The 72089-nt window shown below is 41.1% G+C and overlaps 3 protein-coding genes across 4 annotated transcripts in view; all 3 read right to left on the bottom strand.

Moving 5' to 3' along the window:
- OBSCN (obscurin, cytoskeletal calmodulin and titin-interacting RhoGEF) overlaps positions 1–20635 on the bottom strand; it is a 233612-nt gene extending 212977 nt beyond the window's left edge. The window contains exons 1-2 of the mRNA XM_072413427.1: positions 20357–20635; positions 4861–6007 (exon numbers count right to left, since the gene is read on the bottom strand). Of these exons, the coding sequence (XP_072269528.1) occupies positions 4861–5998 (1138 nt within the window). The 5' untranslated portion in view covers positions 5999–6007; positions 20357–20635. The remainder of the gene's footprint in view (positions 1–4860; positions 6008–20356) is intronic.
- Positions 20636–29218: 8583 nt separating this feature from the next.
- On the bottom strand, positions 29219–55316 carry LOC140331743 (uncharacterized). 2 transcript variants are annotated; one of them, XM_072413012.1, is made up of 7 exons: positions 55221–55316; positions 52827–52987; positions 50087–50188; positions 45823–47479; positions 44080–44214; positions 42842–43022; positions 29219–41719 (listed from the first exon to the last, which is right to left on the bottom strand). In XM_072413012.1, exons 2-7 carry the CDS (start codon positions 52976–52978, stop codon positions 41496–41498), a joined length of 2451 nt encoding a protein of 816 aa, XP_072269113.1. In that variant the 5' UTR covers positions 52979–52987; positions 55221–55316; the 3' UTR covers positions 29219–41495. The 2 variants fall into 2 exon arrangements, with proteins under 2 accessions (XP_072269113.1, XP_072269112.1); XM_072413011.1 differs by lacking the exon at positions 55221–55316 and adding an exon at positions 55038–55136.
- An 8031-nt stretch (positions 55317–63347) lies between these two features.
- Positions 63348–70646, bottom strand: IBA57 (iron-sulfur cluster assembly factor IBA57). Its single transcript, XM_072413010.1, has 3 exons — positions 70382–70646; positions 67912–68252; positions 63348–63938 (listed from the first exon to the last, which is right to left on the bottom strand). The coding sequence occupies exons 1-3, from the start codon at positions 70612–70614 to the stop codon at positions 63547–63549; spliced, it is 966 nt and encodes a 321-aa protein (XP_072269111.1). The 5' UTR covers positions 70615–70646; the 3' UTR covers positions 63348–63546.
- Positions 70647–72089: the final 1443 nt, after the last annotated feature.

Below are 72089 nucleotides of genomic sequence, written 5' to 3'. Positions count from 1 at the left end.
TTCCATACACTAATCCCCAAAGATCCCCATACCATAAGCTCCATACCATAAGCTGAGATATCTCTGCACTAAGCCCCTAAAATCTCTATACTGTAAGATCCTGAGATCTTGATGGACTAAACACTTGACATCTTCATACAAAACATCCTGAGATCTCCAATTAAGCTCCTAAAATTTATATACAGTAAGCTCCTGAGTTTCCCACACCATAAACCCCTAAACTTTCCATACAGTATGCTGCTGACATCTCCATGGACTAAGCTCCCAAGATCATCATACACTAAGCTCTTGAGATCTCCTTGGACTAAACTCCTAAGACTTCCATTCAGAAAGCTCCTGGGATCTCCACACCATCAACTCCTAAAATTTCCTAAGATCTCCATACCGTACACTCTTGAGATCTGAATTGACTAAGCTTCTAGGATTTCCATACAGTAAGCCCCTGGGATGTCCACTGACTAAGCTCTTGACGTCTTCATACAGATTGTGAGGTCCCCATACATTAAGCTCATGGGATCTCTATGCAAAGTACAGAAGATAGAAATGTTAGCTAGGGACACTTATAATCCCATTTTCATACATGTTTGCTAGCAAAGTTTTTGTTATTTGAATAGTTTTTGGACTCTGGTGATATAACACATTGGTACCCATTGTTCACCTAAGTAGTTGGTCACATACTATTAGATAAATTGGGTTATTGCACTGAATCGAGGGGTAAAGGAGGCAGAATAGGCTCTGTTTTTGGAGAAACACAGTAACATCAGAATAGACATGGGGTGGGGGAGGCAGTAAACTTTTAATCTCACTTGCTTAGTAGTAGCGCTTAGGATGTTCTTTGTATAGTGGTTTCTCCAACATATAGCTGACACACCTCGGTGGGTGCTTTACATTCTACAAATAGCTGTCTGCCTCCCTCCATTCTATCTATTCTGAGCTGTATCTGGGGATTAACTCCGAGCTGCTTCTATATATAGGGAGCTGACATAATGCATACTAAGTATTTATCTGAGTCGCCACTATCAACATTTTCATCAAATGAATTTCTGAAGGTCATTGCATATAAACCTACTGAAATCTGGATGTGCACTATTCCACCACCAAACAATATACTGGAGAATAACAGGCCTTTGAAAACTCTGACCCAAGAATGGATAACTTTTGTGGGGATTTTGGAGTGTAAGCTCTTCTGGTAGATGGGAAGGAAGCAGAAGCCCATAGAGTGCTTTGAGTGCAGAGTGAATAGGCTGTTCACAAAAGAAAGTGAATTATCTCAGAGCCTAGGGATAGTTCACTTAGCTTTGTAAATGAAAGAAGGTCTGCTGACTTCAGCCATCCAATCAGATGCAAGGCAAATCCTGTCTCTTTAGGTTTCCTTGCATGTATTTGGATACTCTTTGCAAAAAGTGAGCTAGCACCACATTGACTAGACTAACTGCTTGCAGAGTGACAATTCACATTGGTAAAAAAAAGTAGCCTCAATTCCTGGGAGACATTAGGACCTGGCCGCTGGCTTAGCTCTCTGGCATCCATCAGAAATTGATATCTTTATATTGGTGGTTAAAGATTTTATGAGAACTGGATGTTTTGTATATAACATTAAAGAGGTGAATGGTCAGGGTTCTGCCAATGGCTACCATATACACCTGACATTGCCTTTGGGGTTCCAGGCAGTGGTTTACTAAAATAATTTAAGCTGCTCGCTTATTTAGGTAAATTATCACCATGCAAGGAATAATTTACTTATTTTAATGTAGTAATAGTTTGCTTTGCAAGAATAGTTATCACATGCAAGGAAATCTAACAAAAGCGGGATTTTTACACCTTTGCACATGATTGGATGGTTGAAGAGTTTTTGCATTCACTAAGCTAAGAACAATGGCACTGATCTATGAAAGCTCTCCAAGACTGTAGAAGATAGACATCGGAGAACTTGGATGATCCAGCAAACCTGTAATGGATTTCTTAAAAATCATTTGCTATTAGTTTGCAAATCCCAGATCAGATCCATTCCAGGTTTGCTAGTAACCTAAGCTCTCCCATGATATGATATTTTCTCCAATCTTTAGTAAATCAGGTCCAATATCCTTTGTAAGAATATAATTCAATTTGCTTTGTGATCAGCTTATATTCTGTTAGTAAATCAACCCAAATGTGTTTTGGAGAACCAGATTTCAATGCTATCTATGGAGCCCCCAAACCCAGCAACATCGGCAAAGGAAGAATTGTATGAGAAGAGCTGCCTTTGTCTTACGGTGTGCTACGTCCCCCTCCTCTCATTTGAAACCCTTATTTAATGTACAGCGCTGCGTAATATGTTGGCGCTATATGAATACTGTTTATAAATAATAATAAGTGACATGGGCATTCCTGTGAACACAAATGCATATATGTGAAAATAGAATATTTAATATTAATTAAAAAGTTCCACTGAAAAGGTTTCAGCTGACCATGCATGGAATGCTATAATACTGACCATCAGTGTGAAGGAGCTCTAGAGTTTTCTGTGCTCTTTTCCAGCCATTAATATTACTATTAGTACATTACATTACTATTACTGAACATCACTTATTTATTTAGAGGTTATGATGGTACATAATGATTCACCATCATAAAACTGTCATTCAAGCACGTCATGTATTGCAGCTCTAGAGATTAAATGTTACCCCACATATCAATTCAGAATTGCCACATCCTATTACATACAATGCAACAACAATTTTGGCATGCCGGAGGGACTTTTTAGGCATTCAATGAAGAATGAATAGAATATATAAAAAGAATATTCATTATATACATATTAAAAATTATTTCTAGAAATTCACAAAACAATGCCTGTGATTGTGGTCCCCATAAGATCTCAACATCTCTCCTTAGATGGAAAGGCTTCATTTGTTTTCTTTCTTAACCTTTCTTGCGATCCTGAGAATACCACATTAAAGGTGTGTTTTGGAGAAATCCAAGGTTACTACACATGCTGGAATTCAAACATATCTGCCTTTGTCAATCTCCATTATAGGGTGCAGTGATGGAATTTGTAGTTTACAAAAGAAATTTAACTTTGGTTGTGTCGTCAGTTTAGTGCACAGGTGACAGGGGCAATGCATTTCTGATCAGTGGAAGTTTCCTGAAAATTTATTTAGTTTGGAAACAGAAAAGGAATGCGAGCTGCATATCCAAAGACTGGTAAGGCGCAAATGTAGAAGAAGAACTGTACTCGTTGGTGGGTGGTGGTCTTCTGCCATCATCAGCAACGGTGCACAGCATACCTGTTGATTCTGGCACAGACTCACCTGTGTGCAGGGATGACAGGTCCAGGAGCTGTCAGTGCCACAACAAAGGTAGCGCCATCTTTGCACCAACTCCAAGTTGGACTTCCAAGACCACGTGGATCCTCTTGGCCATTTAATGGCCATTGATGATGTAGCTCCTGTGCATGCACAGAAGTTAAATCATCCCCGGCAGCTCCAACACATAGAGCCGAGCATTACAATACATGGCACATGTACCATACGTAAAGCTAAAACAAAAAGCCACCAGGAACCAGGGCTTTATTTTTTTAAATTGCACATCTCTTTTGACAATTAGCACTTCCTCCTGGTCCACTTCCTCCTAGCTCAACTTCCAGTATTGCCCTAACACAAAACGAAATGCGTGAATTATTCACAGCAACTCAAAAATCAAATTCTAGCCCTAAACAATATGGGAATTTGTCATTTTCAGTAGCTTTAAACGGAGCCCTGGTTTTGCATGTGCAGCAAATTACAACGAGCACGTTGCAAGCAGTGACTGGCAGCAAAAGATGATCTCAAGTTCTGTTCTGCATCGCTGGCCTAAATGAGCTTAAATCTATTATATGATACTTAGGTCTTCATTGCCAAGGAACATACTCTGATGATTTAGGCATGAGATCAGGGACACATCAATGTTTTTCAATCAGGTTTTCTCCAGAGATTGCTGATGGTTCCTTGAGCTATGGACAATTAGCACCTTCCCAGCCAGTTTAAGTGACACCAAGGGACTTATCAAGGTCTTCAGTTCTGTAGACTCCATGCAATATCTGCAATTGGACCGGAGCTCCCTACAATCGGTATGACCACTTAGATCAGTGTTTCCCGACCAGGGTTCCTCCAGAGGTTGTTGGGGGTTCCTTGAGCAATGAGCAAAAATGAATTCATCCCACTGACCACCAGCTGTTGATATAGTAATTTTAGCAGGGGTTCTCAGAAGACCTGAAAGTTTTTTTAAGAGTTACCCCCATGCTAAAAAGATCTGGAAACACTGTTTTAAAGCAATCATGTAAGGTTAAAAAAAACATGGGCTGCTATTGTTACCTCCTCTGAAAAATGTTTGATGCCTGTCTGTCTCAGGGCCGGAAAAGGCTGACTTGTTTTGAGCTATTCTGGTTCCAGATTTATGATTAGGTGTCGAGCATCAGCCTAACATCCAGGCAATTCACTTTTTCAGAGGGTAAGGACAACAATGACATCTTCTACATTTACCTTACTGGTTAAACTTGACGGACTTGTGTCCTTTTTCAGCCCTTGTTTCTATGTAAATGTGTGCATAAATATGTATTGGCAAAAATGGCCCAAACATCAGCCTATGGGTAAGTTTAGAACCAGTGAACACATTTACGAAACACTCAACATACAAGAGCTTCCAGGTGGTTTTTCCCCAAACAGGTTTAGCATAGGCTGGAGGGAGTACCCACAGTTATGTGATACAATGAAAAATATTTGGAAGACTAAACAAAATTGAAGCATAAAACTAGCACAAATGTTATTTTCAGGTAATAATAACCACCATAACCCTACAATTGAACCCTCCCATAGGCACACCACATTCCCCTATGGCACTTACCTTTCACAATAACAAGCACCGAGCTGTAGGTTTGGCCGGCCAAGTTGGATGCCGTACAAGTGTACAATCCATTGTCAATTTGCTTACAGAATAAAATTTTCAGGACAAAGTTTTCTTGTTCATCCTCATAAATGACGTGTCTGCGTCCCTCCGTGATGACCTCTCCGTCCTTTTTCCAAACAATTTCAGGTTTTGGTTCTCCAGTGACAAAGCAACTCATTTTGGCATGTTTTCCCTCTGTCACTGTGCAGGTGCGTGTGAGAACGCTATAGCCACTATCACGACCTACTTTTGGAGTCAGAGTAGCGGCCCTTTCGTAGTCAAGAGACAAACTCAAGCCCAGGCCGGTCAGTGGGTCTAAAGTGCCATAGGAGGTTGCATTAGACTCATAGGAACCGAGGATGGAGAGGTCGGTTTTCCGCATTTCCTCTCGCCTTTTCTGCAGATGAGACAACAGTGAGGCTTTTTTTCCATAAGTTGGTTCAAGGGCACTGGTGGAGTTGGCATTTAGGTTGGAGAAGGATTCAACGGACAGCGTAGCAGATGCCTTCGTTTGGCCTGCAGGGCTTTCAGCCCGACAGATGTATGACCCGCTGTCTGCAAACCGAATGCAATGGATCCTCAAGGAACTTGACTCCCCCTCGGCTTCAACACGAATTCGGTGTGAGTCACTTGGTGTCCCCAATACCCTACCATCTTTTTCCCAACTGACGACAGGTCGTGGGTGACCCTGAACTCTGCAGCGGAAAATGGCATCCTCACCAAGGTTTAGCCTGGTATTGGTCGGCTTTAGAATGAAGAATGGTGAGCATTCCACTATGGTGGCTTCCTTTTCATCCCCAACCTTAATGGTGACCGCTGCAAAAGATTCACCAATGTTGTTGATTGCCCGACAAATGTATTGGCCGCTGTCTCCTGCGGTGAGGTCATATATGGTTAGCTGGTATAGGCCACCATCTTCAGTCAACTTAAATCGGCCTCCTGACTCGATGTGGTTCTTGTCCTTTTCCCAGGTGACTTTGGGGATTGGATCACCGATGATCTGACAACTTAGAGTGGCATCTTTACCCACAGATAACATGAAGGCTTTTGGCCTGGTCAGGAACCGCGGAGCCCCGCTGAATGAGCTGTAATCCATCTTAGCAACCTAAAAAAGAAATAAATAATCATTGAGTGTGAATAAAATGAAGAGAGTTCAAGTCTAACTAAAAGGAAGAATCTGTTTCAAAAGGAGTAGCTGTTAAGTTTATTATACCAACCAAGGTTGGCAAGGCTCCGGAGTTTGCAGCTGGCTCCACGGCCCAGGGCCAGAGAAGAGCTTGTATTACTTCTAGATAAGCTCCGGAGATGAAGTGGAGCTAAAGCAAGAATGGAACTGAGCCCTGGATCTTTGAGAACGATAAGACATTCATATTTGTTTCTTTCAAATCTAGATTTATACTAAATTAGCTTTTTATAGCCAGTCAAGTCTATTGAAATTTACTTTTCTCTTTGAGGGAAAAGTAAGGACCTCTTGCTAGCCCATCACCCAACTTACCTATACCATCCAATGCAAATATTGGCAGTGCACCAAACTTTTGGTAGAAACTCTGTTGTTAATGTATTGCTGCCCACCCACCAGTTCAATTTGTCAAAGAATGCAAATATCATGAGTCCCCCGTAGATCTCACTGGTTCCTCCTGCTGACCTTCGCTTTATACCTGTCTGCTAAAATGGTGTGGAGATCAGCAAGAGGAACCTGTAAGAGACATCGGTCTTGTAAAAATATTAACATGTATTGCTGCCCACCCTCAAAACATCACTCATGCAATAGAACTTGTAGAAATAGAACTCATAGAAGGTATCCTACTGATTCCTACACCTTACAATTGTCTATAATGGTGTGGAGGTCGGCAGGGGGAACTCATAAGTGAGATCGATCTTGTAGAAGTAAAAACAGCTAGTAAAATAGTCCACCCAACAAACATTACTCGTGCAGTTGAATTTGTCCGATGAATCAGGAAACCAACCGTTCAAAAAGTGTTAGTCTCTCCTTGAAGGGATGGTAGAGTTTGTCCAATGAAGAAAGAAACAGTGAGATCTATGGGGGGCTTAGGAGCCTGTCTAGGAGTCTGTCTGTATAGTAGACAACTGTCTACTATAATGGTTAACAGGTCGCCAAGAGGAACTCTTGAGTAACATGGGGGTCTTGTAGAAGTAAAAATAGCTGTTTTTTATGTATAATGGCCTACCAACCAAACAACACTCATGCAGTAGAGTTTGTCTGCTGGGAAACCAAAAAGTATCATTCTCTTGGGTGCCTCATAGAAGGTATCTCTCTGGTTCCTTCACCTTACAACTATGTACTATAATGGTGTGGAGGTCATCATAGGGGGAACCCATAGGAGACATGGGTCTAGAGGTAGAAGTTAAAACATCTAGTACTGCACCACTCATGCAGTTGAATTTGTCCGATGAAGTGGGAAACCAACCGTTTAAAGAGTGTTAGTCTCTCTTAAAAAAGTTGCATAGAATTTGTCCACTTGAGAAAAAACTTAAAAGTCCCCCCATAGATCTCTGACCTTCACTTTTCAACTGTCTATAATAATGGTAAAAACAGCTCTTGTTGTGTAATGCTGCCTACCAACCAAACACCACTCATGCAATAGAATTTGTCTGCAGACATTTGCTGGGAAACCAAAGAGTGTCAATCTCCTGGGTGCTCATAGATCTCCCTGATACATTCACCTTACAATTGTTTACTATAATGAAGGGAATCCGAAACAGCCATTTTTTCATATTGTTGCTCTCCACCCAACAAACACAACACATGAAGTTGAATTTGCCTGATAAAGTGGGAAACCAGCCCTTCAAAGAGTGTCATTCTCCTAGTTAGTCCATTGATACCATTGTTTCCTTCTGCTGACCTTCACTTTAAAACTGGCTAATATAAAAGTGTGGTCAGCAGTGGGAACCAGTAAGAGACATGGGTTTTTAAGAAGTAAAAGCTCTTTTTTATACATTGTTGCCCATCTACCAAACACCGCTCATGCAGTAGGATTGGTCCACTGATGTTTGCTGGGAAACCAAAGAGTGTCAGTGTCCTGGTGCCTCATAGATCTCCCTGATACATTCAAGTGTCTACTATAATGGTGTAGAGGTCAACCTGGGGGAGGCCATAGGAGACATCCAACCCTTCAAATAGTGTCAGACTCCTTCCTGATCTCTCATAGACTTCACTTGTTACTCCTGCTGTTCTTCACTTTTGGACTGTCCACTATAATAGTGTATAAATCAACAGGAGTAATCCATAGGCGATATGGGTCTTGTTCAAGAAAAAAAAAAGCTTTTATTAATGTTTTGCTGCCCACCCAACAAACACCACTCATTTAGTAGAATTTTAGTAGAATTGGTCCAATGAAGTGAGAAACTAACTGTTCAAATTGGTTCCTCCTGCTGACCTCAACTGTCTTCTATAATGAAGTGGAGGTCAGCAGAAGGAATGAGTGAAATCTGGGGGAACTAGAAGATTGACACTGGAGTTTGAGATTGGAGATCTGATGGGGTATTGCTTTGCTGGGTAATTTTTGGCAAAGGAAACAACTCTTATCCACTCCACCTAAAAAACTTTTGTAAGGAGTTGGGATTTAATAGTGATATAGTCACAATGTATTAAACTATAAGTGTTAGCTGAAAATGAGCATCTACGGTTTAAAGTCAAGGTCTAAACCCTTAAGGCTTTGTATGGTCGTTATTGGCCATTGATGACCACCAACTGTCCGGCTTTATTCGTTTTCTGGCTCTGGGGGGGAGGGAGACTGACTATATGAAATAAGATTATATTTCTGCTTTGTCCTTTGCTGCAATCACACACACAAGGAGTCCAGGCGGATTGTGCAAAATTTGGCATCATGGAATGAAAACTTATTAGTCATTCATTGAAATGGGATATAAATGTTAAGTAAATGCTTTGATAAACTGTCCTCCACGTTGGTCTTTATTACTTTTCCCACAATCACACAATCTTTAGTTGGTATAGGAGCACAGCGTACAGTAAGCTGCTGCAGTTTTTGGCACACTTCAAGCAACCATTAAAGCACCCCTCAGCTTGAGTTTGGGGGGGGGGGGGGGGAAGCACAAAAAAAAGAGATGCTGTCATCAGACTACTCGTTGAAAATTCATGGTCTTCATGGTGTCTGTTTGTAAAAACCTCCCTTGTGCAGATATCCAAAAGCCCTGAGATTGCTGCTGAGAGCCACCATCCTGGAACCAATGTGGTCCCAATGGACTCAGATGGCACACAATGTTTCTCAATTTTTTAACATGAAGGAACCCTTGAAATAACTTGCAGGTCTTCAGGGAACCCCTTCTATATTTATTATATCTTCAGCTCACAGTATATTAGTGTGGTGTTCAAGAACGCCTCTTACATTGCTGGCCAGTGGGAGGAATGTCACTCTTACAGATAGCCAAAAAGATCATTGGTGTCACTGACCTGAGGGGTGCAAACTGCTCATTGCTCAAGGAACCCCCAGCAACCTCTGGAGGAACCAGAACACTGACCTATAGTATTCTCCTTTCTTCTTTCCCAGCTAACTAATGGGAGGGCCAATGGAGCAGGGCCAGCATAGGCAATAATTAGAAGAATGGAGGGGTCTGTGTTGGGGACTTGGCAAGTGTATTTTTCTAACAAGTTCAGGGCCCAGGAGTTAGTAAGCAAAAATGTATTTATGGACACAGATAAGACTGCAAGTAAGTATTTCAATCATTCAAACTATTTTTTCTGTGCTTTTGATGGTAATGTTTTAGGTTGCTGACAGGGCCTCTTTAAATGCCTACTATGGGCTTGCTTACAATGGCAGTGTTTTTTTCATCCTCATACTGCAACTACAGCTTTCTTTAAAGGCTTTACCACAAATGCTTAATGCTTGCTGAAAGCTTAGAAGCTACAATTACAAGCACACCTCACTCCATGTGCAGAGGCTGTAGCTTTTTGCTATTTCTGGCTGAACACTAGAGGGCAGCAGAGCAGCTGCACTGTCACATTCCTGCCTATAGGAAAACTCCATGTCCCATGATTCCTTGCATTGTGTATCATGGATGGAATTGTTACATTTGTAGTCTTAGCTCTGTACAGCATAATGGCTACAAATGAAGACAACGGAGCATGAATTGTAGCCACAGGCAATAAGGATGTTCAGATATCTGCATGGTGGAAAGGGATTTATGGAGACTCATTAAACACAGGATAAGAGGAAGCAAAGTATGATTAAAACAAGAAACAATTAGGTTATAAACCTTGCTGTACACCCTGCCATGATACAAGCTGTGACTGAGACCGAAATATTTCCTATGGGCCACAATTGCACCCCAGCACAGAGCACTATTCTATGTCAGTGCTGGATTATGATTGTACCTTTATGTGACGCCTAAATGCCAAGAACAAAGTCACCTCTCTGGTCGCTCTTTTGCCTTTGACACTCCCAGAAAGGAAATCTCACCACTAAAATAGCCCCCTTAATCTCTGAGTTATGTCGATGTGCAGCCCTCCCCGGCACAGAAGCTCCGCTCTGCCCCCCACCTTCCTACCCCAACCTGGTATTCAACAAACTCCTCATTACTGATGGAAACAATTTCTGCTTAGGATTTAAAGTGAACTTTACTGGATACAATGTTCTTTTCCAACAACACAAACACGTTGTAGGCTCCCCACTGAAAATATCAGCATCATGATAATCCTCTGGTTTGGCCCTCAGCGAGGCCAAAGGTTTTGGATAATTGGCTGCAATCATCTACATTTTCTGTCCGGTTAGTCCTGAGATTTACACAGCTCTGCTACACCACCTGCCTGGCATGAGAAGAGACCTGATCTTTTTGTTGAGGTTTCACTTTCACTTACATGTCCCTATCACAGAAACAACAAGCTTTGGGGTTTATTGATAAAGCACTGAATATGACATTCGACGATACATTCCCTAGTGCAGAATCTTCCAGGTCTATGTGTTTCAATGGCAGCTATTGATACTCCACCAGGGAATGTTTCAGTGAATATTGGATTCACTGCTTTGTTAATAGACCCATATGACCTCATCTTCCTGGTATTATTTCTTTGCTTCCTATCAGTAGCATTCCTGCCCTGCAGAACGACTGGCTCATTGTTCTGCTTTTCCCACCACCTGTCTGAGTTCTGCTGTACAAATGATTACAAGACTCTATATATATATATATATATATATCAGTGTGATCACAGTGGTGCCGATTCCCCGCAGGCTCTTTCAGCTGTTTCCTCTGACTGACAGGTCTTCAGGGAACCCCTTCTATAATTATTATATCCACAGATCACAGTATATTAGTGTGGTGGTCATTGGGAAGAATTCCTCTTAAATTGCTGGCCATTGGGAAGAATGTCGCCCTTACAGATAGCCAAAAAGATCATTGGGGTCACTTATACTGACCTGAGAGGTGCAAACTGCTCATTGCTCAAGGAACCCCCATTAACCACCGGAGGAACCGTGGTTGGCCATACAGATTGTAGAGCTCCTGGTGGGTGTCACGGCACTGGTCATGTGTACTAGCCCACCAATAGAAGACTTTGCATGGAGCCTGCAGGGCTGAGGACCTTGATAAGTGCAGAATATGGCTAACAATATGTGCACAATCCTCCAAATGAATTCAGATGTTTCCAGTTGGAGGATAAATGTTAAAACTCCATCATACAAAGACATTGCAGACATTTGTGCTCTTCCAGCCTTCTGGTCACAGTTCGGTGAAGACCCTTTTCTGTTCCACGATGACTGTGCCCCGGGGTACAAAGCCCCCTCCATAAAGACATGTGGTCACCATGGAGGAACTCGAGTGTCCTGCACAGAGCCCTGACTTTAACCCTACTGACAAACTTTTGGGATGAATGGGAATGGTGAGCCAGGTCTTCTTATCCAACATAGCTCCTGACCACACAAATGGCAGCAAATTTTCACAAAAACTACAAAATCTCATGGAACCCTTCAATTAAAGTTGCTTAATGTCATAATAATGGGTATAGAGGTGGGGGAGCAACACAATAATACCAGCCAGAAGACGGGGGTGATGGGCAACATGAAAATATTGGCTAAGTAGTGGCAACTTCATGCTGTCGTGGATTTGGATCAACAAGCTCCTATAGATATGATGGTCAACGGGCCTAAATTGTTTGTCCACATAGAACACCATAGTACGGGTGGGGCGAATTACCAGACAGTTGACATATTCTTTTGGCAGGTAAAACTGCTTCCTGTATATTCCTGCCACTCAAGTCTTCACCACTTGGGTCCTAGAGCATTTCTTGGAGATGTCTTAGTTCTGCACAATATACCTTTTCACCTTTGTGATCTAACCCAGTGGTCGCCAGGTTTTGGACCTAGGGACAACTAAATGCTCAGACTTGTGTATGCGCGGGGAGCCGTGTGTCACGTGACCTCACCCCAGAGTGAGGTCATAATGCCAGAACTCATCCAGAGGCACAACCCACCCACCGCCCTGAGCCTACAATCTGTACGGGAGATGTGGTCAGTGGCTCTAGCCAGTGTACCCTCTCCCCAGGGGGTCCTTCTAATGACCTCATTGGGGGGCGCACCAGCCAGAGCCGCGGGCCACCAGTTGGCAACTGCTGGTCTAACCTATCATATAAATCATTTTTTGGGTGCACAGGTTATTCATTTGCTACCAGATTAGGATATACCAGTTTGTATTTCCTGGGAAGTGTTGAAATATTGCATGCGTTAGTGTTCCCAATGCAATATTCAGATCATTTGCACAAACCAAAATATTTACTTCAAAATATAATCAACCAATGCTATGTCTTCAGATGAAAAGGATATCAGATGTGTGATTTGTATGTAATGGTGAAGAAGAGGAAAATTTGTGTTTTTATTTAGAATCCTTCCCCCCATTTTTTGATGCTTTTGTTTATGCAGATTTGTAGTTAGCATAACAATGGAATAAGATGGGGGGAGGGATTTTGTGGACACCAATCAGCACAACAGTGACAATTTTTTAATAGCTAAAATTGCAATTGTAACAGAATTGTACTTGTGAACCAAAATGTCACCCAGAGCTTGTGGGAGGAGTCTCCGCTCTTACGGTCAGTATGGTTGCTCAGTGGTTAGCATTCTGGCCTTTGCAGTGTTGGGTCCCAGGTTCAAATCACGGCCAGGGCACTATCTGCATGGAGTTTGCAGGTTCTCCCTGTGTTTGTGTGTGTTTTCACCGGGTACTCCAGTTTCCTCCCAGATTCCAAAAACATACAGTTAGGTTCATTGGTTTCCCCCTAAAAACTTGACTGTATTATTGACATGTGACTATGGAAAGGACATTAGATTTTGAGCCTCATTTAGGGACAGATAGTCACATGACTATGGAATTTGTACAGCGCTGCGTAATATGTCGGCACTATATAAATACTGTGTAATAATAATAATAATGCTACAGCAAATGCTGCAACATCACATCCTCTGAAAACACAACCTGAAACCTCCTATGGTGAAACTTACTCAACATAATAACATTGGGGAAGCCTTGGAATAACTTTCAGGTCTTCAGGGACCCCCTTCTAAAATTACTATATGCATAGCTCACAGTATATTAGTGTGGTGGTCAGTGGGAAGAATTCCTCTTACATTGCTGGTCAGTGGGAAGAATGTCACCCTTACAGATCATTTGTGTTACTTATACTGACCTGAGGGGCACAAACTGCTTATTGCTGAGGAACCCCCAGCAAGCTCTGGAGGAACCCTGGTTGTAGAAGGTTGGGAGGCTGATGCATCCATCGTTGTCCTGTTGCTGTTCTCCGGATGTCTTTTTCCGCAGAGCAATGCATCCTTACCTGGAGATGCCAATGCCATGTTGCATCAGATGATGAGTGGCTTTGTCAATTGGGTATCTTTGCATGAAGCTGTTTGGTTGGTGTTGCTGTTTACTGTAACACCCCTACCCAAGGAAAATGTACAGCTGTTACCGGGAGGGGAAGGACAAGTGTTAAGTCTTGTGCCTCACATCATGCTGGCATGGTGCCCAGGCAAACAAACCTACTGTGTGCATTTACAGGGAATATCTGATCAAATATCCTATTAATGTTGTGATGATATCACTAAACATGCCCGCGTGTCAGCACAGATGGCTGGAGGTCGGGTCAGATGGTGGAATGCCATGACATCACAGTTAGGCCATCATGAACCCAAACATGCACCACCCTTCCATTGGGTGGAATGCACCAGAAGCCTAGCCTTGGTATATTTCCCTTGGTAGATCTCTTTACCATGCTCCCTGGCTCTCTTCGTGCCCATCTTGGTAATTTGGGTGTTTCCGGCCATTATTGAGATTTGGCGATGAGCATTCAGCATTGGAACATGAGCACTGATAGACGGTGGCACAGAGCTCCTGGCACTGACATTGATGCCCTTTCCAAAAAGCCCCATCACCCTATGACCCATGCAAACCGGCACATCAACACCAACGGTCATATTACAAAACCAACCACTGGCCAGCATGCTGCAAAATCCGGATCACTACAGAGGGGCAGTGATGGAGACTTCTTACTGGTTCATCCAATGAGGCTGTGACACCATAGAAGAATGCAAGTGGCCTCTTGGGAGTTTATTTATAAAGCAAAGAATCTGACATTCACCAAACATTCCCTGGTGGGGGAATCAATCACTGCCACATGGACCTGGAGGGTTCTCCACCAGAGAATGTTGCTGAATGTCAGAGTCACTGCTGTATAAATAGAACCCATTGAGATTCTAGCACTAGGCATTAGTCACCAGTAATGTCACAAAACCCCTGATCCTCCTGCAACACCAAAATGTAAAGAGGACCTGTCAGTAACTGCATGTCTGGTACTATATGAATACATTTATGTGTTGTCACAGTATCATTCTTCAGAAAATCCAAGAACGGCACGGGCACTGGGACTTACATGGTTGTGCCATCTGTGGGCCAACATCTCAGTACAGGAAGGAGAAGGTGACCCAGAGGATGCCTGGGCCAGGAGGGTTCTGTTCTTCTGGGGGAACAGCTGAAGACATTGGCAAGGGGAGGTAACTCTGGGAGGTAATAAATACCTGGAAGCGCTTCATATTCACAGGTGTAATCTGATTTAGCATGCATGAAATTATATCTGATGCCAGGTCCACTCCAATCCCCATTTTTGAGCTCAGCTCTCCAGCACTGGGACCAGTGGTGCCAAAGCCCAACCATTCCTTTCACATAAACTACCTTACAAAGTTACTGATGGACATTTTGGGTGCATATTGTGCAAAATAAAATAAAAATTCAGGAAGGAGAAGAGGAGCCGCTTTCCATGGCCCAGGAGACGTGGTAGGTCTCACCATAAGGATCCCTAGGGTGTCTGTGCTGCAATTCCCCCATCTGCCATCCTACTGACATAGCACGCAATTTGCCGCCATAACTTGGAGTCCTATCGGTGGAAGGGTAAAGGAATAAACGCTTCCCAACCTATTATCATTCAACAACATAAAACCTTGAGAATTTTTTGGTGTCACAAGCAATGCAGTCTGACCGATCCCTGATCATTCATTTTCAAGCATGCGCACAGATGCAGCTTAAGCAGCGAATGATCATGCAGAGAGCCGCACATGTGTAGCAATAGTTACAATAAGTCTCCCATTGCCATATGTATGCAGTCATGAATTATATTTGGTGAGAGTGCCGATTTATTGCATTTTGTTCATTCTGCTTTTATCTAATTCTGTAAGGACTGTCCCTGATCGTTACCTGCAGCATCCGGATCATTTATTATCTTGTATTTATATAGCGCCGACATATTATGTAGTGCTGTACAAAGTCCATAGTCATGTCACTAGCTGTGAGTACATCATAGTGAGTATATCACTGACACACAAGGCTTGTAAAAGTTGCACAGAACACAAGTGTGCCCACTGGCGACCCCCCATAAAACCAGCATTATCATCAATACAAGGCCAGGACTGGGTCACATGTCATTTTGGATCTCCCTTACCTAACTATGGTCATTGGGACACAGGGGGGGTGAATTTCCCACAAGGACTGGGCTGCAATAAAAACCTGAATAAGGGAGGACTAAGGGACAGAGGATAATTTGCCCCTTTAATGCTCAATGAAAGGGGCAACTACTGGGATCTAAGTGGATGCAACTTTGTGGTTCTGAGAGTTGCAAAGGATTTAGTTTCAAACTCTTCACTCAAGTTATACAAATATAAAAATATCTTGATTGCTGGAGGATGTAGGTAACACCCGCATGTAATGACACCTGCATGTGATGCTCAGCCTCTATGACTGAAAGGGGAGCAAGGGTCCCCCAGCCAGGAAATGAGGCGGGCACTATCTTGATGCAGCTTCTAATGCAAAGAGAAGCTGTTCAGTAATATCAAAGTAAGCATTTTTAATGCAGGGGTTAAGGGAACAGTTAAGGGAGAGATAGAGGGCAGAATTGTTGAAGATGAGGGTCTAAGATGCCTTGTCCCTTCCTCCCCACCACAGGACTAAGGAGAGCAGAGTTCTGCTAATCCTAGGACTGGATGGATAAAAATGCAACAACAATGCGATCACTGCACACTTTTTTAACCATGCATTTATCAGACAATCCCAGTGCTGAGCAGATCTGAGACCAGGAAACACGTTACATTGCAGCAGCCTGCATGCAACATGTTCAGCATCAATGGCCCCGACTTATTAAAGCTCTCTAAGGCTGGAGAGGATACACTTTCATCAGTGAAGCTGGGTGATCCAGCAAGCCTGGAATAGATCTGGTCCAGGATTGAAAACATTTGCTAGCAAATGACTTTAAAGAAATCCATTCCAGGTTTGCTGGATCACCCGGTTCACTGATGAAAGTGTATCTTCTCCAGCATTGGAGAGCTTTAATAAATCAGGATCCATGTAAGCGGAAACATAAAACCTGTGATGAGATGGCAGAATTAGGACAATCAGTTATCACTTCAGGAAATCATTAGGAAATTCCAGATTTCTGCTAAATATCCCCTCCGGGGCCACTGAAACCCTGCCAGTAAGAGGAGACACAGGAGATGCTCATTCCTTCCCCTCTAATGGGTTATATCAGATTGGGAAGTATGAGCAGCACCCTCCCCCAATCCTAATACCCCCACAACAGCTGAGATAATCACAAGGACAGAGGACAGAACATTCCCACCTAATGATTGTGATAATTTATTACAGATCACATGGGAGAGATACAACACCAGGGAGTTATCGCATGGACTTCCTGGTCCCCCCATCACAAAGAGCACCTGTCACATATCAGAAATCATGTCTATGAAGAGGTGAACAGAATTGGGAGATTTCACTTACACCAAAAATGTAATAATAAAAAAGTAAAAAATATCTAAAACTAATACATAAAAAAATAAAAAATACAAAAACACTACAACAAATAAATGGAAAATCCACCAAATATATTGCAGACTGAGCCAAGATTTTCCATGGGGGGGTAATTTCACCAAAGGCAACACGGTAATGCTATGTAAAATAATGAAGAGATAACGCCATTGGTAAGTCACCACCTTGCAACAAGCATGCAGCCAGCGAAAACCAAAATCTTAACTTGCACCCTTAATTTTTTGGATTTGTATTTGGGGTTGTGGTGCCCACATTGTGCACATTGGAGTCACTCTATAAGCCAGCATGGCCGCACTCCTGTTTATCGTCCCGGGGAGTTATCAGTTGTCGCTGGGACACAGCGGACGCATCGCTGCCCTGAGCTGTGCAGACAAAAATAGCCGCAGCTGTCGCCTGGTCTCTCCACATCGCCATTTGTAGAAATCAAGGCTGAAGGACTCGCCGGCTGCCATCATTATCAGACCCCCTAAAGCAAACCCAGCTGGATGGCCGAGACCCCAACCATGCAAATATACAACAACCAGTGCACAAATTGTATCACCGATGGGATCTGCACAACCTTTTTCTGTGTGCAACCAATTATATAAAACTATCCCAGAGAATGGGGAGATAAGTGACAACCCACAATCAGTGTAGGGAAGACGTTGTCCATAAGTAAAATCAAAAAAAGCAAAGTAAGCAAAAATAATCAAAAAAACTTTTCTCACTTCACTCCTACAAATCCCAAACAATCATTAATAATGAGACAAAAACTTTAATTAAAGTAAATGAAAAGCCAAAACTTTCTTACATAGAGCAAAGAATAATTGGAACCCCAAATCAGGTAATTGTTTTGTGTTATTGCTCATTGGGGACACATAACTACTTCCTGAATTGTAGGCACAACAGGAAGTGAGATCCAATGTCGGGAAATCTCCTCTTGGTTGAAAATAAAACCGGTGTCCCCATTGGAAGATTTCCCTCATTTAAATGTATTTCATTATATAAAAGGTAAAAATGTATAAAATGTGATGATTGGTCCCCTTTAATTCTATCAAAGACATAAAATATTCTTTATTCTTATAACGAGCCCTTCCAGTGAGTCTTTAAACATGTAACATGTCTTATAGGGAAATGTAACAAATATCTGATGAAATTAAAGAGAACACAACAGCTTCAATGTGTCATTCACTCTATACAATGTAATGATCAATCTAAAGGAAATATCATTCACTCTATACGATGTATTGATTACTCTATAAGAAATATCATTCACTCTATACGATGTATTGATTACTCTAAAAGAAATATCATTCAATGTATTGATCAATCTATAAGAAGTATCATTCACTCTATACAATGTATCGATCAATCTATAAGAAATATCATTCACTCTATACAATGTATTGATTAGTCTATAAGAAGTATCATTCACTTTATGCAATGTATTGATCAATCTATAGGAAGTATCATTCACTCTATTCAATGTATTGATAGATCTATAAGAACTATCATTCACTCTATTCAATGTATTGATCGATCTATAAGAAGTATCATTCACTCTATTCAATGTATTGATCGATCTATAAGAAGTATCATTCACTTTATACAATGTATTGATCACTTTTATGTAGCTGAAGCTGCTCAGTTTAAATTATTTTATTTAGGTAGGTAAAAAAAGAAAGAAAAGTAACACATTCAGGCCAGCTGTTCATATCTAAGACCTTTTATTATATCGATGAGGACCAATGGCATATACTTATGTATGTTCTAATATTGGGCTCATTTATAGCAATATTTCCATTCTATAGATTGATTGATTGTTATAATCCTCGCCTCCTCCTCTGTCATTGTCTGTATCTGTCATTGGCTGCCCCTATTTAGTGTACAACGCTGCATAATATGTTGGAGCTATATAAATACTGTTTAATAATAATAGTGAAATAGATTTTTAAATAAAACACAGTCAATGGTTTTCAAACATGGACATAGAGCTATCAATCTACAATACTAATTATTAAAATATCAACATGAACCTTCACAGCAAACACAGTGATAACTGATGATTCCAACAAAAATCTCATTCTTCGGCTTGATCAAAATTCTCCAAGACCAGAGAAGATATATAAAACTGGAATGTATCTGATCCAGAATTCAAAATATTTGCCTACTAAGAGCAAATGATTTTTAAGAAATCCATTCCAAGTTTGCTGGATCACCCAGGTTCTCCCATGACAGTCTATCTTCCCCAGTCTTGGAGTATTTCAATAATTAATCATATAAATGTTACAGACTACATTACTAAAATGACTTACAAAGAATTTCTGCAGGTCTGTGACATATTATCAGAATATTATGTGATGGCTTTTCTCTATGAATATAAAAACTATCATGAGGACACATAGAGAATATTTGTCTGTGGAAAGTTCATCACTCTCCATAGAGGAATATTTATATCTGGACATTGCTGTCTGCTTGTCCAGCTTTGCAATGTTTGTCTGCTTCATCCAAGTTACAACAAACAAATAATATAAAGAAAGAAAAAAAGAAAGAGAGAGAGAGAGAGAGAGAGAGAAAGAAAGAAAGAAAGAAAGAAAGAAAGAGAGAGAGAGAGAGAGAAGGAAAGAAAGAAAGAGAGAAAGAAAGAAAGGCGAATGAATGTAAATTGTCAATAAAATATAATAATAATAATACAAAAACAATCAACAAAACAGGAAACAACAAAATCAATGTAAAATGAAAACAATAATATAAGTAACAGAAAGAATCAGTTATATGCAAAAACACAACAACCAAAAAATAAATAAACAAAATACAATGAAAGCTTTCTTGTTAAATCATCAATCTGACCTTTGCCAATCAAGGCTAAATGGTTTTTAAAGCACTACAAGTCCCAGCAGCTGAAGTTTGTCTTTATGATAGGGGGTCCAGTAATGCCACACCCACCTGACCGCTGAGCCTTATTATTATTATACAGGAGTTATATAGCGCCAACATATTACGCAGCGCTGTACATTAAATAGGGGTTGCAAATGACAGACAGATACAGACAGTGATACAGAGGGGAGGACCCTGCCCCGAAGAGCTTACAATCCAACAAACCCTTTCAATGAACAAAGCATTTTTTAATAAAAGTTCCATGCAATACCTGTTGTTTTTGTTCTTCGGACCTCTTCCCGGTGTCAGAGATTTTTGGGTATAGTTTTAGGTACCCCCCAGCCTCTCATGGGGACCGCTCTCTGTCTTTAGGATTTCTTGGAAAGTTTTGTAGATCCCAGAATGTTTTTGGTTTTTTTTATATCCAGTTTTTGGGAATAAAAGGGCAGAAAGTTTTTGGATTTTTTTTTTTAGTTTGAAGGGTTCAGGCTGATCCCCCCTCCCAGATATCAGCTTGTTCTCCTGTGCAGCAGCAGCGAGAAAGAAAAGTCATCTGAAGGGTAGGCAGGCAGCCCCTGCGATGGGTGGGAGGGTGTCTGGTGTCCTCCTTGCTGCCTTCCAGCTCCAAAATAGACCCTGGTGTCACTTACTGTGGAGCCTGCAATTCATGTGATAGAGATGGGGGGTCAGGGACAAGGACCAGGGCTGTGGGGGAGGGGGGAAGGAATGGTCAGTCCATTCCTTTATTTATTTACACACTGGGGCCCAATCCCTGGGGTCAGCCATAAGGAAGAACAGGTGGACTGCACAGTGCAAACAATCCCATTCTTCTCCAAAAATATCCTTTATTGCAGCAGAGGCCGCATTTGTTTTCTTTTTTCACCTAACAGCCATAGACTTCCTGTCTCAGGGTGACAACGCTTACCGTAATGTGTATATAGGGGAACAGCGTTGTCACCCAGCACCGGTCCTCAATTCAATAGGATGGGGTTCGTTAGTTCTTACAGATGGGCGGGGCTGGTAACATTACTGCAGATTGCACAGGAAGTGATCAGCTGGCTGGATTTTTGGCAGGATAAATAGAAATTATTGAACAGATATAAGGAAACACTTTTAATTATATTTAATCAAATGCTTTGACCCGTCCTGTAGCTCTTTGTCTTAGGTTGTCACCTCGTCCCAGATTCCCCAGATAAAAGCTACAAGCAGAACCCATCCTGATAAATGAAAGCAGCAGTGCCATGTAAAAATGTGACTGCAAAGAGGCTGCAGGAGATCAGCAGCTTTTAGATGCAGCAAAAGATGAAAACGTAGGAAAAATTTGTTTTTTTTATAAAACATTTCTTATGATGATTTAGAAAACTAACTGGCATTCAGTTCAGGGTGTGGATCTACCATTAGCTGCTGTTTGATATGGGCAGACTCCATACTCACCTTTCTTATCATGCAGCGACCATAAAAACCAATAGGAACACTGCCAACTATGTACCTTAACACCCTTCTATCTTGACCCGCCCCTGGGAACCAGCAGCCAATGGGATTACTGCCCACTATGTACCTTACCACCCATGACCCGCCCCTGACAGCCACCAACCAATGGGATCAATGCCTGCTGTGTGCCTTAACAACCATCTCCCTCCCACAATTAAATTTATCATAGGACAGAATCTGAACTCATTGCTTTATTTTTTAAGGTTGAATCTGAGCTATGAATGTGAAAAATAAACTCAGACAACGATGCAACTGCACAGTATTATTATTATTGTTATTATTATTATTATTATTATTATTATTATTAACCACCTGGGCGTTACACTGATGTCTAGACTTCTGTACCAAAAGCGTTACAGGTTTTCATGAAATTTTTTTTTTTTAAATTGTAGACCTGTAACTTACAGAAATATGTCCGAATAGGGTTGTAGTAGATATCATGAATATAAAAAATGTTTGAAACACACAATCATGTGAAAAAAAAAAATTACTTTTAATAAAATTAAAGGAAAAACACAAAAATCAGCTTAAACAAGAATACATAAATAAATGAAAAATACTGAAAATGCGATAATTCGTTATACTGTATGGTAATATATTTTTCTAAAACACCTCCCTAGTGTCCCTCACATACCTATAGACAAAACCACATAAATATATTTTCTATTATTTTGTATTGGACTGGATACAGGACTTTGTATTCAATCCAATACAAAATGAGAACAAAATTCAAACTCTCATTATGTATTGGATTGAATACAAACTCCTGTATCCAATCCAATACAAAATGAATGAATGAGTTTCAATTTGAATTTCCCGCACACGCGCCGACGTCATCGCGCACGCACGCAGGGAGAGGCCGGCCGGCTTTTTTTTCCTACGCCGGCCGGCTTCTTGTTTCAGAGATCACCCGGCGCTGGAACGAGAACCACGCTGGATGATCAGCGGGACCAGGTAAGAAGCCTGCCGGCATCTTACCCGTCCCGCTAGTATAGGAGAAGGCACCCGACGCTGGAGAGGGAGATCGACGCTGGAGGACGACGCTGGAACACGGACACGACGCTGGATGAGCACAGCGGGACCAGGTAAGTGAGGATTTTAATGTAGGGAGAAAAGTTCAGGGTTAACGATAATTGCAACTTTTTTTAGTACGGAAAAGTGCAGGCTTAACGGTTGGGAGGTTAATAACCAGGATTTATATAGCTCCAACAATATTTCTTGTTGTTGTTTACTGAATCCACAGCCACGAAATGGTTAAATACCAAATCTGCCTTTTGGCTTTCTCCAAACTTCTGCAGATCAAATGAGCTGTGATGAGCTGTGGAATGACCAGGTGATCAGTCTAACACTGAAATTACCACCAGGAGGAAAAAAGCAGAAAGATCAGGGTGCTTTGTTTATACAGAAAGCATTTCCTATTGTGACAGCTGTGAACTTCAACAAGTGGCCACTAGGTGGCAGAACCATTCATTGTTTTAATACGGTAGGAACTGAAAGGAGATTCAAACTCTTCTCAACAAATTTCAGAGGAATGGACAGGGGAACCATTTATAAATCGAGCCCTTTATTCTATAATCAGTCCCCATAGGGAACTATTGGGCCTGATTTATTAAAGCTCTGCAAGGTTGGAGAGGATACTCTTTTATCAGTGAAGCTGGGCGATCCAGCAAACTGGGAATGGATCTGGTGCAGGACTCAAAACATTTGATTGCAAATAGCAAATGACTTTGAAAAAAATAATTCCAGGTTTGCTGAATCACCCAGCTTCACTGATGAAAGTGTATCCTCTCCAGCCTTGGAGAGCTTTATTAAATCAGACCCAAATGAGTAAATATGGACGCCCCCCACCCCATTCCCTGAAAATCTATACATAGAAACAACATTCAGGAATCATTCACACCAATTAATAACATTGTAAAATTGTGAATGAATAAAGAATAATAAAATTCACACATATTATTCAGAGCTCTATAAGTCATTTGCCCTGCATGCGCTCTGTCCGCTCCGGGCTGTAAAATACGACCGGCCTGGTTTATGACGCCATTAACGCTTTGCTGTTAGACAAACAGAACATTCTACACAGGCGATGGATTGACAGCAACAAATGGTCCAACCTGAGATGTCAGTGCCGGGTGCCGGAGTTCAGGAGAGCGAAGACAACAAAGCTGGAATTACAGCGAGACAAATCATCATCTACGGGGGGAGCGGAATCTAATGGGGGGGCATATATGGCGCAAATCTACGAAAAAAAGATTTCCAACGATTATATCCATTTATTTCTGACAGTTTTTACATTTTTGTTTCTGGCCTGTAGATCTTCTGAATAACGTTGCCATTTCTTTGCTATCCAATGCCGCCATCTTTTTTTCTTCGGAGTTCTCCCCGATGTTTCCTGATCTTGCAATGTGCAGGCATGAGATCGGAAGGCGCATCTTCCGCTAAATGTAGGAAAAGGAAAATTGATATTCTATTCTGAAGAATGTAAAGTATAAAAATTGGTGAAGTCCCTCCCCTCTTGTTATTACCGCCGCGGCAGTAAAGACAGAATGGGAGCGCAGAGCCTCCGGGGACATCCATGTCACGCACCCCAGGAGGATTCTGGCTGCTCCTTCTGCGCATGCCTCATCTCGGACATGTGAAGAAAGAGCTTTTTCCTGCAATGGGAAAAAAAAGTGCCGCACATGCTCAGTGGGATCAGCACTCTTTTTTTCCCAGCAGGATACGTTACCCAATCATGCTCCTGTGCAGTACAAAAATTTGTGACATAGCTAGACGAAGAAAAAGGATGGACGAAGATGGCGGCGCCCGGTGCTCCCTCTGCACCAGGACAAAGGAGGATTCGAGAATGGTGCGGGATCCAATCGAGGAAAGCTCCAGAGAGATTGGGAGCCCTGTAAGGTAAGGTGCTTTAAAAATCCTTTATCTTTCTGTTAATATAAATTTCCACCAAATCCAAAAAAAAAAAAAAACGAGCATCTCTCGCACATGCGTGAGATCGGCACTGCACATGCGTGAGATCAGCACTTTTTTTTAACCTTGATAACACATGCTCGATCTCAGACATGTGCACCAGGAGCAGCCCACGGCCTCCTGATATATGTAACGCAAGTATTCCAAGAGGCTGAGGGCTCCGCCTTCTGTCTTTACTGCCACAGCAGGGGAGAGGGTATTAGGAAAAAAAGTTTAAAAAACAATAAAACTAATTTTTAACTTTATGTATAAGTTGCTACCCTTTTACAAAATGTTAAAATGTGATGATAGTTCAGCTTTAAAGTCACGTGAAGGTCTAAACCTACTTCCTTTTACAGGCGGTGTTCTTCTTCCACATGTGATGTTCCTTCCTTTTACAGGCGGTGTTCTACTTCCTGTGTGATGGTGGCACTTTCTATTGGTTGTCTATTAGTCCTTTAAGGATCCGGAGGAAGAATGATATCAGAAAAAGAGGATTCTGGGCACCGGTGGATGTCGGTAGTTCTGTAGCACTGGTATAGATATCTCCTGGTATTACATTTTTGCCTATAATGAGCTTTATTATTATTAAACAGGTTTTATATAGCACCAACATATTAGGCAGGGCTGTACAATAAAAAGGGGTTGTAAATGAGAGATACAGAAATTGACACAGGAGGGGGAGAGGACCCTCCCCCGAAGAGCTTACAATGCTTTAGAAAATAAAGAAACAACAACCAGCAAACAATGGGTGAATATAAAGTGTTCATTATTAATAATATTATTAATATTATTATTATTATTATTATTAATAAATAGGATTTTTATAGCACCAACATATTACGCAGCGCTGTACATTAAATAGGTTCATGTGATCCTTGGCGTAATTTGTCCCATTTACAATGATAGAATTGAGTTTCTGGAGCAAAGCAATTATTATAAATAAAAACACTTTTTCTTTTTTAATCCTTTTCATTTTTTAATAGGAAAAAAGACTGAAAGCATAAAAACTTCAAAGGTTTCCTCTTTTGCTGTGGCATTTCTGGGGCAGGAAGTGAATGGAAATCTCCCCATGTGACAAAAATAGCAAAAATAAAACAATAGGAAACTTCTACCCAAAAGTAGGGAAAAATCTATCGTGATCACCAAAGTTATGTGTAAAGATCGGTCCTTTCCCAGTTCCTTTATCACTGCAGGAGATATCAGAGGGAGGAGTTCAGTGATCAGTGAGGAATTCCGACACTTCTGGTAGTGTCACTTAATGAACTTTAGTTGCTCACAGCACATGAGGATTCTCACCCCCGAGTAGTTGCTCATGTCAGTTAAAGGAACTTTAAAAAGCTTATGTCTTGAAGATAGGTAAGCAGAACAAGCAGCTAGAAGCTTGAGAATTAATATATTTCTGTGTGACTGTGGGGGACATTAGAGTGTCAGCTCCTCTGTACAGAGACTGATAGGACCGGCTCTGTGTTCTCTGTACAGCACTATGGTATATGTCAGAGCTATATAAATGTATAATAATGGGACTGGCTCGGTGTTCTCTGTACAGCACTGCAGTATTTGTCAGAGCTATATGAATGTATAATATTGGTGTGTCTGTGGGGGAAATTAGATTGTCAGCTTCTTAGCACAGAGACTAACGAGACTGGCTCAGAGCTCTCATAACTTCAAAATTTGTCTTTGCTATAGAAATACAAGGAATTAGTAGCACTTATATGCTGGAAGTGCCATGCTAAGCACCATGTGCTGCACTCTCTTTCCTTCACATGTCATTTGCTGCAATCGGTGTAATCAATACCCTTTGATATCTTATCCTGGATTTGGATTTGGATTTGCCAACGTTTTGCTGCCCCATCAGCTCTGCAGGCCGTATTTACAGTTCTCATATTTAAATTTATATCCAAGCGCCGTGTGTAGATTGGCGTAGATTTTTACACCTCAAATTCTAAATATAAAATATGAAGCGTATGGAAAGTGTGAAGGTGCCGGTTACATAAAGGTGACCATTGCCCAGGGGTGCGGGAGATTCCTCCCTTTATCCCCATCCATCACTGCCCACCACCTGTTCCATTCCAGTCACTCTGGCACAAGCTGCAGGACACGGGTCAGCACATGTGTGCTAAATGTTCCTTCAACAAAGGAATGGGTGCATTAACCCATACTGGTTCTTCCTTAAGTTATACGGCAGCCCAGGCAAAGGACTAAGGTGCCCGCCTCTGGCCTTGGCACTCTGAATGCCTATTTAAAGAAAACGTGCTGACAGGATATGTTGTCATTGCTAACCTTGCCAAAAATGCTAATTGCCCTGCTGTCGTGCAGATTCTCCATCACTGATGCTTTGTGCCACCATTGCAAAACAAGAAGCCAGAGCCGGTCAGCAGCGAGCAGGGCATTTCAATATGTCAGAAACATCTACAGATATCTTCTATGGATGAAGGATGGGCTGCCAGGCAAGGTGCCAGTCTGAAATCCACCTCTGCAGAGTGCAAGGCGTAGTCTGAGCCTGGCTATACCCTGCAGGAAGGGGAACGTTCAGGGCGTCAATTAGCCACCCGGCCATATGCCATCGCTTGATAATAAATGGAGAGGGAGAAAACTGAAAATTTCTGGCATCAATTAATATATGCCTCAAGCAATTTTAATGCATCTAAGAAATGCCCATGGTGGGCAAAGCACTAAGGTGCATTAATGAGCCCATTCCAGCATAGCATATTTTTCTTTTTGCTCCTCATGACTCTTTGTGTTGAGCGCCCGTAACTGGCAGCTTACATGGCACCATGGGCTTACCATGTGACCTGATTGGCTCAATGGTGGGAGTGGGGCTCCACCGTATCATGTGTGTGACACTTGGAGATGGAGCCTCTAGGGGGAGTAATGGCTTGGACAATGGTGGTGTAAGCCCTAAGAATCTAAGCAGCAGCTTGGTCTTCTCCAGAGCCTCTAGTGGTGAGAATGTTGCGCTGCAAGCTGCTGCAAGGTTGCAGTCCTTGGGCACAGCAGAATGGGCAGAGCAATGTGTGGTCCCAAGTCAACTGGCATGGGAATAGTCAAAGAAAACTGGGGCTGAGGCAGGCAGCTAACAAGAGAGGTAAAGAAGAAAGCCAGGGGTCAAAAACTAGAAATCCAGAAAATAGACACTGGAAGACACTGGGGAACAAAGGAGACACAAGAGGCACAGGTGACATAGGGGGGTCACAGAAGACACAGGGGAACAGATGTTTAGTGTTCTTGAAAAGGTTGCCCTTCCAGGTCCTTAAATATCCTGTTAAATGGCTTCTACTGTAATACATTGATGCTGGGAAAAGTAGCCTGACGTGTACTGTTCTTCCTACTTTGGGCGTCACATGATCACTTATTATTGACCTTCAACCACCTGAGTTCACAGATGAGAAAAAATGCAGTGTGCAAGCACATTTGGTAATGTCCAAACTTCTGTATGTCTGCTTATATGCTTTCAGCCTTTTTGCTATTTAAATTTTGCTTGCTCTATGGTGGGTTTAGCTTGGATTTAGGTGCTTAGGGGTGACCGGTTAATCACTGCACGTAATGTCTCTCAAACCTGTCTAGCTGATTGTGGAACATAGTTCTCAGCCTTTAACGGGTGATAGAGGCGTATGATGAAGATGAGCCTTGATGAGTTATTAACGGCACATTAACATTATTATCTCTGACCATTTCATTTTGGAACATGATGGTTAGCCTTTAGTTGCTCATAGCACATGGTGATTCTCAGCCCCGAGTAGTTGCTCATAGCACATGCAGATTCTAAGCCCTGAGTAGTTGCTTGTTGCACATGCTGTTCTGCCCACCCTGCTGTGCTCAAAGAAAGCAACCTGGCAAGTTTGCAGCGCAGCATCCTCTTCACTAGAGGCTCTGGAGAACACCAGACTGCTGCTTAGATTCTGCACCTTCCTTCCTAGCGCTCACTCCACCATTGTGCAAGCCATAGCTCCCTCTAGAGGCTCTGACTCTCCACGCATGACACACCTGATATGGCGGAACCCGGGCCAATCAGTTCATATAGTAAGCCCATGTAAGCTGCAGTCATGGGCGCCCAACAGAACCACAATGATCATCACCTAAGTAGTTGCACAATTCAATGTAATTTTTTCAGCAACGTATGAGTGGTGTAGCAAATCACAAAGAAGTTGAGGTTAAGAGGTAAATGGGTTATTTGTGGGGATAGATGACAGGTGGAGTTGCAACTGGGGTAATTGTCAAGAATTACTAAAACGGGGTCAACACAGATTAGGGACTGAAGCATGGCCATAGTGTCTGCCAACTTAGAGGTCATCATCTCATTTCTGAATATTACACATGGAACTTCTAATTGACTTTTTGGTCTCTGAGAACAAAGTATTAGTTTCAATCAGTTTTTCAATACAAGATTTTTTAATACCAGGAGCATTGTGCCTACCTGATATTTTTTGGATGTTCATAGACGTAGATAAGTTCAATAACAGGAAAAAAATGGGCATGCCCAGGGGGTGGGCATTAGAAAGATGGAATGGGGAAGGGGGTGGTAGAAAGCTGACCGACTTTTAAGGGTTATTGGATTCCTATGGGAACAACAACTGGTAACATTAAATTCTTCAAATGTGCTGCTTTTTGACCAACCTCCTACAGCTTGTTCGTGTCCAAAATATCAAACAAATAAATATATAAATAAGCATTAAGAAATAAACAAGTCAGGTTCATGATTAAATGATTTTAATTTATTGTCATACATATCATTTAACAAAGTTTTATTTGGTTAGCAAATATCTTCAGAATTTAGCACATATTTAGGCAATATAGAAATCTGTAGACCGGAGAATTTCTCTCTAGTTCATAGAACTGAAACACACAGCACCCAAAACCAACTCAAACACCCCGATGAGCACATTACCAGGAATGTAAACAATAGACATCTAGCTGAACCTCAGGGTTTAAAGTAAATCCTTCACAAAGAAATATGGAGGCTGCCAATGCTGGACTCTCCTTCTAAAAATGCTACTTCACCTGGCTGTATTGCCAATTCTCTAATTTCAATAGTCAAAACCAATGACCTGGAACAAATCTGCATATAAAGAACGATTTCAAGTTCCTGATCTGTAAATTTGTTTGCAGTAACGTACTGAATCTTATGCATTTTTGGTGGTCATCAATGGCAGGCACCAGATTTCTTTAATGATAGGTTTTCTTTAAAAAGGTTTTCAAGGCTAAATTAAAAGAACAAATGTTTTATAAATCACCCAATAATCTTATTTTAATGGACTTTTTGACATCTTCTCCTTACACAGTTATTATCAAAGTGGTGTCACTTGTGGAATGTTAAGTATAATTAAAAAGAAGCCTGAAGAATCTCAGGGAGAATCATTGTTGTAAAGAGGAAGAAGATATTTTTTAGACATGTTTAGTACACGTTCCTGTCCGTGCACCTGGCTCAGAACACTATGCACAGGCCACAATATGACCTGGATGTTCATGGAAATATTAAAGGGTCAATGAAACTTTCCAGCTCCTTTTTTGCCCGATTTATAATTAGGAATGTTTGAGCTGCCGAAAGTTGTAAACTCCAAATGGGCTGAATCAGCTACATTCCAGGTGCATCAGAACAAATGGTGGTCAATGCCATACAAATGGTTTATAAAGCAGCCACTGTCTGAACAGCAATGACTGTATCCTGGAAGCATATTTCAGAGAAGGACCTTTGCTCTGTGTGGAAGCAGTGGTCTGTCCTCAGAGGTCATGTCACATGCCATATCAGAGCTCTCCAATGAGCAAAGTTCATGCCCTCTCAGCATGGAGTATGTTGCACCTCTGGAGTTTTAGAGCTGTTTTAGTATCCCCTAGAGCACCCTTTCTTGACTTTTTAACATGGGAGAAACCTTGAAACAACTTTTAGGTCTTCAGGGAACCCCAGCTATAATTACTATACCCACAGCTCACAGTACATTAGCATGGTGGTCAGTGGGAAGAATTCTTCTTACGGTGCTGGCCATTAGGAAGAAAATCATCCTTAAAGATAGCCAAACAGATTACTAGTGTCACTTAATCTGACCTGAGAGGAACATACTTCTCATTGCTTAAGGAACACCCCTAGCGCCCTCTGGAGGAACCCTAGGGATCCATGGATCTTTGGTTGAAAAACACTGATGTAGCTGATAAAAAGCCAAATAATTTTGTGTTTTAGAAAGTGCTCAGGGCTCCTTGCAATGCAATAAGTGGAACTAAGAAATCAGAATAAGCCAATGGCTGATTCACTAACACTGGGTAAACTTTTATTGTTCAATTCCTCTAGGTAACCTACAAGCCAAAAGACCCCCTTCAATTAACAGGATCTATGAGTGAAAGGGAAGTATCTTGTTTTACAGAAGGCCCAAAAAACAGAAGTCACATTTTAATTCAGCCAGGAAAAACCCATCCAAAAATGAGAAATTGCATAAAGACAACATTATGAGATTTAGCAGATCCAGCTCCTAACTACTAAGGCATCCTGGAAGTGGCAGAACTAGAGAGAAGTCTCCGTCTATGTAACACATCACCGAGTACAATGCCCTGTACTGTATACCGTGTCAATAAAGAATCACAGTGATTATACATTGAAAAATACTTTTAGAATGCCGTGGTTTAGAAGTGCAACTTGTACACAAAACGGGATGACGCTGCCCTTTCAGTGCGACACGCGACAGAAAAAATAAGTATGCAACGCAATCAGACACACCAATGGAATCTGTCGTGACTTCTAATGAATTACATAATCACATAATAACTTTCCTGCTCTTAGGAGCTATAAAGAAGGTTGAAGAAAGGAACATCCTAGTTTGTTTTTTTTTATTTATGTGTCAAAAATTAAATATCTGCAATACAAGGACATTTCCTCATGTTTTATCTCTTTACAATGCAACAAATACTGAAAAATGTTGAATACAGAATAGGATCGTTGACCTGTCAGAAATTCGATTGAGCTTTATCTTCCAGTTTGTGGCCTGACAATGCTATGGCTGCTGGAAGAAGATTCAACCTCCTCCTCTTCTTACTTTCATATAATAAAGGGTAGGAATTCTGTAGTTCAAGAAGGAAAGGGCTGGGCTAATAAAATTGCTGATTTCTGGCAGATCGTCTAAAAATTTTTGTACCTGCAGCATTCTTGAAGGGGGAAAACACAGAAAAAATGTACAGATATTGCAGAGCCGTTCTGCACTTTTTGCCTACAGAATATAGAATTCTATATTCTTAGTATTTTCTTTGTAAACTTTTTTACTTTTGCTTAACTTTTATGAATCCAATGAAGAAGTTATTTTCTTTTTTTTTGCTAGTAGACCCCAACGTCTAATAACAGTGCATTTTAAAGCTCTTAGATTTACCCTGTAGTAGGGTTTATACAATTCGTGAGAGACCACTGTGTGATGAAAACCACCAATACAGTAACAAGAACCACCTATGCTGTAACAAGCACCTCCCACTCTAACAAGAACCACCCATGCTGTAACAAGCACCTCCCACTCTGTAACAAGAACCACCCATGCTGTAACAAGCACCTCCCACTCTGTAACAAGAAACACCTATGTGGTAACAAGCACCTCCCTCTCTGTAACAAGGACCACCCATGATCTGACAAGCACACCCACACCATCCTTTTTCTTCTGTCCAATTGAATGACATGGTATGGATTGCAAGCATTTGGAAGTATTTATCTCCTATTAAGACAACCTAACTTTATCAAAAGTCCGTCAATCTATAAATTGAGCGTGGCACAAAGGTATTTTCGAACTGTGAAAACCTGGCTGTCTGTCAAAGCCTTTAGTTACACCAGAAAAACCATAAAGGGTAAATAATATGAACTTAACAAAAAAAAACACTACCTAGTATCATTAAAGTGAACCGGTCACTAAAAATGTCAGACAAAGCAGCATATGATAATTAAAGGTGCCACACCGTTCCAGTACACGTAATTGCATTAGAGACATTTCACATTAACTGAATGACAATCCCAGCAGATCACCAAAACAAGCACATTGAGCTGTGGGATAAAGGGGAAACCATAAGCTCCAACCTGGAGCAAAGTAAAGATTTGCTTATGTCTACTTCGGAGGTCCTCTTGCTGCACAAGGGGAGGAATTTTAAAAGCTATATTATAAAACAAATATAACAAATATCAGATTTAACTTAATTTTTCCTTGATGCAGAGAATTAGATCCTGCTTTTTTGCTTTATCCAAGATTGACGTTAGATCCTGAGGACGCAAATGTCTTCTTAATCTAATTTGAAGGTTATCACTGTTCTCTCCAAACCCTTTTAGCTGGGCACACCGCCTGGCATTTTTCAGTAACCACAGAGCTGTTTTTGGGTTGTTAATGAACAGTTGAGTCACAATAGAGGGGCCACCACCCACCTACCACTTCTTCTCACCTAGCTTGAAAAAAATTCTGGGGAAAATACTGGATAGGTGGCTTTATTTTAAACTATGTACCGAATATTCTGTCCCACCAAAAGCAGCTAAAACAAGTCATTGACACCTAATAGGAATGCTGATGAGCTCAAATTGTGTCTTTAAGGTCAAAAGCTAAATGTATTTGTCCAAAGATGCCCATTGACTCAGGTCCTAAAACCTAAAAATCATAAACAAAAAAAATTCCAGGCCAGTTCCATCACAAGCTGCTAGGTATGCTCCTGGATCAAAGCTCATCTAGCAGTCAAAAAGCACAAGTGAATAAAAGGTATACACAAGTATTCGCAGAACTCTGCTTCCTTGTGACTCCATTTCAGAAGTTCTCTCAACAGCAAGATTGGTGGTGGGTGCAAGGGACTTTCTGTTGGAGTTTACTGGAATCTGTCAGCAGTCTATATACAGCGCTGCACAGATGGGGTCATGGAAGAGGCTGTTGTCCCTATGTTTGTGGTAGATATATTTACCCTAGCAAGGTTGGAGTAAAAAAAAATTATGGACTATCTCTCTGTAGTATTACCCAACGGCACCCTTTGTACTGTAAGGTTAAAGTGCAGTGTTCCTCCCAGAATTTTCTTTCATCTGGGAAGAAGCTGTAGGTGGGTGTGAGCCCCTGTATTGTGACCCAGCTTTTCAATAATCACCCAAAAGTAGCCGGGTGGATACAGAAAATGCCGGGTGGTGCACCCAGCTAAAAGTTGCTGGGGAGAATACTGAAGTGGAACTAAAGTTTCACTTTTGGGAACCCACATCCACAATAATGCAATAATCCTTCCTACCTGGCTGATTGCTTAGCATGCACAGCTGAGCTGTTCATGCGCGGCTTTGGTTGCCAGGATACTTGGCAATCTTGGCTTTCTCTGCGCATGCCGTGAATGCATAGATGAGTTACATCATCCCGGCCAATCAAGATGGCCAAAGATCATCCAGAGTAAGAAAAGGAAGAAGATGGTGGTGCACTGCAAAAGAAAAGGGCACAGGTAAGTGTCATGCAATGTTCTCCCCAGTCCCTTTTACTCAGGTGCACCACCCAGCACTTTTCAGTGACCACCTGGCTGTTTTTGGGTGGTTACTAAAGAGCTGGGTCACAATACAGGGGCTGCCACCTGCCTACAATTTCTTACCACCCAGCTTAAAAAAAATTCTAGGATGAACACTGTAATGGGTTTTGTTTCATTTTAAAGGACAAGTTCCCTTTAGGACAGCATTTTTTTTTTTTTTTAAAAAAAGGGGAAAAAACACCTCCGATTTTGTAGACTAACCAACTCAATAACCAGCCAACCTAAACTAGCAGCAGACTTTTTACAAAGTATGAGAACGAATACAGAGGTATATAAAACACAGCAAATCAAGATACTGTAAAGCCAAATTATCACCTGGTTATTATTCCACTTCAAAAAAACTTACACTCCATAAAATGTTTTTACACTGAAACACTAAAAAACTTCAACTAATGCCCACACAACATTTATAACATTCATTTTTTTTAACCTTCCAAAAGTCTCAAACTGCAGTTACCGGACAACGACGATGGCGGTACAATTATGAAAGAATCTCAGGTAATAGAAACTTGGGAATGTGAACATTTATAAAGGATCACTAACAAAGGTTTATTGGTGAAACGCCACGGGTACACAAATAATCAGCATTTCCTATTATTTCTCACCAGGACCCTGCTTGGGTTGCAGTTTTATTTCGAAAAATCGCAAGTAATGCTTTTGCATTGCAATGTGTATTGTTGGATTTTCTTCAAAACACAAAAACACACATGGTAACAGGAAAAAATGCAGCTGTGTATACAAGATCTTAACGGGTAGAAAATCAGGTGAAAATGCCTATATAAGCATATTAACTGGCAATTATAAATTTAACACAACCATGGGCAAATTCCTGAAAAAACGGAATGATATTTGGAGAGGTGGGAAGTGTACCCGTGGGGCCACATTTAAGTGCAATGATTTTAGCACATAACCCTGTAAAAGATGAAAGGAAACCTGTCAAAAGCATCCAGGAAAGTAAATGTGATGCCCATGCAATGTTGGCACAGCATTCCTCTGTTTTGTAGGATGGTCACTGGGATGCTGAAAATTAGATTGTAAGCTCTTCGGGGTCCTCGCCTCCTCCTGTGTCACTGTTTGTATCTGACTGGTATTTGCAACCCATATTTAATGTACAGCCCTGCATAATATGTTGGCGCTATATAAACACTGTTTTATAATTAATAAAAACAAATCACATGCAAGTTGCCTTGACTTGAAACTGAGCCAATCAAACTTTGTATGACATTAGTATTATACAACTTGCATAAAAGTCCTATTTTCTGCAATTGATTGACCATCTCCAGTAAAAAATGCACTCTTTAGTCATTTTCATGCCAGCCCAAGAAATTAGAAAGTTTTACTTATTATACTGATTTTTTGCCATGCTTTGGCTATTTAGAGCCCAGATGATCGTTGATTTGTGGTGCGGTTATCAGATTTTAGGAACCCTTTGCAGGTAGCTTTTGTAGGTTTTTATGACACGCAGTTGCAGGCCTGCAGAGAATGCCTTAAAAATGCTATAGTAGCATTGCGGTTGTCATGCACAGGGGTGGTACGGAAAGCAGAAGCATGTCATTCTTTTGTGCTTATTTCCTGAGATTTGTGGTTATTTTATTAATATTAAACAGTGTTTATATAGCTCTGACATATTACATAGTGCTGTATGTCCATAGTCATGTCACTAACTGTCCCTCAAAAAGAGCTCACAATCTAATGTCTCTACCTCAGTCATATGTCAATAATACAGTCTAAGGCCAATTTTGAGCCAATTAACCTAACTGTATGTTTTTTGGGATGTGGGAGGAAATCGAAGTACCCGGAGGAAATATACACAATCACAGGGAGAACCTGCAAACTCCATGCAGATGGGGTCCTGGCTGAGATTCGAATCTGGGACCCAGCGCTGCAAAGGGCAGAGTGCTAACCACTTTGCTTGGACTTTCTCAACTGCTACAAAACCCTTATAAACCAGCTCCAATGAACACAGAAATGAACTAGAACAACCCAAAACACATGTATTCTGGTTTTGCATGACCCACCGCATCATAAACATGCAACTATCAAGGAGAGCTCACATGAAACACTATAATGGGCTACAATGCATGGACAAAGCTCATCTAAACTACAATGAAAGCGCATGACATTTCCAGCATGATTCTAAGACATGCATGATTGTTAAACCCCAGCTACTTGACGTTAGACTATGTTCTCTATAATAAACGACTTTCTATCGGCATCCTATATGAAATCTCTTGTACATCGATCATCAAGATTACAATGCTAAATATAAAAAAACATCTGTAAGCCATTTCATTTACACATAAAAAGATATAAGGCTTTCGCAACAAGCAATGTTACACTTCCGATAACACAATATCCACCATCTTTTCAATGAATGGGTACAAATCACTGGTAAAAAGAAGATCTATAAATGAGGTAAAATAAGGCAGCTCAAGCCATATATTTAAGGTATACACTAGTTAACTGTAATAATCTCTAATGTACGCTATCCTGCAAGAAAAAAACAAAAACATTCCTTGTGTATGGGTATCCTATACCTAGAAATATATCATCTAATCATAGCATAAATATAATCTAGAACATCCTTTATTACTGGCTCTTTATTATACCATATCGTAGTGTTCTCTCCATTCACAACAATAAAAGAAAACAAAAAAATGAGTATTCAGTCACTTTGATACATAAAATCTTTATATATAGCTTCATATACGCGTTATAGGTGAGGTGCCCTGATGCAAATATATTTCCTGACTCAAAAACATGGAAAGAAAAATAAATATTTGTGTCCTTATAATTCACAGGACAAAAGAAAAGCAAATGAAAATGAATGTTAAAACCAAAAAAACACAAGATAAAGATTACTGATCAGTACAAACAAGTCATCCACATATAATATTCAACCCCCAAAAATAAATGTAAGGAATATAAAACTGACCTTTACATAATGATTAGTGCAAAACTAACACTTTCTACAACACTCATTGATTGATACCTTTCTGTGCTGTTCAACAGATGCATTTAGATTACATGACAGTATTAAAGTCCAACCCCGCGTTCTGCTTTGCTCTGTTAGGGGTCCCCCGGCAGGATTTTGGTTTTTAAGACTCTGCTTCATTGAATGTGGGCACAGAGGGTCCTTAGACCAGTCAATGACACCCTGCAAATGATGTCACAGGCGTCATTCGACCAGGAAGATTAGGAACATATATGGCTAGTGTTCTCCTCGGCCCCTTTTAGGCTGGGGCACCACCCAGAACTTTTCATGAACCACCTGGCTGTTACAATACAGCGGCTGCCACCTGCCTGCAATTTCTTTCCACCCAGCTGTTAACTGTTATGCATCAGTACTTTCCCCAGAATTTGTTTTTGGCTGGGCCAGGCAGCACCTGTATTGTGACCCAACTTTTCAGAAACAGCCGGGTGGTTTATGAAGAGTGCTGGGCAGTGCGTCCATCTAAAACAGGCCAGGGAGAACACTATGCATGTACTGTCCTGCTTTCTGTAATCTCAATATTAGTCTTTGGATTACACAGATATCACATACAGTAACGTACAGTAAACCAAGCACAACATCACCGAATGACATTGAGATGATGTTCACTACAACATGTAACAACCTCTCCACTTACAGACGACAGTTCTGCTAAAGATAAAAGGGTAACAGGATTTACCCCGAAGGCTCCTCTAAAGGTGCGTACACACTTCCAATTTTTATCGTTCCAATCGAACGACGAACGATCGATTGAGCAAAAAATCGTTCGTAAAAAAGTAACCAACGACGCCGACGAACGAGGAAACTCGTTGGAAACGAACGACCGGACTGGCGGATCGGATTGGACGACGATCGTTGAACATCGTTCGTGTGTACGGTCGTTCGTTGATCGTCCATGTTCAGAGCATGCGTGATGAACGAACGTCCGTTCACTTTCCTGTCGTGCACATAGTTCCTCTATCGCTTAAACGATCGTATCTATTGTGTGTACAATATCTACGAACGATCGTGTCGTTACCTCTATGTGCAGGATCGGTGCTATACGATCGTTCGTATATATCGTGCAGGAACGTTCGTCGTTCGTTTTCCGACGATAATAATTGGAAGTGTGTACGTAGCTTTAGCCCTACAACACAGGTCCTTTTGCCCTTTACAATATTTACAGAAAGGACAGCAACTAAAACTGATAAGAACACCAGAGACAAAACATTTTAAAGCAGATCAAATGTTTTTTTTCTTTACATGCAAACAGTTTGACGTTAGAAATAGTTCAGGTATGCACAATTAAAAAGGGATTGCGGTTTGTGCTATCTGTTCAGTTTGCACAACACTGCTTGTCCCCTTGATAAATGTTTGGCTGCTGGGTGAATTCACTAAAGCTACACTGGGCTACTTCTGCTACACTGGTGTAAAAGGGCCTATGACCTAATCTTATCTATTCACAATGGACCAGACTTTCTCAACCTTTTTAACATGGGGGAACCCTTGAAATAAGGTCTACGGGGAACCCCTGCTATAATTATTATATCCACAGCTCACAGTACATTAGCATGGAAGTCAGTGGGAAGAATGTCTCCCATACTGCTGGCCATTGGGAAGAATAGCCAAAAACTGAACTTAAGAGTCACACATTGGTCATTGCTTAAGAAACCCCTATCAACCTCTGGTAGAGAAACACTGCTGCTGTGCAGGGTATAGTGAAGGACCTAGGATTCTCAAAGACCTCTTGCCTTCAGCTCTGCAACCTATGCAGCTGAGAAGTCACAGTCTTCCACACTTCACTCTTAGTATGTCAATATCAGTGTTCTCCCCAGCCCCTTTTAGCCAGACTTTTCAGTAACCATCCGGCTGGGTTTTTGGGTGAATACTGAAGAGTGGGGTAACAATACAGGGGCTGCCACCCACCTACAATTTCTTCCAAGCCGGATTGAAAAAATGCCTGGGTTGTACACTGCATTATGCTCCTAAATTTGCAACAGCTGAAACAAATCACTGCACAGAATAATGTTACTCTGCATTCTCCTTTGCCAGCTGTATTTCTTTAAACAAAAGAAAGGTCTGAAAAAGAGCAGAAGAGATAAGCTTAGGATTAGATAGAGCAACCATATTTACAGACTGGTTTTTGCAAAGATTGCGTTTGTGGTTACTGCACGGAACTACTTGTGAAGGAATGCATATATCTGCAGTAGTGCCACCCTTATCACAAACCATCTTGGAATTTCAAAATGTTTGCAAGAAAAAAAAGATACGTCAGTTCTGCTTTAAGTCCACCTGTGCCCCCATATAAAAACTAAAAACAGTTCATTTCAATGTAAATTAACCCCACACAAAGCAAAAATCCCCCTAGCCAAGACAGAATAAAATACATAAGAACAGCTTTGATTTTAGTGGTCACGTGACCATACACAAGTGCTGCAAAAATGTGTTATTTTTACAGAAAGAGCACAATGTTTCATTTTACACTACAAACCATTCTCCACTGTCCAAGGTAACCAGAAAAAAATATCAAATATCATTTAGTGTTTTAGTGGCAACTAAAAAGGTTATAAAATACAGTGTCATCTAACAATATATAGCTTAATCACCTCTTCTAGATCATGCTAGCACCAAATAAACAATATATTTACTGTGACTGAAATATACAATTTATAAAAAAGACCATGCAAAACAGACGTAAACTATAAACTGTCTCCGACCATACATTCACAATAAAGTGGATCTTTTATAAAAATGGAAGGTTTGCTTTATTAACCCACCCTCCACCTATAAAAAATTAAATCATACCCCAGCATTCAATCTCACAAGAATACATCACTGCTGGAGAGCATTCTTGCAGGATTTCAAACCCCTCACTACCACTTAAGGAAGCGATAAGGAACACTGATGCTATTCCAGTCTCCCAGAGGTGACAGATCCGGGACATGTTTCTTTTTTTGGATTTGACGGAGGGCTTTTAAAAAAGCTAGCCTTCTATTTTCATGAAATGTCTACTTTAAGATAAAAAAAGACATGATTGTCAGAAGCCACAGGAAAAAGACAAAGGCAACTGAATCAGCATCAATTCACAGGCTTACACTGTATTGGCAAATCACATAGTCCACTAGTCTCCGTCTGGTCTGAGAGCAGCGCTGCTCTACAAACCGACGTTTTTTTAAACACTAAAAAAAAACAAAAATTTTGGTAATCTATAAATACTTTTTTTTTTAATACACACCACTCTGCCTAAATATACTTTGAATTTGTACCTAAGCAATTTACTATATTTCCTGAGTAAATACCATGAGTATACGTATGTTAAAATTATTTAGCAAACTTCATACATAAAAATAAATAAGAACGTATATTCCTGTAAAATGATTTTTTTTTAAAATAAAAACTATAACTTTGATTAAGTGCAAACTAGATTAAATTTTTTTTTTCCTATTTCCATCGATGAAATAAACACTGCTCCTGAGTGACAATAATAATCGATTCTTCGGAAAACTTAGAAATCACAGGAAGTGATCGATCGTCCGACCAACCGTCGATTCCTGGGTGTTTCTGATACTGTGATATACAATATTTTGCATTTGTTTTAATAAACAAGGTAATATTAGTTTAAATAATCAGGTTAATTACTTTAGCTCAGCAACTAAGAAAACTGGCAGCAAGAAAATCTGAACTACACCCAGATAAAATGCTCATTTTGTGTATTTGTGTCTCTGTCCATCTGATACTGAGATTTACACAACTTGTATGACGGGAGGAGAGCACTAACAATTGCAGATCTTTGTCCCATTCACAAAAGGAAACAGCAGATCGATGAGTTTATCTCTCTGCTCTTTCCTGCTACCTGCATGTGCAGGGGTAAAAAAAAGGGGGCTGATACCAGGTAAAATTCAGGTACTGTCATATTATTGAATACAGAGCTTTATTTTGTTTCTTTTTTATCAGCCCAGAGCTCAGCTTTATGAAACGTAAGCTGGGAAATGATCCTACAGTCTGTATTCTCTCCTATAGAACACCTCACCATATTAAGAACTCTTGGAGTGCCTTAAGTTTAGAATCTTCAGGCGCTCCTTCTTACATACAAAGAATTTAGCATAGCCACCGTGGAGGAAATATAAAATTTAGGCATTTTGGTTATAAGGAAATAAAATTTTCCCGGATCTACGTACGATTGTAATCCCCCTCTTTGGCACAAAACAAAAACACTTAAACAAAACTGATTGCTTTGGGACTAGACAAACCCCAGAGATGCGGTAAGGATGAAAGGAACACTGGTCATGGTTTTCACCTAGTAAAATACAATAAAAATGCAGCGGAAGGCGCCTATACAAAAACGTTACAAAGATATCCTATTAAAGCTGCCGTTCCATGGCCAAAATCATCCAGAGTAGCTTGCAAATGTAATAATGGCAGCCTCCCTTTCCTGGCAGGAGGAGGAGACTTATTGCCAGAAATGGCTGTAGGTTATACGTAGGGTTATGTTTTTTTTGTTTTTTTTTTACTCTCTCCCAGCGCTGCCAACATCTGAGCAGGGTTCTGCTTCCACATTGGGGATCTTGTTAGGGCACAACTCCTGCAAGGCCCGCTCTAGGTCTTCAGGCTTCACAGTGATGCCAGAGGAGCATTTGGATAAAGTGATCTGTAAAGCACACCACAGGGCGGTCCGGGCTTTGCGTGTCGTGGACACCATCTCTTTCATGGCAGCAGCCAATGCCAAGACATCTAAAAAAAATGTAATTGTCGATGAAATATCAAGCAGTGTACAAAAAATAAACATTTGTTTACATATATTCCATTATAAAGTTTGCAACAAATTTTTGGTTTGCTCAGTTTAATTATCTGAATTGGGACAATGTTGCACACCAGATAATTTTTTAATGAGACTCAGAGACACTTCACCTAGTTAGGGAAAAAGTAACAGTATCTGCACATTGCTTTTACTGACTACACAGAAGGCGTCCTTGCTAAGGGTTATTGATATAGGGGAGTCCTTTACCTCATGCTGATTACACACATGCAATAATTGTAGTTGAAAAGGATTTATCACGATCCTCTTTAACGACAACAGACTGCACGATGCATGAACAAGCGCTGTACATACAGAGATGTTCTGCTCTATGGAGAGGGGAGGGCGAACAACTGAGTTGGACCCGGCTGAGCTCTCTCCCCTTCACTTTCATTATATTCGTTCCTCAAATGTGCAAACGCAATGATTTTGCCCTGAATTTGAAAAGGGAGTGTCTCTTTAAATCAAGTCTATGTGCAATACTTTACACATTCTGTTCAGTACAGCAGTGTAGCAACTTTAGCACAGTTAGAATCTTGGCTAGGACTGCCTTCCTAAGCTTGACAAACTTGCAATATGGAGTTGCAATATGGATTTAAAAAAATTTACTGTATGTGAATATGGATATGCACTCTATAAATAGTTGTGCTGAGTGGAACCTAAAAATAATATATTGTACATAACAAGCAATAATAATAAACTGCTTCCTGCCTATTCTCTATAGGCACTAATAAAAAAATGTATCTCCATACAGGTCTATACAGCTCAAGCTTTAAAGAGGATTGGTGTCATGGGTACAGCACTGTGCCCACTGATTTAAGGTATGACAAGGCTTTGTTGGACTTAGGCTACATACACACGTGCAATAATTGTCGATGGAAAGGATCTTTTACAATTGTGTGCCAATCATAAAATGAATATAAAGTGGATGGTTAGGGTTCAGAATATATGACCCTCAGAATCTCTCCTCCCAAATATTTTGTACAGCAATCTCAGTTTGAACTGTCTCAGTTTCTCTGCTTTGAAGGAGTAATGTGAAGATGAACAGAGAACTATACCTCTTTCATTATTGTAGCGAGGGGCTCCTTGCTTCTGGCGATTGGCTGCATTAACTATTTCATCTTTGCGTCGTGCTTGTGTCAAGTGGATGGCCTCTAAGTGGTGGTCTAAAGCCAGGTTGATGTTGACATGAAGGTTATCTCCACGGATTCTCTCCATGATCTTCACCAGAGAGATTGCCTAATGTACAGACACATTAATTAACAAAAACCTCATTTGAAGAAAAAAATAAGAGACTAATGAAAGCTCAATATGAGATAAAAACAATCTAAAAGGAATTCAAAACCCCCAAATTGTTCCAGTAATAGCTAACAGCCACACACAATAAATACATGCTTCTCATGTGTATTTTTTCAAGCTTTGATGAAGAGAAGTGCTCAGACCCCTGAAATGTGCCGGCTGTTTTATTTCATTATCTGACAAATATTTAAAGCTTCTTTACTGTTGGTCTGGCACTCCTCATATCTTCTTTTTCCCCAAATTTTAATGCAGACTTACATGATTACTTACTATTTTCTAGCACGTTATCAGAAAATAATCAGCCAATGGAAATGCTCCTTACTGTATTCATTAACAACAATAATGGTAATAGTATTAATGAACACAGTTGGGAACAAAGGGCTGATGGGTTTGCTGATGTGTGAGATGATATGACCCTGGCCATGGCAGCATGTGAGCGAAGAAGAAAACTTTACCACAATTCAAGATGTTGTTGGACTATACAAAAGGGTAACTATGTGTACCCTGTCTAACAAAAGCAGCCTTACCAAGGCCATTGAGCCTTGGAAACTGGTTTGGCATTTGGTAACATTGCAGATCTGGTTATTGCTGCTTTTATAGCTTTTTGTAAAGCATGCTCGCTTCATAGAATTACCATGAAACATGGCTACATTTAAATAGAAGGAGAACACAAATAGGGTTATGCAAGATTCCACATATTTAGTTATAACTTGTTCTATAAACTGGATATGTTCAAGAATCGAAAAGAAATGCATCAAGCAAGACTGCTACTGTCAAATTTTTATGACCCTGATTGTCAAGCTGTATGGTCAAATCTGAATAAAATAATACAAAATAAATAAGTGAAATAAAAAAACACTTAGATAAGTATGTCTACATAGTTTCAATCATTTCAGATATATATGTATAGATTCCTGCATAAACCTAGCGGGGGCTGATTTGTTTTGAAGTGCACAGCAATGTCTAAAAGGAGACATTAAATGTTATCAGTTCTCACTCTGGCTTGTTCTCGGAACTCATCGACAACCAAGCGATCGACTCTTGAAGGGTTTGTTGGAAGTCTCGGAACTGATGAGCTGTAAGAGCTGGAAACTCTGTTTCCTGGGAAATTGCGAGCAAGCTCTGCTTCAGTCTGTAGAGAAATAAAATACAATTAATAAATACAGACACAGATAAATCAGAATCCACATCCACCCACTTACTAAGAGCATGAAAACATACACTTTAATCACAAAACAGAGATTTGGGACATTTCTACATTTTCCATACATATGTACAGCTATAAGGAAAGCAGGGGATTCATAGAACCTTCTCTATTTCTATTTCTGATTTCACTGCACATTATGGGCCTCTCATTGTGGGCCTTATTTATGAAAGCTATCCATGGTTGGAGAGGATACACTTTTATCAGTGAAGCTGGGTGATCCAGCAAACCTGGAATAAATTTCTTCAAAGTTATTTGCTGTTTGCTAGCTAATGTTTTGAATCCTGGACCAGATTCAGTCCAGGATTGCTGAATCACCCAGCTTCACTGATGAAAGTGTATCCTTTCCAGCCTTGGAGAGCTTTAATAAATCAGGCCCAATGTGCCTAGGAAAGCTACTGCAAGTAAGAATGACTGCACATCCTGACTGGAGGACATACTGATTCATCTAGCCCTTTACTTTCCCAGCCTCATTTTCATAGAGTCAGCATCACATGTAGGAAATATCTATATGTTCTGCATACAAATACAGCATGCCAAGAAACAGCCACTGCTTAAGGTATCAAAGTATTTTGATATCTGGATAAAAAAAGAACTCATCATCTCGCCCCCCCTCACAAATCTCCCCCTGACATTTTTCTAACTGTTAATAACTCTGTTATTCCTCAAAACTTTTCCAACATCTCCTCGACTCTGGAATGGTCTTCCTCGTCAAATTCAGCTTGCTCTTACTTTCTGCACAAAAGAGTCTTCAAAACCCATCTTTTCAAACTCACCTACCTGTCTTCTTCTGTCTCTTATACACTACTTCCGTCTTCTGTCTCTTATACCCTCACTACTTTCCACCACTCCATATCCCCCCTCCTATAGTGTGATACTTCCCTCACCTCTTAGATTGTAAGCTCTTCGGGGCAGGGTCCTCTCCTCTTGTGTCATTGTTTGCAACTGTCTGTCATTTGCTATCCCTATTTATTGAACAGTGCTGCGTAATATGTTGGTGTTACATAAATACTGTTTATTATTAATAATATTAAAAATAATAATATTTGCATAAAGTCTTCCAAAAGAGGTTTTAGTTTTTTTTTCATTCCAAGGGACAGTCTGGGGGTGTTTCTGATTTAGGACCATCCCTGACATTAGCTTTAAAAATAATAAATAAATACCGTTAATGGTTATAACATATAAATTAGATTTACATAAATTTTAAAACTGCTAAACTCTTGTTGGCAATCTCATGGAAGCTCGAGGATGCCTTTAGAATAGCCACATGCAGTTACCAAAGAGCAACCCAAATGGTACAACCTTGAGTTGACTATACAAATTGAGAACTTTCACTAATCCCTTTTTAATGTACAGCAATGCGTAATATGTTGGCGCTATACAAACCATGTTTATTATTATTAATATTAAATAATAATAATATCACTATTATTAATATTAATATTAATCATCATCAGCTGAAAAACACAAAGACCATTCCACAGAAGCCACCATTTTTCTATGCATTGTCACAAGGTCACCATAAGGCGCTGTTACCTTTTTCCTTTCTTTCTCTAGGGCCCGGAACTGCTCACAGCATTCCTCCAGCTGTAAATGAAGTTCATTGGCTGGTCCACTGCGATTTCTTGAAGGGCGACATCTGTTAAAGGGAGGCGGAAATGGAAAGTATGGAGGTGGGATCTCACCACAGAACAAATCACTTATAAAAGGTTGGATCTGATTCATATCTTCGTAATGGAACAAGTCGATGAGGTCGGAAAATGGAAAAGGTGGAGGAAATGACATATTTGTTGTTGGGGAAAATAACTGAGGATTAAAGGGATGAAAATTCTGATTCTGCTTTAAATCAGACATAAGAGAAAAAGGAGACAAGAAGGAAGCATTGACAAAGTCGGACATGTTTCCCAAGTTGGGATCCTGTTTCCGTTGGAAAGGGCTGCAAGGCGGCGGGTTTTGTTTGATGCCACCATGTGGCATATTCCAAGTTCTTCTTCCTCTTCGGTCAGGATTTCCATTGTTTGGAGGGTTTGCTCGTTTAGGCAGTTTGTGAAGCCTTTCCGAGTTATTCTGTCCTGAACCTGGTTGAGTTGGCGACCAGTTGTTTGGGTATCCATGTGGCATATTCCGATACATGCCATCCTTACTAGGAGACGAGCGATTGAAACATTTGCTGCGCCTTTGGTTTTCATCAATAAAGGTAGAAAATGGTATCTGGTTGGCAGAACCGTTCAAGTGTCCATCTTTTGCTGAATGTGGCATGGGTGCTTGAGAGAAAAAGCCTGGACAATGGGTTGGAGAGCCATCAGAGAGAGTAGAACTTGCAGGAGATGGCAAAGGGCTAGTTGTGGTTTTCTGGGTTATTAGTGGTTCGCCATCTAACCATCTGTGTCCTTGGCTAGTTGGTGGGAAACCCTCATTAGGGCTAATACAAGGAACCGGAGACTTTGCATAGGACTCCCTTTGGATTTGAGGAGTAATATTTTCACGACATTCAAAATTCCCAACCTTTGGAAAATTGCCATAGTTTTCTGACCCTTCTTTAAAGTGTGCCTTTTGTGTGGTCAGATGGAAACCATGAGTTTTAGAAAACTGTTGATTAAACTGGAATGCTGGTGGTTTCATGCTCATCGGAGAAAAGTCACTGGAAGGTTTTGCATACGTTTCTTTTCCCCATGTTTCTCTTATGCCAGGTGTGTAATTTGTTTGACCAGTTGGGCTACCCCTATTGAACTTGCCTCTTCCTTTGTCATTTTTCCATGAGGGCCGATGCACACCAGAGTATTCGTTTGTTCTTTTCTGTAAACCGGAGCAGACACTAGTAGCTTTGCTCCCAGAATCTCTTCCATTAAACTTGAGATAGCTGTCACTGGACTGGTTAGGCCACTCAATAGACTGGAAGGAATTATTAAGTTCTAAAGCTTGATTTTCAAAGTAAATATCTTGGAATACATCTTCCAGTCGTGGGCTGCAGGTATCAGGACTGGAAACCCAAGAATCCAGCAAGCCTAGGTCTTCAAACCCTCTCTGAAGGCTTTCGATGTCTGGCAATTTTCTTGCAGGCTCCTGGTATGCCTGGGGGCTAATGACATGGGAGATATCAACATTTCCTGGAAGGATGGTGGGAAGATATTCAGAGAGATTCTGGTGGTCATTCGCAGCCCACAGTGGAGGAAACAGTCTAGACAATGACTCCCTACAAAAAATAAATAAATAGAAATTAGACTTTTCCCTTGATAACTTGGTTAGACACCATGGCAACTATTAAACAAAATGCAAGGTGCCAGATCTCCAATTGAAAATGCACAGGATCTGGCGCTGCAATATCACGGGGATGGCTGCGAGCATCAGAAGACACAGCTGGCTTCCCATAACTAAGGGAAAAAAATTGATGCAGGATGGGACTTGTAGCAGAAGAGAAGTGGGTGAAAAGAGACGAAAAGGATTCATTGGGCTAGTATGTTTATGCAGCCTAAAAAAACACCAAAGGCATAATGAAATATAATTTTGGGGGAAAGGTGAAAGGTCTACTTTTATAACAAATAATGAAAGTCAATTTACACTTAACCAAACAGCACAAAATCTAGTACTAGCGTGCCCAAGTCCACTCCTGGAAATCAAAACCCCCCACCCACCGTTCCCAGACCCCAGGTAACGGAGTTTGTATACCCCAGACCCAGTACAAAGCAAGAGACAATGAAATAAGTATGTACATGTTTACTCCCAGGATTAACCACCTGGGCAGTAACCCCTAGTTACTACCTGACTCAGGGTAGAAAAAAAATGTTAGAAGCAGTAACCTCGTGGCACACTCGGGGTAGGAAAACCTATGGTAAATATTAGTAAATACAGTCTTACCTGATCCCCCGGCGTCCCACGTCATCCTTCATCCACGTCATCCACTTCTTTCTTCCTCCAGCCGGCGTTCTCTGCATCCGAGGAGTCACCGGAGAGTTCCCGGTGACGTTGGTACATGCAGACGTTTTGTTCGGGGCAGGGTGGGATATTCAAATTCATTTGTATTGCCTTCAATACAAAATAACTGTATTGAATGCAATACAGTGGATTTATATGTGTAAATGCAGTACATTGTCTTTCATTAACATTTATTTTAAAGTATAATTTATTATTATTAGTATATAATTTATTTTATTTTATTTTTTTTCATTTAAAAAAAACAACAATATATATTTTTTTTATTATTTTGACATGATTTTGTGTTTCACACTTTATTATACTCATACTGATAAATTATTCTGTAAAATAATTTTTCATGAAAAACAATGTACTGCTTTAAGACATATAAAACCGGACAGAAATGAACTGCCCAGGAAGTTAAAGTATATCTGTACCCAAAACTTTTTTGCAGTTTTAGACAGAGAGGGGAAAGATTAGAATTCCTGTCAGGTTTTACTGCAGTCAGAGGCTCCTTTAGTAAGATACCTTCCCTTACTCTGTGATGAAACATTGTATCACCAGGAGAGGAGTTGAAAAAAATCTCTGAAGCAGCAACACAGATAAGTAAAAATGTTTTTAATATTAAGAAGGGGAATGCTAGATCCTTTGTTAGCATTTATTGTCCATTACAGATTTCTCTCCACTTCTTTCTGGTAAAAGGTTTATGCAAAAACAAAAAGTAACTTCTCTATATAAGCCGCACTCAGCCTCTCTGTTCTCTCAGTAGAAACGGCCTGATTTATTAAAGCTCTCCAAGGCTGGAGAGAATATACTTTCATCAGTAAGCATGAGTGATCCAGCAACCTGAAATGGATCTAATCAGGATAAAAAACATTTGCTAACAAATAGCAAATGGCTTTAGGAAATTCATTCCAGATTTGCTGGATCACCCAGCTTCACTGAAGAAAGTGTATCCTCTCCAGCCTTGGAGAGCTTTAATAAATCAGGACCCAAGACCAGATTCCTATCGGGTCTATAAATGTATTGAACTGCAAACTGACCCGTGACCACTTACATCTGAAAGACAACCAGCCAAGCTAAAAATACCAATTTGGTATCTTTGGAATCTGCAAACCCCAATTTAAGGTCTCAGGGAAGAAAAAACTGAATTAGCAGACTGGAGATCCTTTCCTGATTTTTACCACTAAACCCTGCAGCCACTTTAGAGGCAATGTCTGGTACCCCCTCCCCAACTCCCTCATTATATATAATGGTGTGATACAAGGATATACTGAAATAACTCTCACCAGAAAATGTATGCAAGTAATGTTTTTCTTTTGAATTCAAATTATTGTTCAATTGGTGCCACTGCAAACACCCCAAAGCCCGTTGGGACAGATCATTATTCAGTGCTGCCTCATGTGAATAAAGGCAATATTGTCACCCATAAATTTTGGACCTGATAATTACCAAACTGGCCCAAGAACTCTCACATGGTGAAGGTTGCATTTTCCTTATTACTAAGAGCAAGAGTTCTTTTACTGACACATTGGCCTGATTTATTAAAGCTCTCCAAGGCTGGAGAGGATACACTTTCATCAGTGAACCTGAGTGATCCATCAAAACTGGAATGGATCTAAGATAAGAAATCCATACCAGGTTTGTTGGATCACTCAGGATCACCCATGATAGTCTATTTTCTCCAGTATTGCAGAAGTCTTGAGAATCCAGATAAAGAAAACTACATTCCAACAACTTGGTATAATTGTATAATAATTGTACAATTGCAAATGACTTTTAGCAAATCCATTCAAGGTTTGCTGGAAGTGTATCTTCTCCAGCCTTGAAGAGCTTTAATAAATCAGACCCACTGAGCAATAAGAACCTATACCTTACAGGTACTTACCAGTCAGTAACAGGATCTATTTTGTTTGTTTCTTCTGAGGGATTAGACATTAATCCGAACACATCTGTACGGTTTTCAGAGTTAGGGAAGGTGAACACAGCACTAAAATACAAAAAAGCAAGAAAAAAAAATTAATTCAGTTCTGTTTTTTAGAAAATTCTTTCCAGGTCATCAAATCTCCATTTCAAGCATTTAGCTAGCTTCACTACAGATTTATACCCATTTCTGGTAGAGGATTATTAATTTAATTGTTGCCGTTCCTAAACAGAATGCTAAGAGGGAAGAGTCTTCCTTCACTATGATTAGTTTCAGTCTTGGAACTGGAGAACCCCTTAAAATGTACACAGGGTGAAAATATCTCCCTATAAAGGCCTATAATTGTACCGGCAGTAAAAGTATAATTACAGGAGATGATAACTGTGAGGCAATCACTTCAACAGGAGAAAAAGATGCCTGTGAAGTCATGTACACCAAGTATAGTCACCATGATTGCAAGGAGGAGAAACCGGATATTATCAGAAGCTTTTTAAAACATAGCATATAGAATATAATAGAAAGAGGATTCTTTTAGTAATATTTAATTATAAAATGGTACATGTAGCATAAATATTGTATAATAAATATATTTTTACAAAAGTTAAAGTGGAACCTAACCCCCCTAGCAGTAATCCCGAGTGTGACTCGGGGATCGTTTTTACCCCCAAAAAGTGGTAATCCGGAGTCACACTCGGGGTAGCTTTTAACTAAAAAAAAAAAAAAACACTTACCTTGCTCAATCGCTGTGTACCGGCGTCCTGCTGGTCCCCACAGGTCCTAGGGACACGTCCTGCTCCTCCGATCTCCAGCAGCGAAGTGCAGAGACGAGATCTACGGGGTTTCCCGGTGACATCGGTACATGCATCGGTGCGGGCGGGAGGATCGGCAGGATATTTAAATAGTTTTGTATTAGATTCAATACAAAATAGCTGTATTGAGTCCAATACAAAGAAATATTCACAAAATCGATATATATAATTATTTTTATATTTATTATATATGCTACTATACAGTTTCATGTTTCATTACACGTTAAATATTTTTTTTCTGTTTTGTTTTGATATTTAAAGTTTATTATAAATTTATTAAATGTAATAAATATCAGTGAGTTATGCCTAAGAATTACAGCCTATAATGAAAAATAAATTTCCATGCAAAAAATTGTACCACTTTTTGCATGGAAATTTGAACGAATTTAATTTAAATTAGACCGCTAGGGAGGTTAAGTCACCCACTTTGAACTAATAACGATCAAACAGGTTTTTATTGCAGAAAGGGACAGACAATGTCCTTTCTGCAAAAACTGTTCTAGTCTGATTGTCGCTGGCTGAGCTGCGTGCGTGCCAGGAATGAATGAGCTCCCGCACGCCTGCACAAGAGTTATGTCAGCCCAGAAAAGCCAATCAAAATGGCCAAAGATCATTTTTAGGAAGAAAAGGATGATGAAGATGGCAGGGCCCTGAGATGGAATAGGGACAGGTGAGTATTGCTAGTTTCGCTAATGAACTATAGGTTCTCAGCTAATGCTTTATAATCCGTCCCATGCATCTAAACATGTGCCCTAGTTTCCATATATATTAATAAAGTTTTGTTGAAATGAAAAAAAATACAATCACATATGAAAGTCAAGGTGTACATGTTGTTATCAAAGGATATTTATTAAAGACTACAAATATTAGTTCACCACTTAACCAAAAATCCTGTCTTCATCCTGGCAAGTATTTACCCAACCCAGTGTTCTCCCCGACACCTTTTAGCAGGGCGCACCACCTACACTTTATAGTAATCACCTGGTTGTCATCAAACAGCTGCTCAAGCTGGTCTTTGTATGGAGTGAGATGTCAATGAAAGCTATATTTAATTATTGATACATTTATACTATACTTATACTAAATTTTTTGCATCCTTCCTGCCCACCTTTCCCCCACCCAGCTGAAAAAAATTCTGTGGAGAACACAGCAACCCTAGCTTACCTTATGGAGAAGAACTTACCAACCAAGTAAATTAGAGTGCAAGTTCATATTTAATTTCAATTACATCTGCACTGCAGCTTACAAAACAAACATGTTGTGCGTTGAGTTTAAGAAAAGGATCTGATGTTTTAGGTGCACCACCAGCCATCTTTAAAGGAATAGACTGTCTTGATGCAGCCAGTGGTGGTTAGTTGCATTAATGTGCATGCATATTATGAAGGTGTCTTAAAACAATACCTGGAAGGTCCTCATTTAGACTTTAGTATTGTAGGGTTGTCAACTGTTCCCCAAATTTGCTTGTGTGCTGTAACCATGGGCCTGATTTTTTCAAGCTCTTCAAGGCTGAAGATGTTACACTTTCATCAGTGAAGCTGGGTGATCCAGCAAACCTGTAATGGATTTCTTCAAAATAATTTGCTAGCAAAATGTTTTCAAATCTGGAGCAGAACCATTCCAGGTTGGCTGGATCACCCAGCTTCACTGATGAAAGTGTATCCTCTCCAGCCTTGGAGAGCTTTATTAAATCAGGCTCAATGTCTCATGTCCCTCCCCCCGAATGAGACTACAAGAAGCTTTGCTGACACTCATTCAGGTATAGTCCACTGCTGTCACTATCAGGAAGCCAATCCTCAGTAATGATGTGCAAGAGACAACAAAATGTGTGCATAAATTAGTTAAGAAAAGCTGCGGAAGCAGCGCTGACTGAAAATAGTAATTAAATAATTATTTACCTCTTCTCCAAACAGTCTGTTATAGAAGGCGTTTTTGTTTCTTCGTCACATACGGACCAGCTGCTGTATAGTTTGGACTGGGAAGGTGGAACGGCACCAGTAATCCCATTCACTAACTGGGAAAGCAGCGGATTGTCCATGCTTGGAATCATGCAACCAACCTGAAATGAGAAAAACAGTCTTTATATAGAAATATTCTATGGCTATTTTATTTTATGCATTTATATCGTGCTGCCATCTTCTGAGGAGTCCATAAGAATGTCGCTAATTTGCCGGAAGAGCGCACAATCTAATGTGCCTACCACAGTCATATATTACTTGTGCTACCCACTAAACTAGTACTACTAACACTAAATCCATACATGGCAGATCAAATGACCGGCCCATCCACATCTGGTTGTAGTTTAGGTTGAGTCAGGTGTATTGGGACACCCACTGTCTATTTTTATATCGTTCACGGGGCTCCAATAATAAAATCTCACCAACAGACTTTTTGGACTCTTTCCCAACAAACTTTAACAAAAGTTAAAAAATAGATAAAGCTAAAACTTTTTATCCCACTTTTTAGATATAGAAGATTGGAGGGTTAAAACCACCGCCAGACAAATAATACTTAAGGTGCGTACAAACTTCCAATTTTTATCGTTCCAATCGAACGACGAACGATCGATTGGGCAAAAAATCGTTCGTAAAAAAGTAACCAACGACGCCGACGAACGAGGAAAGTTGTTGGAAACGAACGACCGGACCGGCGGATCGGATTGGACGACGATCGTTGAACATCGTTCGTGTGTACGGTCGTTCGGTGATCGTCCATGGGCTGAGCATGCGTAATGAACGAACGTTCGTTCACTTTCCTGTCGTGCACATAGTTCCTCTATCGCTCAAACAATCGTATCTATTGTGTGTACAATATCTACGAACGATCGTGTCGTTATCTCTATGTGCAGGATCGGTGCTATACGATCGTTCGTATATATCGTGCAGGATCGTTCGTCGTTCGTTTTCCAACGATAATAATTGGAAGTGTGTACGTAGCTTTATTGTGTGGTTCATGTCCTAAATAAATACTGCAAACCAAAACGGGAATCACCAAAATCATAGCACTTCAAATAAAAAACAAAATCTCTGCAAAAAAATTGAAGTAAAATAGGAAGCTCCTACAAAAACTGTATGCTCAAACATCAGAGGCTATCTTAATTTTGATTTGTTAGAATTTACTAACAACATACAGAGGTTTCCAAGTTTGTCATACAATTATACGGAATTGATAAAATGCTGTTTTCTCCCCTTTTTCTGCATTCTCATAATACAATGGGCCCGATTTATTAAAGGTCTCTGAGACTGGAGAAAGCAGACTAACATAAGTAAACCTGGGTGATCCAGGAAACTGGAAATAGATTTCCTAAAATTATTTGATATTATTTGGCAAATGTTTTCAATCCTGGATCAGATCTGAATAAAGTTTGTTGGTTCACCCAGGTTCTCCCATTATAGTCTATCTTAAAGAGTGTTATTAAATCAGGTCCAAATACCTTCACCTATGTGTAATTCCTACAGCAAATATCCACTATAAATATTCCTTGTCCGTAGCGACTGATAAGGCATCTAAGTTGTGTCTGAGAAAATGGGACCTATGTGGACGCCATGAAGCCGTTGCATGGAGTAATGGTGGATCATTGGCTGGCAAGCGGTGAGACTAAGCTGAAAAACTGACCATGCAAACAAATCCTTGTGATTTCAATCTAAAAAAAATAAAAGAACGGCTTTCGGGTAAATTAGCAACAATGATCTCCTACAAGAAGTCGAGCAAAACTTTTACCCTTCATACCTGCCACCGAGGACTAGGTGCGGTTATTTGCAATTAAAAAGCGATAAAATATTTGCATGCACAGCCAATCCCATGCACTTGGGATAGAAAAAATGGAAGCCTGTGCGAGCTGTCGGCGCGTTCAGCTCCCAATGACCTGTGGACACAACAGTGTGAGACACCTGCTCTGTGATCAGCATATAGAAACTGTTGCTATGCTATTACGAACATTGTAAGCGTCTACGTTGGATCTCCACCCACTTCCAGCATCAATTTCTAGTAAACAGATTGGAGTGATGGATGCCAAGAACATATTCAGACACAATTTAGAGAAGGAAGATTGATAAAAAAATCGCTGGTTGCGAATGATGATGGTAAAGGCGTTCATGATTCATACTCACTAGTGCAAGCCACATTTGATCCACACAGGCCTGCCCACAAGCATTCCTGGATTCCTTCTGCAATCAAGGCATTCCCCCTCCTGATAGAGGTTATACAATGCGCCCTCCCCTCTCTCCCTACAGCTAATTAGCAAGCTCTAATCACTTCTAAGCAAGCTAAGGATTGCATTAAGTGCAGCTTACATTGCCGTTGCTCCTCTGCAGCCTGGCTCAGCCATGTCCAGGTTCTGATGTCACTGAGCAGTAAGAGCTGCAGGCTGGATGGGAGTTGCAATCTCGCGTTGAGTCCAAGAGTAAATAATGCATAGGCTGCTGTTCACATAAGCACCAATAGGTGGCAGAAGAGTCCAGGGAGAAAGTGAGAGATCTCATTGGATGGCACCGCACAACAACAAAGTGTGAAAGTTTCCAAGCAGCCATATGGACATCTATTTGGGATACAAGCTGCCAAATGTTTTCACAGGGGTGCTTCAACGATTGCTTTGCTCTGTTCACAATATGAGATCCCTATTTAATGTATATAGATTCTGTTACTAATATACTAATACTGATACTAATATTAAGGAGATTATTATTAGTCTGTATTTGTCTGTCATTTGCAATCCCTATTTAATGTACAGCGCTGCGTAATATGTTGCCGCTACATAAAACCTGTTTATTACTAATAATACTAAGATTGGATTTGTTATCAACAAGTTATCTAATTAAGCATTTGATAAGTTAGCTGCAGAAAATTTACTCCTGCTTGGCATTGCTGGAGCACGTTTCAAGGGAGTCTTGCTCAGAGGTTTAAGGTGCGTACACACGTGCAATTCTTGTCATTGGAAAGGATCTTTCACGATCCTGTCCAATGATAAGAATCGCACGATGCATGAACGAGTTCTGTACACACAGCACCATTCTGCTCTACAGAGAGGGGAGGGGAGAACGACGGAGCGGCACCCTGCTGTGCTCTCTCCCCCTTCTCTTGCATTAGGATCGCTCGTCGTTCATCGTCCCTGGAACAGCCAGGACAGATCCACGGACGATGAACGGCGCGGGCTGTACACACGCCAGATTCTCGCCCGATATCTGCCCTGAGCTGTTTATCAGGCGAGAAAACTTTGACGTGTGTACGTAACTTTAGGATTGATAAAAATAATAGATCACTGATTAAAATGTGAAAGGATGAAACAATCATACGACAATGTTCTGCCATTTTAAAACATAAAAGTAATATCAGTATAAAGTATTATTGAACAGTATTTATATAGCGCCAACATAATACGAAGCACTGTACATTAGGGGCTTGAAATGACAGATACAGGCAGTGACGTTTGCCGGATCACCCAGATTCACCGATGAAAGTGTATCCTCTCCAGTCTTGGAGAGCTTTAATAAATCAGGCCCATTGAGGGAATATCTCATCCCGTTTTATAAAAAAGAGCTTATGGTGCTTACACAACTGCTGCATGTTGCTGTTTGTTGCTTTTTCACGAAATGCGTGGCTTTCTGCAAGGTGGGCAAGTTTAGTGTTAAACCCAGAAATGTTTTAAGCTGGGTGTAAAGAAATTTTAGGCAAGTGGCAGCCCTTGTATTGTGACCCAACTTTATAGAAACAGCTGGGTAGATACTGAAAAGTGCGGGGTGGTGCGCCCGGCTAAAAGAGACTGGAGAAAACATTGTGGCTGGCTTCCCTGCCCACCCCACACCAATGAACACAGTAGTGTCTGGTGCCAGTTGGGGAAAATCAAATAATACCCTGGAATCCCTACTCCCCCAACAGAATAGGGCAACAGTGGGTGGTTACTGCTACAATGCTAATGCTGCATTTATATATTTGCAGGGTGCTGCCATAGCAGGGATTAGTCGCAAAAACTTAGAAAGCAGTAAGCAGGTTTAACATAAATGAAATCATAAACAGCCCACAAAACCCCCTGCCCTGCCTGATACAAATTAAGGGTATAACCCCCATCTACGCATATTGGGGAAAACAGATTTACCTGCTGTGTGTAAGAGACTCAGTCATGTGCAGCACCGGCCTTGTAATTCCCATTCATGTGTGGAGTATTGTGATCTCTGTAACTGGATGTTACTGTTTTGGTCAACAACAGGTTCTCGTGGTCAGGGGTGCCATAAAGACGGTCACTAGGCACAGCCCAACCACAGGAAAATAAAACTTCAGTTGCAATGTAAACAAATGCAAAACAGAAACTGCACAGCAAACAAAAAGATTTCAACCGATATGAAGATAAGAATATGGACAGGAAATAAAAGCCTGGAGACCAATCGCTGCCAAGTAGGGTGGGCACACATGGGATAAATCCTATTCTGCCCTCCCCTCAGACACGTTGTCTTGGCATCCCTTCAATTCTGCCCTCTCATTTACCCCCCATATTCAGAACATTTCCAGGTCCTGTCACTTTCACCTGAGCAACATCTCCGAAATCCGCCCCTACCTGTCCCTGAGACCACCAAACTCCTTGTACACGCTCTTATCTCTCGTCTGGACTACTGTAACCTCCTCCTCTCTGGTATTCCACTAACACGACTCTCCCCTCTACAATCTATTATGAATGCTGCAGCCAGACTCATCCATCCTTCCCACCTACCTACCCCATACACAGCCTTCCCACTACCTACCCCATACACAGCCTTCCCACCTACCTACCCCATACACAGCCTTCCCACCCACCTACCCCATACACATCCCACCCTCATACCTACCCTATACACAGCCTTCCCACCTACCCACCCCATACACAGCCTTCCCTCCGCTCCTCTTCTGCTGCATCTCTTTGCGTTCTCTTCATTGGCTTCCATTTCCCCTTGAAATCAATTCATCTCCTGCGCTTTGCCTTCAAATTCCTCCACAGTTCTTGTCCCACTTACCTTTCTGACCTGATAGAAAAATCCCCCTAGCCGCTCTCTTCTCCCCTCCAATGACCTACTAATGACTTCCTTACTCATAACCCCCTCACACGCACGGCTCCAAGACTTTTCTAGAGCTGCCCCCACTCTCTGGAATGGTCTTCCTCGTCCTATTCAGCTTGCTCCTACTTTCTGCTCATTTAAATAAGCCCTCAAAACCCAACGCCTCAACCTCACCTACCTGCCTTCTTCTGTCTCCTAAACCCCCACTACTTCCCACCACTTCATATCCCCCTCCTATTGTGTGATACTTCTCCACCTCTTAGATTGTAAGCTCTTGGGGGTAGGGTCCTCTCCTCCTCCTGTGTCACTGTCTGTATCTGTCTGTCATTTGCAACCCCTATTTATTGTACAGCGCTTCGTATTATGTTGGCGCTAAATAAATACTAATATATATTAATAAAAGGGCTCTATTTATAAAAGCGAGAATCTGACATTCCCTCAAACATTCCCATGTGTGAATCAATAACTACTATTGAAACACAGGAACCTGGAAGATTCCTACAAGGGAATATTTGAGGGAATGTCAGATTCCCTGTTTTATAAACACATCTCATGGTGTCTGTTGGATCACAAGTTTTGCCACCGAGGGAGGGGAACACAGAAAGTCACGAGTTATTTGGGGTAAATAATAATTTCTGGATGGGGTATTTCACCTGTGAATTTTTGTTCATGGACCATCGGGGCAAAGAACTTTATCCAGCCAACTGAAATAAGATAATTGAGTTAAACTGACCGAAGACGTCCAAATTGTTCAAGGAACCCCCAGCAACCTTTGAAGAATGGCCGCTCTATACAGGATGAGGGTCATGTGACCTGGCGGAAATCCTGGGGCGCACACTTAGCATCGACTTCTCTTAATATTGGTTCTCTTCTTGTGTGTCCCAGGATCCCACAAGCTTGGGGTTTGCAAATATGGAGTTCTACATGCAAGTTGGGGAATTTCTTTGGCACCTTGGCATCCACTTGCAACCCCAGGAACAGTTTATTCAATATTTGGGAAAAATATTCAATAATTCAAACACAATTATTCTACATTTAAAATGAAAAATTCATGCAGCACACGGCTCGAGTCCTGAAGAGCTCCACTGGGCAAAAGAACCCTTTGGCATGAAAAACCTGGCTCCCCCCGCCGCAAAAAGTGGTTTCACCCATGAACTAACTGTGCCCTATAGGTAGGAGTAAACCACTGCGCACTGTGGAGGGGGGGGCAGATATCCAACCTTCCAGATGACATTAAAAGTCAATCAAATCTCTTGTACTCTATTCTCTATTAGAAGTGTTAAAGGTACTCACTATATCCCAGCCATTATAGCAAACATACTCACCATCTCTGTTGTCCCCGGGCTCCCTCCTGTCACGTTGACAACCATTCTGTAAAGCAGAATCACCTCAGTCGTCCCTGACTCTTCGTTCCAATGCGTTCCCAGCTCCGCCTATCGCCCCGCCCCTCGTCAACCTGCGGTCACCTGTGGGATGGCGCTGGGCACAGCGCGAGACTGCGCTTCACATAAACACGTGACTGCCCTTCCTTTCCCACCGCTCTGCTCTGTCTTCCCGCCGCTACACAGAACTGACCAATCAGTGCTGCTGGGCTGTGTAACTGATAGAATGGGCGGGAATTGTATTCTGAGGAGAATCTTAGACACATTCATTGATTAGCCCTCAGGCTGTGTGACTTCCATTCCTGCCCCTACATGAGGGGAATCAGTGGTCAATAACTGCCAGTGTCAAATACAGAAAGCCCCCTCCATTCCACCCCCTGAGGGGGGATTAGTGCCTTGCTATCAAGTGAATGTGTCAATAAACTGATGTATGAGAAAACCTTAAAGCGTACCTAAACTCAAAAATTTCACTTTGCATAAAAGGGTATAGAACCCTTTTACATAAGGTAAAAAATTTGTGTTTTTTTTAAGTGCAACACCTTTTTTTTATTAATAAAAGGGTGCAGCATCACCCCCTAATTCTCTATCACCTAGGCCAGAGGTTGGCAAACTTCAGCCTTTAGGCCAGATACCGCCTAGCCAGTAGTCCATTCCGGCCTAACCCCCCCCAGGTCGGTCGGCCTAATCCCGGCCGGCGGGGGTCGGCAACCCTGGGCTGCCTTGTTATCCTTCCCATTCCTATTTACTGCGGCCGACGTTAACACTTCCGCCCCTGGGGTAAGGGGACATTCCCTCTCCTCCATATGTATTGCGGAGGAGAGGGATTTCTCTTCAGGGGCATTCCTGGTGGGGTATGGAGCCATTAGCGTGGGACTCGAGAGAAAGTCCGGCCTGGTGTGCCTTCTTGACCTCCTGAAATGGCCTAGTAGCCAAACAAGTTTGCTCAACCCTGACCTAGGCGATCGAGAATGAATGGGAGCGCAAAGCCTCCTCCTTTACTTCCTCTGCAAGGCCCATTTACACCTGGTTGTTATGGCAACGAATCATATACACCATTGTGGTGCCATTTTTCACTACAACAACATACTATACACCTGTTTTGCAGAACACAATTTATGTTGTGATTGCTGTGTGTTGTGTTGAAAACAAATTGTCCATATCTTACATTGTATTGCTTTGGCGGCCCACAGAAATGAACAGGCCGCCTTAATGCAAGCAAATGGGACACAACATAATGCACTTGTGTGACCGGGATGGAAAAAAAGGCAAATGGGGCCTTAGATTTCCTGCACAGCTCCAAACTCTTCCTCATTTTGAACCAAGTTCCTTAGTCCATTTTTTTTTCCTCATTCGATCCTTGGCGGGGGTTGATGTGTGGAGTTTTGTGAGAAAAAAAAAGACAATTAAAAGTGGCCATTGCACTTTAAAAGCAAAATTTGTTTATTTATTAGGCCTTAATATCAATATCATAGGGCTGCAATAAAGTGTAAAAACAAATCTAAAAAGTAAAAAAGAATTCCTTACCTTACCTTAGTGATGTAACCATCCTGGGGAAATCATTGTATAGATGCAAGTTTCACAATGCATTTATTTTTTTTTTTTGCAACATTTTCATTGTTTTCGGGGTAAGGCTGGAAAATTCCAGGGATTATATAGATATATTTTCTTTTTTATAGGTTTTATTCACACATGCTAGGCTTTAGAACAGTGAGTCCCTAATAAGCAAATATATATTTACCCATCAGAGCCCATTCACATCTTCCCGGAACAGTGCAATGCATTAAAGCCATTCATAATGAAGGGACTGGCCGTGCACCAAATTGTCTGAAAAAAGGGACTCGTGGGATTTTCTCTAAGGCAGTGTACCACATGGTTGTTGCACTGCAACACAAGTGCATCAGATCTGCGTTGCTTTAGAAAGTTGCATTGCTATTGAAAATCAAAGGCAACATTCTAACGCTCATGACGCATACCACTCAACCTACAGAGATAGGTAAGATGGAAACAGGAGGTATAAAGAGGGACAGTCCCTCCGAATCAGGGACAGGTTATCCAAAATAAAACAAAGTTTGGGGTATAAATATCGTTTAATTGCTTTTTCTTTAGCAAATCAACCCAGGGGACCTTATGTGGTATATTCGCAGCCCAATCATTGTATTGCTAAAAATGTCTGGGGACCTATTGGCCTAAGGCCAGGTACACATGTGCAGATGGGCTTCACATTTTGTGTGTAACTTACTGGCTCGCAAATGATTGTAACAATTCTGCCTTATAATTCAACAGAAATTGATTAGAATTTCAGTTAGATTTAACTGATTATTAGCAATGTAACTGACAGTTACTAGCATATATGATATAGGTTAGTTGCAAGTAGATGCTACTGAGGAGTTGATTTAGACCACATCAGAGATCGGGTCCGAATCCGCCAGAACCACTGCCAGTGTCTGGGTGCTGGCCAGTGATCATGTAACTAAGCCGTATTATTAAACCACAGTATGGCACTTGATTCACCGTAGGGTTGCCACCCAACAAAAAAACAAAGAACAATGTGGCCTTTATGGAGTGTAGGTAAGTGTATTTTAAAATGTATTTTGGCCAGTCATGTGACTTATGGGGGAGCAGTACCTGCATTATGATGTCTGCACTGTTCCTTGTATCACTACTCTTATAAGCTGATGGTGCCTTGTTGATGCCCCGTCAAGGGGTAGGTCCACGACACCCTGCACTCACTATATGCCATCAGTCTTTTGGGTTGCATTAAAAAGGAATTATTGTGAGGACAGCAGCCAAAAAAATTAAAATAGCCCCATGTTGGACTTTAATTAACCCCCATGAAATGGCTCTGTGCACTGTGTATCATGGACAATTGCCACTTCCTGTCCATATGCTCTCTCTCCTCTCTGTTATTTGCATAATATTGCTCTGAACCAGCTTCATAACAGTGATATCCATGGGACAAGCCTGGGCAATGTGTGTCAGCATGGCACCTTGACGTCTCCACCAGGGTTGTGTGTTAATGGTGACTACAAATGATTACAGTTCAGAGTCAGAGACAGTGTACTGCCATCCTACAACAGGAAGTAACTGAACAAAGGTCCTTCATGGCAGAATCACCAAATATTATTTTATTGAAAGCTGCAGATTTTACATAATGCAGACTTATGTGGGGTCAGGTCACTAATGGCTCCTGGCTGATCACATGTTCAGTGGCATTGGTTTGTAATGCCCCGTGTGCCATTCACCATTTCTGGGTTCACCTACAGCTTCTGTGAACCAGGGAATGGCAAAAACCACTGTGCAGCTGAGGATGATCGGTGATAAAGTAATTAATGATCGATCCCGAACTGAGCCAAACCTGAAGATGAAGAAGCATATAATCAAAAATGTTTGCTAATCTACTAGTGTAGGGGGAAGCGGAGACATAAGGGGTCTAATACACCTTAGATGTCTCATTAAAGAGAACCTGCAGTGTTCTCCCCAGCCCCTTTTAGCCGGGCGCACCACCCAGCACTTTTCAGCAAACACCCGGCTGTTTTTGGATGGTTACTGATGAGTTGGGTCACAATACAGGGTCTGCCACCCACCTACAATTTCTTCCCACCCGGCTCAAAAAAAATTCTGGGTTGAGCACTGACCTGCCACTCTTCCTTTTTTGCTGAATGTAAACATAGTAAAATGGTAAAATGTGCTCTGGCTAGGAAGGCCAGATATAGCATTCCTAATTAAAGGAATAAAAAATGTTATTCCATAAATGGCCCAAATAGCCAAAACTTCCCCTAATGCCTGGTGACAACTTTTTTTGTGTCTTGATGTTTTTTTGTGTCTTGATATTTTTGGTTTACCATTTCATCATCTAAATACTTAAATATTAATAAATGTTTGTATTTACTCCTTGTCCAGTGCCTAATATTTCCAGCTTTTGTATGAGAAGTTCTATATATAGTTTGGTCTGTTGTGAGCAAAATCTAGAACAACTAAGAGAGGGCAGTCGCCATAGGTGGATTCACATTCTGAATGCGGTTTTTATCTTTATTTATGAAGGCTGTAACATGGTCCACAGAAATTAAATAATGATCATGTATAACCACAAAGAGGCGCTATAACTCTAATAGATAAGACAAAAGGCACAGCGATTTCCAGCAATCCATAAAAAATATAATAATATTCAACACTCATTCGGTCAAAGTGAGGTCTCTTGGCTGATGCATTCTTGTTTATGAACTACTTGCAGGTTTTGGCCACCACTCGGGAGCAGAGGCCTTCACATTGACCGGCTCTCGGCCTCCTAGTTTTATTTGAAGTTCCACTCCGAGGTGTTCCAACCTCAACAACGCAAGCCCTAAGTCTCCAATTCCAGCTCTGTATTTACCGGCTGCTTTCCCCGACAGTGTGACTACTTCCAATTGCTCACATTCAGCGGATAATGGGGACGAGAGGTGCACCGGCACCAACCGCTTGCGGATAACTCCGGTGTGGTGAGTCCGGGCCGTTAGCTCTTGGCCCAAGTAACATCCTTTGGAAAAGCTGATTCCATTCATGTAAACCAAGTTGGATTCCAGCGGCAGAGCCACCCCCGGGGGAAGATCCTTAACTCCCTCTGGAACGCCTAGGAAAACAAGAACAAATCTGGTGATGTTTATCCTTCTCATATTTACACAAGTTTGGACATTCATCAAGAAGATTTAGTTTAGTGAAGTACGAGAACTCTAAACAACAACTTTTTATAGTTTGTAACAGCTGTTTGGATCTCAAAATTTAACTCATGATCAATTTTGATAATTCAATAGGGTCAGAGGGAGCTCAGTGGGAGCAAATTTGACCGCCCCCAACAATGCACCATCATTATGGACCCCCACAAAGGTGAAGGGCCCATGATGGTACATGATGGTTCACAGAGAGAGGCTCGCAATCAAAGCTTGACTACAACATGCTGAAGGGCAGGACAGTCCACTCACAAGTCCTAACTCCTTAAAAGGTGTCCCCTTCCCAAAAAAAAAATATTTGGTGGTTCCCAGTTTAGACATATAGTACATTCTAACACCATCTCTACTTCCTAATGCCAAGAATTTCCTAAATAGCAAACACACTGTAATTCCTGCACATACTTCCTGCACCTATTTAAGGTAGCTTAATAATATTAATAACTTGTATTTATTTAGCGCCTTCATATAACACAGCCCTTCACAAAGTCCATAGTCTAGCTCAAAAGAGCTCACAATCTAATCTAACCATAGTCATATATCATTACCAAAGTCTAATGCCAGTTTTTTTTGGGGGGGGGGAGTTAAATAAGCTCCCTGCATGTGAATGTGGGAGGAATCTGGAGTACCTGGGGCACATGCTATACCTAAATCCCAGCTTTCTATACATCCTATTCAGTACAGTGTTCACCATTCTACACGTCAGCATAGAATCATGTGCTGCTGCTCTTTTATGGCCATTAATTTTTATAGGTGGCACATTTAGGTTTATGGCCTTGATTATATGCAAGGAAACCTCTTCATTGTGGAATACAATATGGAATCGGGGTTTGCATAAAAGGTTTCCAAAATTAGCTGGAGGTCATGCATGGATTTTGGGGTCCCAGGGGTGGTTTACAAGAGCTATTGCCACAAATAATAGGTGGCCCTATTCTCCATATGACACCTGCAATGCATGTGAAGCCATATTCAATGAGACATAAAGTCCAATGAGTCAGAAGTCTGGGAATATTATTATTTAGAAAGAAGCTCAGCAAAAACACTATGAACAAGTAGAATTGCTAAATGCACCCACATAACTTATTGCCCCACCTTGCAAAGGGGCAAAAGTTTAAATTATACTTACCTTACCCTATCTTCCAAAACTGTGGATGGAATCTAGGGGTAAATATAGTTCTTACCTTCCATAGGGCACTATCTGGAATGGGGTAATGTCATCTTTGCCTAGGCACTAAGGACAGAATATGGGGGTAGGGCAAATATAATTCTTACCTTCCATAGGGGTTCTACCTGGAAGGGGGATAATGTCATCCCCATCTAGGCACTTTGGATGGAATCAGAGTAAATATAATTCCTACCTTCCATAGGGTTCTACCTGGAAGGGGGATAATGTCATCCCCATCTAGGCACTTTGGATGGAATCAGAGTAAATATAATTCCTACCTTCCATAGGGTTCTACCTGGAAGGGGGATAATGTCATCCCCATCTAGGCACTTTGGATGGAATCAGAGTAAATATACTTCCTATCGTTTTTTCTAGAGCAGGGACTTGAAGCACAAAATTGGGACACGTTGTACCGTCCTAATTCTCTATGTTTGTATTGAGCAGCTACTGAGCACAGCCAAATAATCTTCCAGATGAATGTGCATGGTGGGGTAAAGTGGGGAGTTGGGGGGGGGGGGGGATTCATCCAGCAACCTAAAAAATAACTCAGGAATTCCTAAAATAAACTCTCCCGACCACAAACTTTACCAAACATCTCCAGCTGGAGGCCATACACTGTCCAATAGACAAATACAATGAATGGGATGGAGGGGTAAGGGAAGGGGGGCCGCTAAACAAGAACTTCAGCAGAAAAACAATTTGCTGGCAAATATTCTAAGGATTTAGGCAAATGTGACTCATTCTACTGGTATTAAAATAGGATATTCATGTTAACTGGGCTTGGCCTTTATAGAGGTCATACCAGGCTGCATATGTAGTTTTAACATTGTTATCTAAGAGGGTCATCATGATGCCAATACTAAGGGATAGCATAGAATAAACAGGTAGTATGAAAACGGATCCTTCAGCAGTTTAATCATGCCCTTGTATGATTCACCTAACTTACCTGCCTGTCATTTGTTACTGCAGGGTCCCCTTTCTTTAAAAAATCTCTATCAATGGGGAATGCCACACTTAGAATCCAATTGGTAAAACTGTTTAACTGAGCAGCCTAAGGCTACCATTGATCGGAGCTGCAAGGATTCCTTTGATGCCAGTTGGCCACATGTCACCGATATGACCTTATTGTGGCCCCAAATCTATGGCCATTATTATGGGGTTGCCACAGGGCAAACGTCTTTCCGAAGCCAGACTGTGCCATGCTAAAGGAAGCCAAGCAGATCCCAATGGGTATGCAGTTAATGAATTGACAGCAGAGGGAAATTCAAACAAAAGCAGTGTTCTCCCCGGCCCCTTTTAGCTGGGCGCACCACCCGGCACTTTTTAGTACTCACCCGGCTGTAGAGTTGGGTCACAATACAGGGGTCACCACCCACCTACAATTTCCACACACCTGGCTTAGAATAAAATTTCTGTGTTGAACACTGAAAAGGATTGTAGATATTTAGTAAGGGAACAAGAAAATATATTTTAAGAGAATGTAAAGTTTTGTACATTCTTTTGTACTATATTCAGGGATTTTTTTTCTTTTTTTCAATCAGGTACATATGGAACATTCCTTATCAATATAACACATCTTCAGTCCAGCCACCAGGAGGAACTCCAGTCTCGTTTTATCCTCCCTGCAAAGTAAGCTTTCCATGGGATTTTCTCTATATAGCTAGCTCAGAGTGCTTTAGAAATCCTTTATCATGTTTTAACATATAACTATAAAACAAAGATTATATATGAATAATATTATGAAAGTCTAAATGAATACATCATCCGTGAGTCATAGCTCTCTATTCAGCAGTAGTATTGCTAACTGCACAGCTATGGGTTTGACTCAGCAGACAGTATGTTGGACTTCTGTGGTAAGTCCATTGCTTTTACACCAAGGGTACATCTCTGCACCATGCTGGCAGAGAACAGGCTTTTCCACTTAAGCTGTAGCTGTTTTTCAAGATCAATAACAGTGGAGGAGGAAAGATGAAAAGAAAAGTTTATAGTAGAATGTGTGTTAGAGAAATAATCATTTATTTCCAATCAGTTAACATAAGAGTATGTGTATTACAATAATTATCAATAACCTAATAACATCCATCCATAGGCAGCAAATCCATAGGCAAATAATAGAAAAATTGAGTCCTGTGAGTTTCGACCACACGCGTTTCGCAGATAGGGTATTCTGCTTCTTCAGGGGAACAGTTCCGTTCAGCAGGCTTGGTGCTTTATTAGAGTAGGACAGGAGTATATTAGGATCGACTTCTATAAAGCATGTACCTCAATGGTAGAGAACATGCCATCTATTTTGCAGGTGTGTAGAAGGACTATGAATTATGGTAGGGTTCTTTTTTCTTTTCTCAGGTAACATTCCAGAAGTGTCAGCTCTTCTACATGTGCAGGTAGTACAATACATGAGTGGCATCTGGCAGTCTACCATTGAGCTATCTCTACCATTACTATACCTTAGTGCTACACCAGTAAAGCATCAAGCATGCTGAAATGTATCCCCTGAAGAAGCAGAATATCCTATCAGCGAAACGAGTCGGGCCCATGTAATTGAAACTCATGGGACTCAATACTCCATTATTTTGTTTCTTTTCTCCTCCATTGGTATTGTACTTACCCATTTCAATAGATGTGTGGAACAATTGGTAAGGGTTGTCACCTATTTGCATGATATTGTTTTTCAAGATCAACAACCCATTAGACCTTATTTGATCCATACCTACCATTCTCATATCTGTGCTTAAGGTACTCCTCGTAGTTCCCCAGATGAGCTTTGGGCAGGAGGCCGGAGATATCCCCCTCACCCTGAGCCACAATTCTCCATCCCATAACTGGTAGTCGAGGGTCAGGGCTGCACACCACCACCGGGCTTGGCAGTTTCTCTCCTGGAGGATCCTGTGGTTTCTGACCTGGAAGCACAGCCCACACGGACAGCTCCGGGCAGGGGAACACCTCCACCTTTTTTCGGAAGTTGTAGACCTGCAGATGTTTCTGGATGGTTTCCAATGCCTGGATGTCACATTCTAGTAGAATATCAGACTGCCCATTTGTTTGTGCAGAGAGCCTGTAGGAGACATCAATGATAATATATTTATAAAGTCATATATATTTATTTTTAAACTTTCAGTCCAGTTCTGTTTTTAGAGTTAAAAAATAATGATAAAACCCTTGTTGGTGTCACACTTGGAGAGACAGAGCCTCTAGGGGGCACTATAGATTGCAGAATAGTGGTCTTTGCCCTGAGAAGAGCTAAGGTGGAGAATCTAAGCAGCCAGGTCTTCTCCAGAGCCTCTAGTGGTGAGGATGTTGCGCTGCAGGCTGTTGCCAGGTTGGGGTCCTTGGGCACAGCAGGGTGGGCAGAACAGAGTATGGTACCGAATCACTAAGCAGGGGAATAGTCAAGAAAGTCAGAGTCAAGGCATACAGGAAGTAAGAGAGGTCAGAAAAAAAGCCAGGGTCAGGAACCAGAAAATAGACACCGGCAATATGGGGGTGCCTGCCGACACAGGGGAACACAGGAGACACCAGAAGAGACAGGTGGTACGGGTGACCCCAAGGTCACTTAAGACACAGAAGGGGTCAAAGGGTACGGGTGGCACGGGGGTCACCAAAGACAAAGGGAACACAAAAAGAGCACAAGAGAAAAGACAAAGGAACAACAGAATGGGACCGGGAACAGACTGGGAAACAATTACCAGACAGGTGTAGAGGAAATGCTCAGCAGAGCTAGGGGCTCGGCACTAGTGGAGACACGTTGCACAAACACTGAGTGCTGTGTCCGGGCCTGCTAAATAGCCAAGGGCTATCAAGAAGATATTTCCTGATTGGTCAGCGGGAGGGGGGATACTGATTAAATCAGTTTCATGTGACTTCTGTTACTGAGACAGGAAATGAAGGAAATTCTCCCCAATGGGACACAGACAGTAAGAAAAATAACAAAAAGGGTTCTGAGCATTTTATACTTCATGCAAAATGAAAACATTTAGGCTAGTGATACACAATAAATTAAAAACAAATTAAAAATCAACTTAAATTATGACATTTTTAGCCGCTCTCAGTAACTGATTTCCACAACAGGACGTCCCCAGTCTTCCAGTCTGAATGATATTTTATGTCTTTCTAACCTGACGACTGAGGATATACTGAAAGTTAGGATGCAATGGCCCTCATTTATTAAAGCTCTCCAAGGCCGGGGAGGATACACTTTCTCCAGTGAAGCTGGGTGATCCAGCAAACCTGAAATGGATTTCTTCAATGCCATTTGATAGCAAATGTTTTGAATCCTGGACCAGATCCATTCCAGGTTTGCTGGATCACCCAACTTCACTGGAGAAAGTGTTTTTTCTCCAGCCCTGGAGAGCTTTAATAAATCGGGCCTAAGTGTCGGTGTTGTGAGAAATCTAAAGAACAGATTAGCCGAATATCATCTCCCCCTGCTGTAAGCTTTGGTTCCTCCCACCTGCTTGCACATCCTGTAGTGACATATAAGCTGCTGGAAGAATGCATGGAGTTTCTATGTTTTTATTATGTTAATGTGAGATTGGCACTTTTTTTTTTACAATATGGGAAAGCCCTAGATGCTCGATCTCAAGCATGAGAAAAAGCAGCAGCCTGCAGGTACCTGGGATATGTGTTGTAGGTATCCCAGAAAACTGTGGGTTTCCCGTCAGTCTTTACTGCCAGGGCCCCCATTAAATTAATTAACTAATTTTTCCCATGATATAAATGGAAATCCACCCTTCTTTATATTATGTTAAAACTGTGATGACAGGTCCACTTTAAGTTCAGAAACATGGTGCTGGCAGTGGGAGGGGCGCAGATACTTTATCTCACAGACACAGAGCACCACTGCTCATGTTAGATAAATTCTGGGCTCGTCTCCATTCCCACAATACATATCTGCAGCTCTATAGGACATTAAATTGCCAGTCAGCCCTTTTCTGGTTCCTTGTTTCCCATGCAGGTGTATACACAACAATGGAATATCATGGAAATAAAAGGTTATAGGAGTTTTTGCAGCAGATGACAACAGATTGCTACAATTTAGCACCATAACACATCTTAACAGCAACTCATAATTATTGCAATGTTCAGAAAAATTATCAGCAATTCTGCATTTTATAGAGAAAAGTTTGCAGCTCTGCCAGGAGTAAAAATGGCTGCCCAGCTGTGCGTGCCCACACTCTGCGTTACCTGTACAGGATGACGTCAAATAAGCTCCGCCCTTGCACGTTGAGCAGGTGAGCATACACGGCGCCCTCCCCCAGTCTCTCTGTGTCATTGGTGACGAGCCCTTGCAGGAAGCCCGGAGAGTTCGGACCGCGGATCCGTAGCAGTCCACGGTGCTCCCTCAGCGGACAGCAGCTGCCGCTCAGCCGGCGGACCCAAGGTCGGCTCAGGAGGGAGAGAAGCCGCTGTCGCGCCATGCCTGTAACCCTGTTGGTCACGTGGAAGTCGTCCCCACGTGATCTGCTTTTTTTTTTTTTTTTTTTTTTTACCAACGGCGCCCTCTGCTGGAAATACTGCGTGCTGCTGAATTTTGCAAATGTGCCGATTCAGCATAAAGTGCAAAAATGTTTGCAATAATTTAAAGGGGCGCAAAACTGCTCTGCTAATTTCGGGGCTACAAGATACAAGCGACCAAAAACCTGCCAATAAAAAATTCACATCTAAAAATTAAATTAATATTTTTCTAACAAACCAGCAGATGGCATTATCTATGAAAAAGTAGTATTTACAGAGCTCAGTAGCTCAAGTTGACATTAGCTATTAACATAGGAGCAATGCAAGTGTCTTTTCTGCTCATTTTTTTGCATAGCGCCATTTCCGGTTGCAATTAGTGCTTTAACTTTAACATTGTCTTCCTGATTGGGAAACCAGTTGTGCTCTGAGAATCCTTTGCGCAGCCTGAGATACATATTTACTATGGGGGACATAGGTCAAAATATGATGGTAAGATGTAGGGAACAATTCTGTATTCTGGTAAGTGCTCCGTTCAAGATTGGGGGGCTTTTTAAAGAACTTCCATTGCAGATCCTGGGAGCTCATAGTCACATGACTAGCTGATATTCCCTATTTTATGTGAACATGTGACCCTGGAGGAGGCGGGCAATGGGGAGGGCAGATTCCTTGCTATGTCTGAGATAGGGAAGTGCAAAGTGTGCCCCCAGTCAAGATGGCGGTGCCCATGATGGAGCAAGGAGTGGTACTTAAAACAAATCTGCAGGCAGGTAGGTTGATTTTATTGCAGAAGGAAATAAAAGGTATGTATACAAAGTGGAAACCCGGAACTGAGCTGTAATCACCTTTTTTCTGATATGTGGAAGGACACACAGATGATCTTGAGGTTCCAATGCAATTTATGACATCAAAGTATTTAATATTAGAAACATCCAATGTTTGTTGGGGGGTTATACAGCAACTACCCCCCCACACACACATCACCATCACCATTCTCTCCAGAACTCTGCACAGCCATCATTTCTCAGCTCTTGACAACCAGTGAAGCCCTGATGAAGGTGGATTCTATCCCGAAACGTGTCGGGTGTTGCCAACTTTGCATGTTATTGATGGAGCAATGATGTTTTTGGGCTCTATCAGCCTCGTGTGACACTTTTACAGAATCAGCAACCCAGAGCAGTGTTGCCTTCACTTTCCTTGGGGTCACTTGGTTAGAGACCACAACCTGTCTTCATTCTAGGAAATCAGGAGTATTCTATACTTTATATAAAATACAGAAAATCTACACAAATCAAATACCCCCCAAATCTAATTGGATGCAATTTAATGTTTAAAACTATAAAGGTAACTTTAAATAAATAAAAATATAGGAGATGTGATTGCTGACTGTGTATGATGCAGATTTTCTTCTTGATGCTTTCTAGGATTAGGCAACTAATGA

Source organism: Pyxicephalus adspersus, chromosome 5 (assembly GCF_032062135.1).
Source record: "Pyxicephalus adspersus chromosome 5, UCB_Pads_2.0, whole genome shotgun sequence".
Lineage (NCBI taxonomy): Eukaryota > Metazoa > Chordata > Amphibia > Anura > Pyxicephalidae > Pyxicephalus > Pyxicephalus adspersus.
This window is presented reverse-complemented; position numbering and strand designations above follow the sequence as displayed.

What these genes read in the sequence shown, in the direction of transcription:
- LOC140331743 (XM_072413011.1), bottom strand. An exon ending in TAGAGAAAGAAAGGAAAAAG is followed by an intron (nt 44,215 to 45,822) that starts GTAACAGCGCCT and finishes ATTTCTCTACAG; the next exon opens with ACTGAAGCAGAGCTTGCTCG. An exon ending in TCGCTACAATAATGAAAGAG is followed by an intron (nt 41,720 to 42,841) that starts GTATAGTTCTCT and finishes CATTTTTTTTAG; the next exon opens with ATGTCTTGGCATTGGCTGCT.
- IBA57 (XM_072413010.1), bottom strand. Translation starts at nt 70,614, where the DNA reads ATGGCGCGACAGCGGCTTCTCTCCCTCCTGAGCCGACCTTGGGTCCGC. An exon ending in TTTGACGTCATCCTGTACAG is followed by an intron (nt 68,253 to 70,381) that starts GTAACGCAGAGT and finishes TGTCTCCTACAG; the next exon opens with GCTCTCTGCACAAACAAATG. An exon ending in TAAGCACAGATATGAGAATG is followed by an intron (nt 63,939 to 67,911) that starts GTAGGTATGGAT and finishes TTGTTTTCCTAG; the next exon opens with GCGTTCCAGAGGGAGTTAAG.